The 61,307-nt window shown below is 39.3% G+C and overlaps 2 protein-coding genes across 2 annotated transcripts in view; one reads left to right on the forward strand and one right to left on the reverse strand.

Annotated features, from left to right (window-relative positions):
• LOC105443451 overlaps window positions 1-2,273 on the forward strand; it is a 4,536-nt gene extending 2,263 nt beyond the window's left edge. Inside the window, exons 3-5 of the mRNA XM_011676603.2 lie at window positions 1-111; window positions 626-840; window positions 1,878-2,273. The exon at window positions 1-111 is cut by the window's left edge and continues 48 nt beyond it. Of these exons, the coding sequence (XP_011674905.2) occupies window positions 1-111; window positions 626-809 (295 nt within the window). The 3' untranslated portion in view covers window positions 810-840; window positions 1,878-2,273. The remainder of the gene's footprint in view (window positions 112-625; window positions 841-1,877) is intronic.
• Window positions 2,274-24,031: 21,758 nt separating this feature from the next.
• Window positions 24,032-53,527, reverse strand: LOC579255 (gelsolin-like protein 1). Its single transcript, XM_030979040.1, has 11 exons — window positions 53,343-53,527; window positions 36,104-36,290; window positions 35,566-35,637; window positions 34,560-34,625; window positions 33,791-33,918; window positions 32,389-32,500; window positions 31,465-31,575; window positions 27,661-27,821; window positions 26,985-27,060; window positions 26,516-26,611; window positions 24,032-26,165 (listed from the first exon to the last, which is right to left on the reverse strand). Exons 2-11 carry the CDS (start codon window positions 36,263-36,265, stop codon window positions 26,076-26,078), a joined length of 1,074 nt encoding a protein of 357 aa, XP_030834900.1. The 5' UTR covers window positions 36,266-36,290; window positions 53,343-53,527; the 3' UTR covers window positions 24,032-26,075.
• Window positions 53,528-61,307: the final 7,780 nt, after the last annotated feature.

The following is a 61,307-nucleotide window of genomic DNA, read 5'->3' on the forward strand; positions in this document are numbered from 1 at the left end:
CATATGTCCACCAATCCTGTGCTTTAGTCCTATCATCTATCAATCCAGAACGAAGGGTGCAGCCCGAGTTACCCTTATGTTTCAGCACAACGTTTCATTAGGAACCGCAAGGTATTGTCGTTAAAACAATGGATTATAGAAGTCATTTGCTATATTTTGTATTTTACAACAGCACATAAAAATTATGCCACTAGCCATTTCGAGACTAAAACATGATTGTTGTCCCTCAAAACATAAGTTATTTTAGCAGCAATATTGGCTGATTATAGCAAGCTCAAAATCATACCCACAAATAGGTTGGAGGAAGTTATGATTTTCAGCTTGGTATAATAGCCTACTTAGCATTTGTTAGCAATTGTTAATGTATTCAGCTAAATGTCCATGAAGAAGGAATATTGATTACATGTTTATTTTAGAGTACAGTATGAACTATTGTTGTGATATTCAATGAACATGTGATTACATGCTTTTTCTACCGTCTATCACATTACATGTAAATTTAAAGCAGATTTCAAGACTCATAATGTAAACCGCGCTGTATTAGACCTCTGCGTTAAGGATGTATTGACCATTTATTTTCTCTGTTACTTCATTCCTTTTCTGAAATTATAAACATAAATTACAGGTACACGTTACAGGGTATGACGATTCACAAAGCAGACCACTTCACATGCATCTTCAAAGAGGCAGGTCGTTGGTATTGCTATGATGGGCTGACTGGTGACGTAATGGAGACAGCATCTCCATTGCCAGCAAGAGGGGAAACAATAGGGTATCTTGTGTACCTGCTGGACGATGTTACATCATGACGGCAATAATGAACGCGATGAATGGAGTGAGGTATGATATGTTTTTGATGGGACATGTTCCCGAATTTAATAAGATATTCTTTACGAATGCATCCTATACGTACTGTTCCGTGACAAATTTCATCGTATTCGTTCTTTGTATCCTACCTCCGGGCCTCTCCTTGCGAATCTAAGTCAAGCGGTAAGTTGCGATGTAGCAGCAGGTTTGATTCGGCACCGTACATTGTAAAATATTGTTATCAATTATCATCTAGATAACAATCATTTTAGATTTAAGAAAATTATGTTTCTAAAAAATTACAAAAACGACCATTCTACGTCACTTGGAGATAGGTAATAATTCCGACTGCAATGTAACCGTGACATGAAATGATTATCATTTAACAGAGCAAAAACAATTTATGATCTTAAAATCGTTGATACTTGCATGATAGTCCGGAAGTCAAAAGCGTGAGCCAAAAAAAAATAAAACTAATCTTTCGACAGCAGTTTGTATAAGCCCAGTGCTCTAAAAAAATAGATGTGTGGCTATACTTACCTGATAAAGGACTTTATTGGTATACAGGTCAGGTAAATCCATCGTTAAAGCCTTGTACTGGGATTGAAATATCACTCACACTTAATCTGTTTATGCACAATATTACGGGACAATAATTTAAGACTAAAGAAAACACTGATGAATTGCATTGTTCTGGGAGGATGGGGCATATTTGAAACATAGTTCGTGATAAAAGAAAGAATGGTTCGTTTATACTAGAGCTTGATATCAAAACAAAACTCCTTTTTCCTAATTAACACAGGAACCTTACTTCAATGGGCATCTTGGTTGTTTTCGTGACCAGCTTCAGCTATTTGACTATTCAATATTATAGAAGGTGTTTGTTGACAGAATCGCTCGGATTTTATTCGCTTTGCCAAATGGTAGCCCAAACACGGTACCGTGTAGCCTTTTATCTTCCTCGCCTGCATTGTCATGTTCGTTCATTACATTCCCATCATCATCCTAATTATTTTCAATGATTATTTTGATATCCTACTTTCCTTTACCTCCCTCTTATCCCACTTTAGCGCCGAAGGCGTATCGTGCTCTGATTGTCTGACTGGACTTACTTAGGGCCAGAGGCGTCGATGGGGTGGGGGTGGCAACCCCTCATCAGTGAGAGAGTTTCAAGTCCCCCGAGTGACATGTCCAAGACTGGTATTACCTTAGCAATGTTCATTTTGCTTCGTACTATGCCATCTACTAAAGACATATCAAATACAAATGTCAACGGAGAGACTATTTCATGGATATTAGTTTTGAGGAGATAATTTGAAATAACATAACCAGAACCTTTGTTTACATTTAAGTTATTCACGATATCAATAATCTCTGTTTCATGTACAGGTACAACAAATAATGATTGAGGATTTGAATTTCTTAGGAACGAGTGGAAACAGTTATTTGTAGCAGGGATGTTACTGGCAAGGCCTGGCCCTAATTCACACCGAAAAGTTGAATGCCTCTGCTTTGCCGAGAGGGTCTTTTATTTCGGTTCCGTTGTAGACGATCTTACTTAATTCGAATTGTTTCTTTTCACCTTTTCTGAGAACATTATTGATAATGTTCCAGGTTGAATTTATGTCTTTTTATGTGTGGTGAATTGGGTAGAGTAATAATTCTGTTTTGCCCTATGTATTACAGATGTCAAGGTATTACAATTGGAAGTATTTTTTAGTTTAGATTCATGTGTTTTTGTTTATTTATATTTGTAAAATACTATTTTTCCGGTTAATCGATCTAAGTATAGACTTAGTGATTCAGGAGGATTCAGGTACTTTTTTATAACTCGACTTGGAAGGTGATTTCAATGGAATATAGATATCACATAAAGTCATAATTATATAAACTAGCTTGTTACAACCATCATTAGCATCATTATTGTCAAGAATTACAGACCGGTCAGTGATTATCAGACTTGCTTTGAGTCTATAGCTAAATTATCTTCTGACATATCACGTGAACCCAATATGTTATTCTGAATATCAGGCTTGACTATGTTAGAAATATGGGGTACATGACTTTGTAAACACTGGGAAGTGATCTGATATGTAAGAAACTATAATGCCTCGTTCCTATAGGAAATATTGGAGAACACATTATCAACAAGTGTTGATGCATTATCAGAAGTTTAAGTTGGTTTTGTTATACTTTTGTTATACTTGGGAAAAGTGATTTTGAAGTCAAGATATCCAAGAAATCTCGACTGTATGGTTTTTCCATATGATTGAATAGGTTGAAATCATAATCGCCCATTATCATGTATGTTTTTCATTGAAGGACGGTTATGTTAATATGGATTGTAATGTATCAATAAACTCAGTATGATTTGAGTTTGTGGGCTTTTAGATTTCGCCGACAGTTATGTTTTTCCCCTGTGGTACATTGATTTCAATAAAAAATGCTTTCGATAGCGTCAAAAGGGAGTAAAATCTTCATCAACGAAGACCTAAGATGGGTCGCCAATCATTGATATACTAGCTTGTAAGTGTGAAGCGATCTCGTGGACATGGTCTCGTGACGGGCGAATATTTGCACAGACTGAAAATGGTGAGGAAAAGTGAATAATCCTGATCGGAGGCATGAGCGACATCGAACGCCTTGGATAGGAAGAATTGAAAATGCGATCACGTAAGAGACTTATGCTATAGAATAACGATGCCGATAAAGTATCAATGTATTATTTGTGAGAAACCAGTGAAAAGTAATCCAAATGCATTACTATGTCTCTGATGTTCACATTGGTGTCACCTTATAGTTGTACCCATCAATACTTCTGATTCCATATTACTTTCTAATAAGCGACCAGTTTCCCAATGAAAAGTGCCCCCATTAAAAAGGAGCCCTTCCCCTTCTCATAAATGCCCCTTTTCATCTCTGGTAAATGACTCTTTTCAGGTAAGAGAAGTTACTCCTTTTCACTTCAGATAAGTGCCCCCTTCACCTCCGATAAATGCCCCTTTAAAATCTGATCGGTGCCCATTTTCTTTCAACAAATGCACATTTTCCTTTAAAGCTTATCTGTACTAGTTTATAAGAGGGATTGATTACCCTGCAAGGACCTGGACAGGTGGCTATCTCATCAACTCAGCTCTCAATTAACATAAGAAAGAGAGGATCATGAGGGACCAATGGTCACCAATTAGGCATTGTTTTATATATAGAGGGAGCGAGAGAGGAGAGAGAGAGAGAAAGAAATTGAAGGAAGGGAAAGGGAAAGAGGAGAGAAAGGGAAAGAAAAAAGGGCGGAGGGGGAGCCAATGACAAATACCAAATAAAAAGCAACAAGCAAACAAATGAACAAATGAATAAATAAATCAGAAAATAAAACGAGATCGGTAAGATGACCTCAACTTATCACCTTATAAATCAATCATGATACCCCCCTCTTCTATCTTTCACTCTCTATCACCGTTTTCAATCTTATCCCCTCTTTCTAATTTACCTCTCTTCCTTCCTTCCTTTCTTTCCTTTTCTTTTTCATTTGTCCTTTATATTGTCCTATTGTCTTTTGTTTTCTTCTAATGTTTCTCCCTGTCTTTGTCTCTGTCTTCCTCTGATCTGTCTCTCTAGCTCTCTCTCTCTCTTCCTCTCTCTCTCTCCAGTCCTTGTGGATCTCTTATGGGGAGAGGGGCTGTCTCGGCTTCTTGTTCAGGTACCCTTTTCCATTTTCGGAATTACGAATCCTATTCATTTTCAGAATTACGAACCTTATTTCATTTTCGGAATTATGAACCATTTTCCATTTTCGGAAATACGAACCCTATTTCATTTTCGGAATTACGAACCCTTTTTCACTTTCGGAATTATGAACCCGATTTAATTTTCGGAATTATGAACCCTTTTTCATTTTCGGAAATATGAACCTTCGGATAAATGAACCTTCGGAATAAAGAACCTTCGGAATAAAGAACCTTCGAAATATAGAAGGAGGCGCGATAGCTCATTCAGTAGGACAGTGGTCTCGTAATCCGGATTCGAAACCAAGGTGATGCGCTAGTGCCCTTTGGTAAGGCATTAATCCTCATTACCATGTCCCTCGGAGAGGACCTAAAGCCGTCGGCCGTCTGGTTGCTTACTTACAAGCATTAATGCTTTCTTAGCAGTCAGGTCGAACCTTCGAAATAATGCAACAAAATGTTCGGAATTACGAACCCTTTTTCATTTCGGGAATTATGAACCCCCAGGCATGGGACATTTATGATTCGGAAATATGAACCTTCGGAAAAACGAACCTTCGGAAAAATGAACTTTAGGAAAAACGAGTGCCCCCCCCCCCCCATGTAAACACTAGGAAAGGATATGATATGTCGGAAACTATAATGCCTCGATCCATACAATTGGAAATATTAGAGAACACGTTATCAATATTTAAGTGTCGATGCATTATCAGAAATTTGTGTTGGTTTAGTTATACATGTACTTGGGAAAGTGGTTTTGAAGTCATGATATCCAAGAAATCTCGACATATAGTTTGTCATTATAAATAAATAGGTTAAGATTAAAATCGCCATCATCATATAATGTTTATCATTAAAGGGCGGTGATGTTAACATAGATTGTAATGCATCAATACAATCAGCATAATTTGAGTTTGGTGGCTTTTATATTTCGCTGACAATTATGTTTTTCCCCTGTGGTACATTGATTTCCGACATATCAGATCCTTTCCTAGTGTAAAATTCATTCTTTTTGCTGATTACACAAATATCCTTTAAAAAATTTATGATTTATGTCAATTTCTTAATGCGGAGTTATGCCATGTTTCACAGTGGTTTAATTGTTATAAGTTATCTCTTAACACTTCCAAATCTAGCTTTGTATACTTTCATCATAAGCAAAAATACAATTACAGAAAATTTATTTACCAATCTTAATATTAGTATGAATAATGTATTTATGAAACGTGTCCAATCTACAAATTTCTTAGGAGTTGTTATCGATGAACATTTATCATGGGTCGAACATATATCTACTATATCTAAACAAAATATAGTTGTATGGGCCAATACATATCCCAGCAGGCTCCTAGATTATTGAAATTGCAAAAAAATAATTGTAAGAATATGTTCAATGTCTCACTATACTGCTCCTTTACAACCACTATTCAAAAAACTTAATCTTCTCACAATATATCAATTGTATGACTACTGTATCTCATTAATGGTCTTTAAACATAAACATAACAAATTACCATATAATCTTGCCTCTATTATTAAATGTAAAACAGAAATGCATACTTATAATACCAGAAATCCAGAAAATTACTATGTCGAAAAATATAAAAATATCATCTTTTTCTTTCAAATCAAAAGGACCGTCAAAATGGAACTCTCTTCCTCATTATGTTCAAACAATTTCGTTTCTTAATTCTTTTAGATCAAAACTTAACTTTTTTTATTCACAAACTCTACAAAATAATTAATCCATCCCATCTGTTATAACTGTTATACCTTTTAAACTCTTCTTTGCCATAATGTCACTATGAATTTTTAGTTCTTTATCAGTAAAAATGTAGGTATTTTATTAGGCTGGGGATTGCCTCGACAGAACCTTTACTGGGTTCTTTTGCAATTTCCCATGTCATGTTCATTATCTATATCTTTCATTTCTTACTCTTCTCTTTGCTTCTCTTTTTAATAGTGTGTTTAAAGTTCAATGTATACTGTGTATTCTATAATTATGTTCTCAATGAACAATGTTTTCAATGTTTTTTTTTTTTAATGGATAGGGTCAACCCATTGTTTTAGCACTCTCAATTTGCAGTTTAATAAGTATGACTGTGAATTGGTTAATCTTTTGCGTACATGACAATGAATTATCAGAACTCTGAAGCTATTTATCAGGTTAAAATATTGAATCTACTGCATAATATGTTTTTTCATGTTTATTTTGGCGCGCATATTGAGCGACGTGGTAAGTATAGTTACGTACAATCAGGGTGCAGTTTACGGGTGGGGTACAGAGGTGTTCAGGAGGCAGAGCCCCCCCCCCCCCGGATATTTTTTAAAACCTAAAACCTAAAAAAAACGTTTTGGTTTAGAGGGTGCTTCAGTTTAAAAAAATATAAATATATTAGTGAAAAACCAAGTGTACAATTTAACAAAGTATTTAAAGACAGAATAAACAATGTTGATTTAAATTAAAAGACATGTAAGTTATTCCCTATTAATTCCCTATTATAATTCATTTCAAATCGTTTGCTATATGCACATCAATTAGACAACAGAGGCTGGTCCCGGTCAATAGGGGATGGGTACCTAAAACAGGCCCATATAATCCGATATATGCATGTTATGGAATAATTATATTTTAAAGAGAGACATGTATCTTTTTTGATAAGATATGTAACTTATCCCCTTTTGACCGGGATAAAAGTCATATAAATATGTTTCTTATTTTCATATCTATCAGACAACAGAGGCTGGTCCCGATCAATAGGGGATGGGTACCTAAAAAAGGCCCTTTATCCGATATGTGCATGTGTATGGAATAATTATTTCTTAAAAACAGACCGGTATCTTTATTGATGATATGTGACTTATCCCCTTTTGACCGGGATAAAAGTCATATCAAAATGTTTGTTGTATTCATATCTATCAGACAACAGATGATGGTCCTGGTCAATAGGGGATGGGTACCTAAAAAAATGCCCATATATCCGATATGTGCATGTGTATGGAATAATTATTTCTTAAAGACAGACCGGTATCTTTATTGATGATATGTGACTTATCCCCTTTTGACCGGGATAAAAGTCATATCAAAATGATTGTTGTATTCATATCTATCAGACAACAGATGATGGTCCTGGTCAATAGGGGATGGGTACCTAAAAAAGGCCCCGTTATCCGATATATGCATGTGTATGGAATAATTATATTTTAAAGACAGACCGGTATCTTTATTGATGTTATGTGACTTATCCCCTTTTGACCTGGATAAAAGTCATATCAAAATGTTTGTTGTATTCATATCTATCAGACAACAGATGTTGTTCCTGGTCAATAGGGGATGGGTACCTAAAAAAGGCCCCGTTATCCGATATATGCATGTGTATGGAATAATTATTTCTTAAAGAGAGACATGTATCTTTTTAAATAAGATATGTCACTTATCCCCTTTTGACTGGGATAAAAGTCATATCAAAATGTTTCTTGTATTCATATCTATCAGACAACAGAAGATGTTCCTGGTCAATAGGGGATGGGTACCTAAAAAAAGGCCCCGTTATCCCATATATGCATGCGTATGGAATAATTATATTTGAAAGAGAGACATGTATTTTTTTTGCTAAGATATGTGACTTATCCCCTTTTGACCGGGATAAAAGTCATATCAAAATGTTTCTTGTTTTCATATCTATCAGACAACAGATGATGGTCCCGGTCAATGGGGGATGGGTACCTTTAAAAAGGCCCACATATCCGATATGTGAATGTGTATGGAATAATTATTTCTTAAAGACAGACCGGTATCTTTATTGATGATATGTGACTTATCCCATTTTGACCGGGATAAAAGTCATATAAAAATGTTTGTTGTATTCATATCTATCAGACAACAGAAGATGTTCCTGGTCAATAGGGGATGGGTACCTAAAAAAGGCCCCGTTATCCCATAAATGCATGCGTATGGAATAATTATTTCTTAAAGAGAGACATGTACTTTTGATGCTAAGATATGTGACTTATCCCCTTTTGACCGGGATAAAAGTCATATAAATATGTTTGCTGTATTCATATCTATCAGACAACAGATGATGGTCCCGGTCAATAGGGGATGGGTACCTAAAAAAAATGCCCATATATCCGATATGTGCATGTGTATGGAATAATTATTTCTTAAAGACAGACCGGTATCTTTATTGATGATATGTGACTTATCCCCTTTTGACCGGGATAAAAGTCATATCAAAATGATTGTTGTATTCATATCTATCAGACAACAGATGATGGTCCTGGTCAATAGGGGATGGGTACCTAAAAAAAATGCCCATATATCCGATATGTGCATGTGTATGGAATAATTATTTCTTAAAGACAGACCGGTATCTTTATTGATGATATGTGACTTATCCCCTTTTGACCGGGATAAAAGTCATATAAAAATGTATGTTTTATTCATATCTATCAGACAACAAATGATGGTCCCGGTCAATAGGGGATGGGTACCTAAAAAAGGCCCATTCATCCGATATGTGCATGTGTATGGAATAATTATTTCTTAAAAACAGACCGGTATCTTTATTGATGATATGTGACTTATCCCCTTTTGACCGGGATAAAAGTCATATCAAAATGTTTGTTGTTTTCATTTTTATCAGACAACAGATGATGGTCCCGGTCAATAGGGGATGGGTACCTACAAAATGTCCCCGCTATCCGATATATGCATGTGTATGGAATAATTATATTTTAAAGAGAGACATGTATCTTTTTGATAAGATGTGACTTATCCCCTTTTGACCGGGATAAAAGTCATATCAAAGTGTTTGTTGTTTTCATATCTATCAGACAACAGATGATGGTCCTGGTCAATAGGGGATGGGTACCTAAAAAAAAGGCCCCGTTATCCGATATATGCATGTGTATGGAATAATTATTTCTTAAAGAGAGACATGTATTTTTGATGCTAAGATATGTGACTTATCCCCTTTTGACCGGGATAAAAGTCATATAAATATGTTTGCTGTATTCATATCTATCAGACAACAGATGATGGTCCCGGTCAATAGGGGATGGGTACCTAAAAAAAATGCCCATATATCCGATATGTGCATGTGTATGGAATAATTATTTCTTAAAGACAGACCGGTATCTTTATTGATGATATGTGACTTATCCCCTTTTGACCGGGATAAAAGTCATATCAAAATGTTTCTTGTTTTCATATCTATCAGACAACAGATGATGGTCCCGGTCAATGGGGGATGGGTACCTAAAAAAGGCCCACATATCCGATATGTGAATGTGTATGGAATAATTATATTTTAAAGACAGACCGGTATCTTTATTGATAAGATTTGTGACTTATCCCCTTTTGACCGGGATAAAAGTCATATAAAAATGTTCGTTGTATTCATATCTATCAGACAACAGATGATGGTCCCGGTCAATAGGGGCTGGGTACCTAAAAAAGGCCCATTTATCCGATATGTGCATGTGTATGGAATAATTATTTCTGAAAGACAGACCGGTATCTTTATTGATGATATGTGACTTATCCCCTTTTGACCGGGATAAATGTCATATAAAAATGTTTGTTGTATTCATATCTATCAGACAACAGAAGATGTTCATGGTCAATAGGGGATGGGTACCTAAAAAAAGGCCCCGTTATCCCATATATGCATGCGTATGGAATAATTATACTTGAAAGAGAGACATGTATTTTTTTTGCTAAGATATGTGACTTATCCCCTTTTGACCGGGATAAAAGTCATATAAATATGTTTGCTGTATTCATATCTATCAGACAACAGATGATGGTCCCGGTCAATAGGGGATGGGTACCTAAAAAAAATGCCCATATATCCGATATGTGCATGTGTATGGAATAATTATTTCTTAAAGACAGACCGGTATCTTTATTGATGATATGTGACTTATCCCCTTTTGACCGGGATAAAAGTAATATCAAAATGATTGTTGTATTCATATCTATCAGACAACAGATGATGGTCCTGGTCAATAGGGGATGGGTACCTAAAAAAAATGCCCATATATCCGATATGTGCATGTGTATGGAATAATTATTTCTTAAAGACAGACCGGTATCTTTATTGATGATATGTGACTTATCCCCTTTTGACCGGGATAAAAGTCATATAAAAATGTATGTTTTATTCGTATCTATCAGACAACAAATGATGGTCCCGGTCAATAGGGGATGGGTATCTAAAAAAGGCCCATTCATCCGATATGTGCATGTGTATGGAATAATTATTTCTTAAAAACAGACCGGTATCTTTATTGATGATATGTGACTTATCCCCTTTTGACCGGGATAAAAGTCATATCAAAATGTTTGTTGTATTCATATCTATCAGACAACAGAAGATGTTCCTGGTCAATAGGGGATGGGTACCTAAAAAAAGGCCCCGTTATCCCATATATGCATGCGTATGGAATAATTATATTTGAAAGAGAGACATGTATTTTTTTTTGCTAAGATATGTGACTTATCCCCTTTTGACCGGGATAAAAGTCATATCAAAATGTTTCTTGTTTTCATATCTATCAGACAACAGATGATGGTCCCGGTCAATAGGGGATGGGTACCTAAAAAAGGCCCACATATCCGATATGTGAATGTGTATGGAATAATTATATTTTAAAGACAGACCGGTATCTTTATTGATAAGATTTGTGAATTATCCCCTTTTGACCGGGATAAAAGTCATATAAAAATGTTCGTGGTATTCATATCTATCAGACAACAGATGATGGTCCCGGTCAATAGGGGATGGGTACCTAAAAAAGGCCCATATATCCGATATGTGCATGTGTATGGAATAATTATTTCTTAAAGACAGACCGGTATCTTTATTGATGATATGCGACTTATCCCCTTTTGACCGGGATAAAAGTCATATCAAAATGTTTGTTGTATTCATATCTATCAGACAACAGAAGATGTTCCTGGTCAATAGGGGATGGGTACCTAAAAAAAGGCCCCGTTATCCCATATATGCATGCGTATGGAATAATTATATTTTAAAGAGAGACATGTATTTTTTTTGCTAAGATATGTGACTTATCCCCTTTTGACCGGGATAAAACTCATATAAAAATGTATGTTGTATTCATATCTATCAGACAACAGATGATGGTCCCGGTCAATAGGGGTTGGGTACCTAAAACAAGCTTATATCAGATATGTTTATGTGTATTGAATTGAGATATTTTGAATATCCGAAAATCCGAATATCAAACTGGCTTTATATTCGCATTTTGAATATCGAATATCGAATATCGAATATCTTTCTAACTTCACTCCGGTTTTATTGGACTCTTTACTTCCTATTTATTATCATTTCTTGTTCAAATCATGAAGCAAATATTATTATTATTTAAACAAAAAAAGAATCCCAAAAAAAAATCACGAATTGCCATGACAATATTCATTTCAATTTTCACTGTTTTGGAGCCGGTTATCGGCCGAGCGTTTCAGTTTACGGCCGCATGTACAAAGTCAATAGGAAGCGCTCGCGCGCGCCGTGCGTTTCTGCGCTGATGTATAGCACAAGCGGGCGGAGCAGGTATCCCACGCCGGAGCTCCCGGGTGCTCGCCTGGCCGAATACAGGCACAGCGGTGATCGGAAGTTGGAATCTGAATTAGACAGACATATCGTGTGTGCGTCGCGGTGTGCGGCTGCATTGATTTAATACATGCGATGAGATACTTTTGAGCTTGCGACCAGCACAAAATCGGGCTCTATATCTGAAAAATACTTGAAATAAAGCTCATTTTATGGTACCCATATTTCTTACATACACGCGTAAGAAACTCAATTTTTCAGATTTGGGTAGCGGGACCGCCGATTACATCGCTAAAATGTGATATTTTAGGATATATTTTTCATTGCAAATGTGGTTCTTCAGTGACACTGGCATGGTATGGTATGTGTGGGATATGTGTTATGCTATTATGCGATGTATTTTAAAGTGATTTTACCATGTATCCAACCAATTGGCCGAAAACCGGAGCTGACCGATTACCGGGTACTTTACTCTAGTCTATTTATAATTTAGTAGGCCGAGATCTAGATCTAGGCTACCGGTATTTGTTTTGTAGACCTAGAAATCTACATGCATGTGTGGAAAAGTAATTTGTTAGCTTAACTTAGAAAATCCAATGAGTTTTACAGTGACGTCGATATATACCGGTTAATTAATGGCTAGACCTTATGCATTGAAATTATAGGAGTGTGAAGTGGAATTTGGTATGCTCAAGTTGGATGAATTTTGATTGTACAACACTTTTTCGTAGAAAAATTGCCAACACACACACACAAATAACGATAGAATCACACACAGAAAAGTTTATGTTTGGGACTATTCATGAAATACAAAGGCAAATGGTTTTCAAACAATATTAGGTCTAGTCCTTAACGATTATTACTCTGACTAAGATGAATATCTATAGACATATTTAAAACTTACGGTATACATTGTAGATATTTTTGGAGTGAAGACAAGGAACCACCAGCAGGGCAAGGCTAGCTGCGCCGACCAGCTGAAACTGTATAGCTGATGCTAGCTGCAGGTACGGTATGCGAGCTCTGGCGGGTCTAGCGGCGACGCCGGCGGTCGACGCCAGTCCTGGGCGTACTGCAGAGAGCTAGCCTTGCCGGGTCGCGTCGAGCTAGCTAGCCCTGCCAGGGCCGGACACATGGGGAGCGTTGGGGTGCATGCCCCCTTTTCCTTCCGAAAAAACAGGGAAAAGCCAAGAATTTTCAAATAAATGTTCAGTTTACACATTCAGGAATGCCTCAGAATGTACCATAAAGCATCTTATAGTTCAATTTTTTTGGACCCCACGCCGATTTAACACTTCATGCCCCTCCTTTAAAAAAAAAACTGGATCCGCCGCTTCAGCCGGCCGAGCATGCAGGATGTATTTCGCATAGGCTGCCTGATAATACGCACGCGTATTCCGCACAAGCATTCCACAGCAACTTACTGTTACAGAATATAATCTAGAGACGGCGATCTACTGTAGCTGAGTAGCGCGCGCGCGCTGGAAGACTAGTTTTATCAGTATCTTACTGGGTCATCACTATACTCTAGGTGACAATATAGTTCCAGTACATTACTATTGCAACTATGTCTCCTGGGTTCTCAGATTATATTCTGCTCTGATATTAATCAGACACTTTGGGTAATCCGCTACGGTACTTTACTGGCTCGATTATTGGTATCAGGTGTTATTGTACAGTCTTTGCTTTCTTCTGACTCCTCTCTTTATGGTGTTTGTGATCCAGGGACTGGTTCTTTTATTTCCAGACATCTTTGTTGGAATGTAACTCTCCATGAGGTCTCCAATCTCTGTTTTGAAGTCATCCCAGTTCTGTTGTACTGTTCTAGGTTCTGGGCTGCTACGTAGGAAAGAAGACTGAAACTTGGGGAGATCTGCACGCATGCCGGTTGTATTATTATACATGAATACTTTCCGAGCTTTCTTCCTTGAGATTGATGGAGTTTGGTTAACTCTAAAGCTCACGATGTCGTGGTCACTGATACCTGCTGTGACTTTGCACTCATCAATGAAGGCTGGGTAGGTAGTGAGAACAAGATCAAGGATGTTCTTTGTAGCGCCTGCTGTTCTGGTAGGCTCTTTGACAATTTGCTCCAAGTAAAAGTCGTTGCATATGTCGAAGGCAAGAGCATTTTCTTCCTTCGTTAGCATAGGGCTTAACTGTGCGGTTGGACCAATCGATGTGAGGTAAGTTGAAGTCACCAGCAACAAGTATGGTCGAGTTTCCCATGCTACTGGAGATGTACTGCAGGGATTCAAAGAGGTGTTGGAGGTTTTCTCTGTCCTAGTTGGGAGGCCTATAGAATACTCCTATGAGTAATGGCTTAAAACCTTGAATTTGTAGAGAGATCCACATCAACTCAGTCTGCGATGTACAAATGCTGCATTCTGTAGCTATGAAGTATCCCTTATCATGATGAAGACTCCTCCTTTTCTAGCACATGTCCTATCCTTTCTGTATGTGGTAAAGCCTATTGGAGTGACCTCAGAATTAAGGATGTCTGGTTTTAAATGCGACTCTGTTCCAATGATAACGTCAGGTTTGTGATCGTCTATCATTAGGGACTTTTAGATTGAGTGGACGAGAACACGACGAACGCCGACTGATCATGCGTGTCAACGTACTTAACTGCCCATGTTGACTCACTATGAACATGACTGACAAAGAAAGCGGACAAAATATACAGTTCCTCAGGTAGACAAAAGGAACATCCCTTCACTGCTATTATGTAAAAAGGTGAATATGCATGTGACACCTGTTCTACACATTTTTACATAATAGCAGTGAAGGGATGTTCCTTTGTCTACCTGAGGAACTGTATATTTTGTCCGCTTTCTTTGTCAGGCATGCTCAGAGTGTATGTACTAGATTTAGGAAAATCAAGGTTGACGATTCTCGATCGCCGACTGAGACGACGTAACGCATGCGCAGTGCCTTAAAATGACGTCACACGTTGCAGTCAAAGCTGTCGACGTGCAAATCTAAAAGTCCCTATCGCTTCCAAGTGAGGAATTTTGTTGTAAAGTCCATCACAATTTACAAGGATACATTTAATGCTTTTGCGGGGACGCATGTTCCTGTCCCTATTTGTAGGTTGTTTAGTTTTCGGTGGAGGGCGAGGTTGCAGTGCCTTGTTGATAATGGAACATTCATTTAGCTGACTATGTTACGTACGTTCGTATACACACGTTGCGTACGTCGTGGATATCGATGGTGGATATCGATCGCAAGCTGACTAGCTGAGAGAGATGGAGAGAGGCTGGACATTTTCGCAGCTTCCTGATCACTTTTGTGGTGAGTTTATATGAGTATTCCTGCATATTATCGTGTTTTTGTGTAGTACGTGTTCAAGTAAACAAGTAAAATGTTAAAATATATAAGTTTTTTAGTTTTGATTGTCAAGTGATAATTCGTAATGCTGTATTAAACTGACCTGATTGGATCGCACGGTTGATCGGAACGGCTGAGCTCAGTCTATGTGCTTAATTTAGCGTAATCTTTCAGAACTAACTTAGGGGCTAACTTAAGAGAAAAAATATAATTGCTTAATAAAAATAAAATAAAAACAAACTAAAACTTCTGATTGGCGTAGCCAAGGGGATGGGAGTCCGAGGGGTGCTTGCTTAATAACGTGAAAAGAAAAACAAACTCTCATTAGTGAATGGCGTAGCCAATGGGGGGGGGGGGGTAAGGTGCTTGCCTAATACCGGTTATGTATTATAAAGAGAAAAGCGAACTATAATTATTTTATGATTGGCGTAGCCAAGGGGGGGGGCTTGGCGGATCCGCGGAGGGGGCCCGGGTCCCCTTCCCTGGGGAAAAAACTGTAAAAAACACGTTAATTTTACCTTTTTTTGGAGATGGGTCCCCTCTCTTGGTGCTCAAGGGGGGGGGGTACGATTTTTCACTATCCCCGCCCTCCCCCCTCCCCGTCCCCTCCCGCTTATTCACCGGCTAACTGTTTCACCGCTAAATATTCTCTCATGAAATTGGGCCCCCTCTTTGGCCCCCTCCTCTGCCGCCGGCTGGATCCGCCCCTGGGTTCTATATAAATGGAATGGAATGGGGGGGGGGGGCTTAATTAATTCAGGGGCAATCTTGCACTTTCTGCCCATTTATCCATCTCTTTGGGAGCTTCTTTCGAGTATGAATGGAGTCTATGAGCACCGCCCTTGTAGAGAACCCCCTCTCAGCATATCATAAGACCGTGTGCTTTGCCCATCTATTTAAAGCCCCCTCCAAGTATCTCTAAAGCCCGGAGGCTCTGTCTCACCATTGGGAGCCCCTTCCGAGCATGAATGAAGTCTAGGGGCACCGTTCAACTCTATGATGATCCCCTCAAAAGCCCTGGGGCTCCGTCCTTTTTGGGGGGATCCCCTCTAAGCACTAGATGCTCTTGAGGTGAGGCTGTGTAAGACATAATTTTCGTGTATGCCGGATAAGGCGTTGCTCTGGTAACCACTATTTTGCACCAAAAATATGCCATTTTTATATAAAACCCTTGTAAAGCGAACTTCTTCCAAAATTGTTGAGCAATTTTGATGAAACTTGGTTCACATCATGATCTTAAAGTGCAAATAAGCAAGACATACATGTTGTGTATGTCAAATGAGGCATTGCCATGGCAACAGCAAATGTTTGCGGAAAATGTCTTCTTTTTTTTTTACAATTTAGATGCAGTATAAAATGTTGGCAGTACCTTGGCATGTGAATTGGTGATGCGGGGGTATTAATCACATTTAGTGATATTTCTATTTTTTTCTCATGGATTGTTTCCTGTGGCTATAACATATGGCATGAAAGCAGATAAAATTATCACAGTCTTAAAATTCATGCATTCTCTTATTCAATTGTATTTCCTATTAGATTCTTCATTCAACTAGAGCGGTGAAAACAGCCCGACCAAGTTTGAAAGGCCCTTGCCTCCCCCCAGCAAACCTAAAACAGAGAGAAGGAAGGGAAAGGAAAGGGAAAGAGGAGAGAAAGGGAAAGAGAAAAAAGAAAGGTTGGGGAAATCAGTTACGATTTTTCCCGCGAACAAGGTGTAGATTGGGGGGGGGGCACTGGCGTACTGATGGGGGGGGGGGCTTGGGGGTGACAGATGCCCCCTAAACATCATTCAAACGTGGTTTATTTCTAATTCGATACCGGTGATTTACAAAAAAGAAAGAAAGAAAGAATAGTAACCTAAAAGTACGACAAACGGATAGTTCTGCTTCTCCATCTTTTTTATAATTTTAACACACCCTTTCGGCCATACCGGGGGGGGGGTGGGCTTTGGACGAATGGTAGCGTTCAAGTTAATGCGACGCGACGCGACACTCCCAACGCACCCTTTCGGCCAAACCGGTGGGGGGGGGGGGGCTTTGGACGAATGGTCGCGTTCAAGTCAACGCTGCGCGACGCTACCCTACCACCCTTTCGGCATTAGCCGTAATGTAGTACATGCATGTAGTACATTCTTGTTTAGAATAGTATTTTCAATAATATCCAGTCCGTTTTCTATAGGTTTCTTTCCTTCAGTTAAGTGTATTTAGCTTTACTATATATATATATGTGTGTGTTAGTGAGTAAAAACACCCCGTCTCATTCGAGTATTTTGTTTTCACTGACTTTAAGGGACTCACGGAGCCACCGGAAGAAGAGCAATTGGCTTATCATGAAGAACTAACATCAAACTACAACAAAATGATTTGTATAAATGGGAATAAGCAGGAAGGCTGCCATCTAACTTTCCCGTCTGAATGGGTTCTCTTCTTTACGTATAGTCAGGGGCGTCGCCAAAGGGGGGGGGGTGTGGGGGTGCGACACCCCCCCCCCCCCACCTGTCAGGATATTGTCGGTAAAATTGCGCCGCCGTCGGGAAAAAAGAGAAAAGGGGGAGGGGAAAAAAGAAAGGGAAAGGGAAGAAAAGAAAAAAGAAAAGGAAAAGAAAAGAAAGAAAGGAAAATAAAGGAAAGAAAGGAAAAGAAAGGAAAGAAAAGAGAAGAAAGAAAGAGAAAAAAAGAAAAAGAGGGAGGAGAGGAAAGAAATGAAAAAAAAGTAAATGGGAAACAAAAGAAACGGGGGTGAAAGAAAGGAGAGAGAGGAGAGGTAAGAGCCTGAGAGAGGAGGAGTGGGAGTAAAAGAGAGAAGGGGGTTGTTGGGTGGAGTCGTCTCGTCGAGGGAGCAAGAAAGACACGGGTAAATATGTTGCTATGTCGGGTCAGCTGTGTCGGTATTCTTGATCGATCCTCGTGTACTATATCAATGCAGAAGTTTGAAGTCGGTGAGATGTATATTGTCGGTCGGCCGACAAGTTTTTTTCCCTATGAACTGTAACTTTTTATCCGCTGTGACGACTTCGAGAGTGACTACAACTACAATACTTGTATTTTCTCGAAGTTTCACTTTCCTATAATATCAGCTAAAGAAATCAGAGGTTTAAAATTTTCGGGGAAACTAAATTCAAACAAGGTTTAAGAGTCAACAACGGTACGACGAATTGTCTTCCTTTCTCTATATTGTGATGAAACGCCCAAAAAAAATCCGCGCTTTGCGCGGAAGGGGAAAACTTCATTTAGACGAGTCGAGAACGGTACAACGTGAATCGTCTTCCTTTCTCTAATATTTTAAGGAAACGTCAAAGCTTCCGCGCTTCGCGCTACAGGGGGTAACTGAATTCAGACAATTAGGGCTTAGTAAGAGTCGAAAACGGTACAACGAATCGTCTTCTTTGTCTAATAATTTAATGAAACGTCAAAGCTTCCGCGCTTCGCGCGAGAGGGGAAAACTGAATTCAGACAATTAGGGAATATTAAGAGTCGAAAACGATACAACGAATCGTCTTCTTTCTCTAATAATGTAATGAAACGTCAAAACTTCCGCGCTTTGCGCGAGAGGAGGAGAAACTGAATTGAGACAAGGATTAACAGTCGACAACGGTACAGCAAATGTTTTTCTTTTCATATTAATTTAATGAAACGTCACAGCTTTCGCGCTTCGCGCAGAAGAGGGGGGAAAAACCTCATTTAGACGAGTCGAGAACGGTACAACGAATCGTCTTCTTTCTCTAATATTTTAAGGAAACGTCAAAGCTTTCGCGCTAAAGGAGGAAACTGAATTCAGACAATATGGCTTATTAAGAGTCGAAAACGGTACAACAAATATTCTTCTTTCTCTAATAATTTAATGAAACGTCAAAACTTCCGCGCTTTGCGCGGAGGGGGAAGCTTCATTCAGACAAGGATTAAGAGTCGAGCACGGTTCAACGAATCGTCTACTTTCTCTAATAATTTAATGAAACGTCAAAGCTTCCGCGCTTCGCGCGAGAGAAGGAAACTGAATTCAGATGAATAGGGAGTAATAAGAGTCGAAAACGGTACGACGAATCGTCTTCCTTTCTCTATATTATGATGAAACGCCAAAAATTCCGCGCTTCGCGCGAAGGGAGAAAACTTCAATTAGACGAGTCGAGAACGGTACAACGAATCGTCTACTTTCTCTAATAATTAAATGAAACGCCAAAACTTCCGCGCTTCGCGCGGGAGGGGGACAAACTGAATTCAGACAAGGATTAACAGTATAGAGAACGGTACATCAAATCGTCTTCTTTTCATAATAATTTAATGAAACGTCAAAGCTTTCGCGCTTCGAGCGGGTGGGGGGGGGAACTTCATTTAGACAAGGATTAACAGTCGATAAAGGTACAATAAATCGTCTTCTTTTCCTAGTAGTAATAATTTAGATGCCTATCACCCACACCCCCTAATGAGCGCTCTTTAAGTGATTCGCTTGCTCACTACCGCCCTACCTAAAATAAGATCCTAGCTCCGCGCCTGCATTAAAATAAAGCAGCTATGATGCTGACTAAGTTGACGAAATAATTCGTATATTTATGTCGTCAAGGAAAATGACCATTTGCGCATAATTATGCAAGTACTATAGATAGTCCATAGGAAAAACAATTTAGCCTTCGGCCCCGGGTTAATAGGGTTAAGTTTGTAGATATTGGACATTTAATTTTGTCGGTAATTGGTCGCTAGTTTTGTCGGTAATCGTTGGCCTCTACACCCCCCCCCCCCCACTGAAAAAGGTCTAGCGACGCCCCTGCGTATAGTGCCCTTCAAAGCTTATTTTGATCCCTTCCCTGTTGTTTTCTAGTACTTCATGATGACCTAGTACATTGTATAATGCTTTACTTGCAGATGGTTTACCTAGTAAGATGCATGTGCTTGCTTGCATTGAGGTCATTTCAGGTCTTACATATTGATGAGCTGTTTGGAATTAACTAGGAGGTAAGCACGTATTGGGGAATGTGGCTTGCTGTTTTGCTTTTTTTATAAAACTTCCCATGACATGTAATGAGTGTTTAGTGTACATTATATGGGACGTACAGTGATAGATGGAAAGTTATTTCAGTATATTCGAAATGACTTTTAGGTAACTCCTTTTTCCTCCCTCATCATCAACATTCATTCATTTCATTTCATCTACATTATTTCATGAAATGCATTCAGAAAATGAAGAAAAAAAAAAACGAAAATAACCCGTGAAATAAATATATTGTCGGCGAAGCATTTGTCGTAGTACTAATAGCATTTGTATTTTATGGGACACTTTTGGGGCGGAGCAAATGTCGTCGGAGCAAATGTCACCGGAGCAAGTGTCGCTTCATGCGGAGCAAATGATGTAGGAGCAATTGTCGGCGGAGCATCTGTCGGCGGAGCAAATGTCGGCAGAGCAAATGTCGGCGGAGCATTTGACCTCGGAGCAAATGTCGCGGAGCAAATGTCGCGAAGCAATTGTCGCGTTTTGCAGGGTAAAGGTCGGCGGAGCAATCGTCGGCGGAGCATGTGTCATGGAACCGCTTTGGGGGCACATACATGTAATCGATCGACGTCCTGGGGAGGGGTCTAAAAAAGTTCAACCGATCTTGGAAATTTTTGGGGGGCACGTGCCCCCCCCCCCCCCCCCCGTGGCTACGTGCCTGTGACGCAGACCCCAAAGAATCTTTCAATTTAGTTCCCTCTAGACTCTAGAGCTTCCCACTTGTTGATAGACATTTATTTTATTGAGGAGATGACGCAAATTTGAGGGGAGGGGTAAGAAATGGGGATTAGAGAGGGAGAGGGGGTTGAAAGATTATTGACCGAGACAGAGGGAGAAAAGGAGAAAAGGTAATAAGTAAAGCTACGGTCACAAAGGTTCGTACGAACGATAATTTCGTACAAATTTTCCTGTTTTTCCATTGTCTTCCTGGATTTCCATTGTCTGAAAATCGTTCGTACGGCGTTCGTAGCAGATCGTAATGGCTTTTGTAACCGAGGCATAACATGGGCCATAACATAGGGGTGAAAAATTGGAGAGAGAGAGAGGGGAAAAGAGAGGGAGAGAGCCAGAGACAGACAGAGACAGACATACATACAGAGAGAGAGAGAGAGAGAGAAAGAATGAGAGAGACATGCATAGAGATATAGAGAGAGACATACATAAAGAGGGAGAGAGAGAGAGAGAGAGAGAGAATGAGAGCGAGAATGAGGGAGACATGCACACATAGACATAGAGAGAGAGAGAGACATACATACAGAGGGAGAGAGAGAGAGAGAGAATGAGAGCGGTAATAGCAGGAACATTAATAGGGACTTTTAGATTTACACGGCGAGAACGTGGACCGCCACGTGTGACATCCTTTTAAGGTAATGTGACGTCCTTTTAAGGCACTGCCGGGCACGGCCCAGTGCCTTAACACAATGTCACATGCGGCAGTCCACGCTCTCGTCGTGTAAATCTAAAAGTCCCTAATAGTTGACAAGATTTCAGGATTTTTTGAGGGGGTGTCAGCGGCGAGAGAGCGGACCGACAAATCGGTGGTGGGTCCGTAGCCAGAGTGTGATGTTTGGGGGGGGGGGCACATACATGTAATCGATCGACGTCCTGGGGAGGGGTCTAAAAAATTTCAACCGATCTTGGATCTCCCCCCCCCCCCCCCCCCCCTGTGGCTACTTGCCTGCGAGAGAGCGGACCGACAAATGGGTGGTGGGTCTGCATTGGGAGGGGGTCAGAACCCCCTCCGTGAGTATATAGGGAGCACTTGCAATTTTAGAACCATATTAGGCGCATTTTCATGCACTTCCTGGAGTAATATGACGTAAAATTGCTTTCTCCCCCCTCCAAGAGTAGGGATCTTTTGCAATTTGAGAACCACATTCGGCGCATTAATGTCCACCGGCACTTCCTGGAAAAAAACGAGGCCTTCTGATTGGTTAGAAGTTAGAGAAAAGTGATCCGTCACGTCGCGAGACGTTGTATATGCTTCGTTGCTGCACCGATTACCGACAAAACATGCCACCAAGTAACGACAAATTTATTAATGCCAATGTCTACAAATTTAACCCTATAAACCCGGGGCCAGGTACTAAGATATTTTTCAATCCCCCCCCCCCCCCTTCATTAAATTATTAGAGAAAGAAGACGATTCGTTGTACCGTTCCCGACTCTTACTTCTTGTCTAAATTCAGTTTCCCCCATCCGCGGAAGCTTTGACCTTTCATTAAATTATTAGAGAAAGAAAACGAGTCGTTGTACGGACTCTCAATCATTGTCTGAATTTTCAAAAAAAGTTTCCTTGTCCGATAAAAAGTCACAGTTCGTAGGGAGAAAAAAAATTGCCGACGGACCCGACACAGCAAAAAAATATCTATGCGTATCTTTCTTGCCCCCTCGATGTGGTGACTCCACCCAACATCCCCCTCTCACTCTTATTCCCAACCCTCTTCTCTCAGGCTTTACCAGGGGCGGATCAGGCCGGCGGCAGGGGAGGGGGCCCAATCCGTGAGAAAATATTTAGCGGCGAAATAGCCGACCGATAATTCGCAGTGGCGGGGGGGGGGTAGTGAGCACTTTTTTCTTTTGCTCTCGAAAATTTGAAGAAAAAAAAGGTTTAAAAAAAAAAAGGTAAAATTAACGTGTTTTTACACGTTTTTTTCTCCCTGGATCCGCCACTGGGCTTTACCCCCTTCTCTCTCTCTATTCTCTTTCATCCCCCGTTTCTTTTGTTTCCCTCTTCTCTTCTCTTCTCTTTCCTTTCTTTTCCTTTTCTTTTTTCCGTCCCTGTTCCTCTCATTTTCCTCTCCCCCTTTTCTCATTTTTTCCCCGACAGCAGCGCAATTTTTTCGACAATATCCTGACAGGTGGGGGGGGGGTGTCGCACCCCCATACCCCGCTTTCAGCGACGCCTGTGGTTGTTATCCCATTATTCTTTTAAAAGAAACGCAACTCATCATGCTCTCGTACCTCTCTTCTATCGTGTTTTGTTTCCCTTTCATTTTTGTTCCCTTCTCCTTTAACTCACAACAATTCTCTCTTTCCCCATTTTTTCCATCTCTTATTTGTTGGTTCTTTTTTTTTGGGGGGGGGCTACACGCCTGGCAAGAGGGACCCCATATTATGCACACTGCAAACTTGCGTGCCCCGGCCCCTTTCCCGGTAAAAACACCTTCTTATAATATCATCCCCCTTTCATTCTTTTCCCCTTTTCATTTTTCTCCTTTTCCCTCTTTTCTCTCCTCCGTTTTCCCCCTTTCTTTCTTTTCCGCCTTTTCTCCTCTCTCTCTCTTCCCCTTTCTTTCTTTCCCCCTTTCTTTCTTTCCCCCTCCTTTTTCTATTTTCCCCCTTTTGTCTCCCTCTTTTCTTCTTCTTTCTCTCTTCCCTTTTTTTTTACCGGGAGGGGGGGGGGGGCAAATGCCCCCTGTGCCCCTCCTGAATCCGGCACTGAGAATAGTTTCTCCCTTTCACTACCTACCTGTCTCCATTCCCCTCCCCTCTCCCTAAACATTCGAATCCCCCCTCGTTCAGTCATCCTCGACACTCCTTGCGTACTTAACCACTTCAATTTTGATCAGTATATCTTTTATGTAAGAAAATGATCGCACAAGAACATCGAAATTCCCGCCACATTTATTCTTTAATTCTAAGAAGCTGATATATGCTTCATCATAGTCAATTATCAACAAATACGTCATTTTAAATTAATGAAAAATAAAATTTCGCATTCGAGTATAAGAAAGGCTTATAATTTTGTTGTATAACTAATTTCTCTACTGTTAAACTAGTACACAGTCAATATAATTATAAGCAATTCATTTTTTGACGTAACTTTTACATCGAGCTGTGAAAAGAAAAAAATGAATCCAACAAAGAAGACCGACAATTAATTATCAATGGTAAGGATCATTAGCCAACTTCGTAATGTAATTATACCTAATTATGCATTCGTCCAGAGCCATATCTAGGTATTTTGACGCCCGAAACAACACTGAATTTGGGCCCCTGCCTACTACTTGTATATCTCCTTAAATTTACAAGAGAGGGAGCAAAGCAAATGAGCGGTAGATTTTCTGCATTTCAACCGGCCCTCACAAATCCATTTTCAAATAGAAACTTACCAAGAAAGAGATTTACAAAGAGCACTGCCATCGAGCAAAAAGTGATAGCAAAATGTATTGGTACTATAGCCTTGAATTTAACAGTGCATTGCATTAATGGTGCATGCATGAGCGAATAAATTGCATACGCTCGATTAGCATAGGTATAGTTAGGGGCAAAAAGCACTACCTCTTTTTAACACAAAATACACTGGTCGCCCATGTCAGGCGAGTGATTATGCAGTGCATGAAGGCACACTTGGTTCATTTCATAAAGTTGAGAAAGCAAAAACAGTTTCCTACCTAGAAGGATCAATTATTACTCTCGAAACAATTAATGCATAAATTATTAGTTTAAAAGCCAAAATAGCCAATTAAGCCCTTACTTTTCAATTATATTGAAGGCAATTCTTATATACAATCTCATGATACCATTTCATACAAGAATGCTCTTCTAAAAATAGGCTTATAGAGAATACAAAATGAAATAAATAATAAATCGTCACCACAAGTTATAGAATGCAAGTCTATATAAAGACATAAAAAGTGTTATTTGATAAACATTAAAGTTTTCAGATATCGTTGTTAGTTTCAATAAACCAAAAAAGTTATCAGTTCCGATTTGACCACAGTCGTGATTGTTGTCAGCCCAGGGACAGACTAAATGAGACATTCTAAAAATCTGCATGGTGTTGTGTAAACGTACTTCAAGGAGCTTGACCATGTTTTTATATTGTGCATGACTGTGACAACACTCATACACCAGAAAGTTGTATATTGTGAAATTTTGGTATCACAATTTGAAATAGGCCTCTCTTTTAGAAGTCTATACTTAAAGCTGATTAATTTTGAATAGCATGATAGGGGGGGGTGGGTACATGTCCAGACACTTAACAAACATAAAGACTTCTCTTATGAAATACTGCTTATAAACTTCTTCAAATGTCTGTTTTCAGGATACACAACAAGTCCGGACACACAACGTCTGGGTTTTTATTGTGAAATTTTGGTATAACGATTTGCAAGAACTCTCTTCTTAGAAGTCTATATTTAAAGTTGATTAATATTTTATAGTACAGGATAATAATAATAATAATAATAATGTCAACTTATAAAGCGCACATATCCATTCTAAAAGACTGCCCAAGGCGATCTTGTACAACAACAAAAAATAATTATACAATATTAAAACTACGACATAAACAAATGGTGCTTAAGTTTCTTCTTAAATATTTCAATTGATGATGATTGTCTTGTTTCTAATGGTAAAGTGTTCCATAGTTTGGGTGCAACGTTAGCAAAAGCCCTGTCCCGGCCCCCATTTGTTATTGGTTTTGGGTGTACATAACTGGAGCTGTGAACCTGAACGTAAATTCCGTTGTGGGTGTACGGTTTCAAAATCTAATACAAGTCATGGGATGAAGAATGAAGAAGTGTTTTGTAAGTAATGAGTAACAGCTTATACATAATTCTTTTTGGATGTTATGACCGAATCACAAACATCAAAATTAAAAATTGGTGATAGGTTCCCTCTAAGGTCGTCTTGGTTGCTAAAAGCTTTAGAAGGCCTTGTTGAATTCAGCCGATTCATTACCCTGGGCAACGACAGAGATGGGCAACCAAGGTGCCTTAGTCTTGTTCAGGTAATTCTGTTGAGAGGAAATATAAGAAATGATGGCATGATGATACATGTCATACACAAAAGTTGAATTGAATTAAATTAAATTGATAAGGTTTATTGTGAATAATTAGAGATAACTGCTAGAAGCTCGCACATCTTGAATTAACAGCAGACCTGTGTCCCCTTTTTCTTTAAAAATGAGGGCCCCTTTTCATTTTTTTTCAACCCTCTTCTTTAATTTTGTAATTCTTCTTTTCCTCCTTTTATTTTTGTTCATTTTTTCTGTTTCTTTGTTTCTTTTTTGATTTTCAGATATATATTTTCCGAATTGTACTCCCTTAAAATCCTGGATCCACCATATAGAAGATGGTAACTTACGCTTGCGTAGGATAGAGCATTCTTCCTTTCGTCAATGGAGGCTCCTTTGCCGACCCAACAGTAGACGTGTTCTCCATTGTTAATCACATAGACATCCTGTAGTAGTCAAGATTGATTGAAACAATGTGCAATGGCATATGTTAGGAACTTACAGTAAGAACTAAATTATTCATAATCATAATTTTATTTATTTTCTATATATTTTTGTTAACGTTTTTTTTTAAAGCAACTGAAAGCCGCCTCGGATGATATGCAATTTTGGGGCATAAATGCATGTATCCATACCACAAGACAGGTTTTAATAGTGGATATCTGAAATCAACTCCTGCAGGGTCAATCATCAAGTCTTACATCATCTTACCATGCATACAGATAAATGCATGCCCAAAGCCTCCCTCTTCAATAAAAATAACAAAACACTGACGACATCTTGACATTTTTTTCATGAGCGGCTGTGCTGTGTACTTACATCGGATGTCAATTTATCCTTGCTGATTTCACCCTCCACTGTTTCCATGTCCAAACTGCCGTCAGCATCACTGATCCTGTAACAAAATGTGAATCAGGGCGATCAGAACAAAGTGTTCAAGAAAGGTCAGGTAAACTTAATGCAAATAATTTTCAATGATGGTCTTTGAATAAGGTTAATCTTTTTACATGTACATTTGTGAAAATATCCCCATACAATGAGACAATGACTGAGTGTCGATTGTTGGCTTTTTCAGGACTCTCATCTTGTATTAAAAAGTGTCATGTCGGGTTTCTTGTAAATTTCCTGTAGGTTCTTCAGAAAGTGTTGGGTAAACTGGACCCAACACTTTGGTGATAAGAGGGATGTATTTAACAAACGTTACACCCGACCCTTCGGGCTTTAAATTATTCACAAAAGTTTGTGTAAGCAGCGCGCGAATTAGACGCGAAGATCCGATGGAACAATAAGCCCCAACAATACTATCACAACAACCACCAACATTTAACACAATTACCTCTTCAAAACCAAAATCATGGGTGTGTTTCATGAAACCGTGATTCTCTGACATCCCGTTGTAATGCTATTTAATTATCACACATTTCACTGGGATATCATCAAACTTGTGCTTGATGACGTTTTTGTGAAACAATTAATGCCCAGCCATCGATCTTACCTGAACATTTCCCGATCCCCCTTCACTGCACTTGTCTTAGCCTTACTCTCGCCCTCTTTAAGGGGTTTGTAGAAAGGATGATCTTGGGAGGTGCTGCTCTCTTCGAGGGATTGTGTACTGCACTTGCCTCGACTCTTGATCTTAGCTACCTCCTGAGCGGCCTGAAACATCAAAATAATAGGAGCATGAATGGCATAGCTAGTTGAGACTGATAGTTACGACACCGGAGTTTATTCCATGTTGGTTACCGGTAGTCATTTCATGGAGAGTCAAACATTTCTCTCCCATAGAGATTGTACATGAGAATAAAGGAACAATCGGAAAGTCCATTATGATCTATCAAAGATTTCTCTCCCATAAATGATAGAGATTACATGAGAATTAAGGAACAATCGGAAAGTCCATGATCTAACCCAAGACTACTAGACGGTGATATCCAGTACATGTTACCCAGATAGCAAAGTATCTGGGGCCCATATGGGAATCATGTGGGCCTACTGGGGCCCATATGTACCATGTAAAACCCATATGTGGCCCATATGGTTTGTCCCACCTAGAACGCAGATAATAAAAACCATATGGGCCCCATGTGGTATCTATATGGGCGATGTGGTCTTATTTCAGGGTCGACTGAGCCCAGATAGAAACATATAAAACCCATATGGGGCCCATATGGGTTTTCCCACCTAGAACCCACATAATAAAACCATATGGGCCCCATGTGGTATCTATATGGGCGAAGTGGCATAATTATGTATCGACTGAGCCCAGATAGAAACATATAAAACCCATATGGGGCCCATATGGGTTTTCCCACCGAGAACCCAGATAATAAAACCATATGGGCCCCATGTGGTATCTATATGGGCGAAGTGGCATAATTATGGATCGACTGAGCCCAGATAGAAACATATAAAACCGATATGGGGCCCATATGGGTTTTCCCACCTAGAACCCAGATAATAAAACCATATGGGCCCCATGTGGTATCTATATGGGCGAAGTGGCATAATTATGGATCGACTGAGCCCAGATAGAAACATATAAAACCCATATGGGGCCCATATGGGTTTTCCCACCTAGAACCCAGATAATAAAACCATATGGGCCCCATGTGGTATCTATATGGGCGAAGTGGCATAATTATGGATCGACTGAGCCCAGATAGAAACATATAAAACCCATATGGGGCCTATATGGGTTTTCCCACCTAGAACCCAGATAATAAAACCATATGGGCCCCATGTGGTATCTATATGGGCGAAGTGGCATAATTATGGATCGACTGAGCCCAGATAGAAACATATAAAACCCATATGGGGCCCATATGGGTTTTCCCACCTAGGACCCACATAATAAAACCATATGGGCCCCATGTGGTATCTATATGGGCGAAGTGGCATAATTATGGATCGACTGAGCCCAGATAGAAACATATAAAACCCATATGGGCCCATATGGGTTTTCCCACCTAGAACCCACATAATAAAACCATATGGGCCCCATGTGGTATCTATATGGGCGAAGTGGCATAATTATGGATCGACTGAGCCCAGATAGAAACATATAAAACCCATATGGGGCCCAGATGGGCCTTCCCACCCAGAACCCACGCATATGGGCCCCATGTCGGCCCCATGTGGGTTTTTGGTGGTGAAAATCGCACGTCGAGCATTGGCTGGGCCCAGCTAAAAACCAGGTGTATACCAGATGGGCCTTCCCACCCAGAACCCACAACTACCGATACATATGGGCCCCATATGGGCCCCATGTGGGTTTTTGGTGGTAAAAATCGCACGTCGAACATTGTCTTCACCCAGCTGAAAACCAGATGTATACCAGATGGGCCTTCCCACAAAGAACCCACAGGTATACGGATCCCAAGTGGCCCATATAAAAACCAGATGTATACCAGATGGGCCTTCCCACCCAGAACCCACAACTACCGACACATATGGGCCCCATATGGGCCCCATGTGGGTTTTTGGTGGTGAAAATTGCACGTCGAACATTGTCTTCACCCAGCTGAAAACCAGATGTATACCAGATGGGCCTTCCCACAAAGAACCCACAGGTATACGGATCCCACGTGGCCCATATAAAAACCAGATGTATACCAGATGGGCCTTCCCATCCAGAACCCACAAGTACCAACACATATGGGCCCCATGTGGGCCCCATGTGGGTTTTTTGGTGGTGAAAGTTGCACATCGAGCATCGGCCGGGCCCAGCTAAAAAACAGATGTATACCAGATGGGCCTTCCCACCCAAAACCCACAAATAACCCCCTAATTTGCATAATGAATATGGGGTGCGTGTACATCTATGTTTTTTTACAATTTATCTGAATTTACAGGATATTTCCTAATTACTGATGATTTAGTTATATGCAATTCATTTCGAAAATACTACAAAATGTAAATTGCTAATTATTAGGACATTTCACTACTTTGTATAAATTACATTTAATTAAACATGAATTAAAAAAACACTAACTGTGAACTAAAACAGATTCAATAAATTACAAGTATATGGAAATGTCTCATCTCAACAAATTAACCAAGTCTTCTTAATACCAATGCCTTTACATTGGAAATTTTAGACGATGTGTTGTTGCCATTGGCAAAATTAATTAGTACAAGTGTTACATAACGTACTAATTATATCTGCTAATTGGGGCTTTCAACTGTTTGAAAGTTGTGCCAAATGGTACGACTGGTCCAGTTAAACCCAACTGGTAACCCTGGAAATTAAAATGGGATAAATGAATTCAACTGGGTAAAAATAGAACCCATTTAAACAATATGAAGCCCATTTAGAACTACATTGGCCCATATGGGACCATATCAAACCCACTTGGCCCATATGGATCCCATATAAAAACCCGCTTATAGCCCAAATGGGCCCCATATGGTTTACATGGGTACGATGTGGGCCTGCCCATATTTACCCCACGCGAAACCCTGGCCCATATGGGCCCCAGACGGGGTGTACGGTGCAAAAAACACATGGGTCCCAGATGGGCCAAGTGGGGCCATACATAGCCCACATGGGCAACCCATATGGGGCCCATATGGGAGCAATGTGGGCCTGCCCATATTCAACCCACACTAAACCCACTTGGCCCAAATGGGCCCCACATAGGGTGTACATATGGGTCCCAGATTGGCCAAGTGGGGCCCATATGGGCCCATACATAGCCCAAATGGGCCACATATGGTTTACATGGGTACGATGTGGGCCTGCCCATATTTACCCCACGTGTAACCCTGGCCCATATGGGCCCCAGACGGGGTGTACGGTGCAAAAAACACAAGGGGCCCAGATGGGCCCATATGGGCCCATACATAGCCCACATGGGCAACCCATATGGGGCCCACATTTTAGCCCAGATAAGCCCACAAGTAACCCATATGGGCCCCAGATACTTTGCTATCTGGGTAGCCGTAGCTAGATGAGAGAAAGTTACATCATCGGAAGTTGGTTCTGACTGCATGGTAACTAATTTCACCCAGCCCTAAGTGGTTTCCTGCAAATTGTATTATGGAGCTAGGGAACAATGTGAAGCTTCATGATTTAACCTATAACTATCTACCCTCTACATGTGCACTGTGTGTTACAACTAGACCCTATAACTATAGCTACCCTCTACATGTGCATTGTGTGTTACAACTAGACACTATGTCTCTCTCTCTCTCTCAATACGCTATCAAATCTTGTCAACATTTTATTTTTAAAGACAGATCGAATCACCCTTATGAGCTTGGCCGGGAAGAAGGTTGATATAAAATCTCAAATTATTACCTTAAATTTTTCATCATGACTGCAGCTGGCACCGTTCCACTGGTAAATCATCGCTCCAAGATCCAAGATGAAGACATCACCAGACTTCAGATTACCTTTCTTCAGAGAGACCTGAATAATGGACAAAATAATAATAATAATAATAATAGTGGGTTCTTGTATAGCGCTCATGTCTGTCAGATTTGACACTCCCTGGCGCTCCACATGCAGTTACTACCCGGCTTAAACATGGCTACCATAATAGGGCACGAAATCATTCCAAGGAATTCCTGCCAGGTACCATTTTACTTCACCTGGGTGGAGTGTGGCACTATCGTAGATGAATGTATAGCTAAAGGACATTAGTGTCGTTATTTTTTTTGTTAGAACACTATTATCCAGGAAAGGAGGTACAGTTTGACTTGCAGGCCTTGATATTACTCCTTCTGTCTGTAACACAGATCTGTAGTGTCCGTAACACTGGCTCCTACTCTTTTCTACCCTCGATATTGAAACTAAAACACAATGATGCATTTAATTTTATACTTTATTACATCTAACTAATATTGTTGAAATAAAATATTTTTTAACCGCGAACCATGTGATCCACAGTACGTCACCGCGGTGACGTATCCACTAGACCACAACACCTCCACGTAAATACAAACAAAAATTGAATCAAAATTTGACAGGGGAAGCGGTAAGAGATGACAATGGCTTAATTTTTAACTTTATTTCAATTTGAACTTTGAGTTCTAATTCAATTAAAATGTTTATACCGATTCCAATTTTGAAGTTTAGATTTCATTTTCTATTCAAAATTTAGTATCATTCTACTAGCATCTTACGATCAGAAAATTCGCTGATGGGAGTATATAGGCCATATCAAACCCAAACAAAATCCCGTTATTGGTATGAATTCAACTAAAATGATATTTTATTCACCTGAGTACTTGTGATTTTCTTGTCGGACCCTTTCTTCACATGGAAAAGACGCGGTTCGTATTGCTCTGGTAGTACACGTCTAAAACCAGTGTCAGCACCGCCCTTTAGGAGCCTGCACAATTGACAGAAAACAACAAATAAATAGGAAAACAATTTAGGAGACTATAGTAGCTAATACAATCAATATCTTTATCATAATAAAGTTATCTATTGATGTGATACAGATTACAGATTACATAATTATTAATATTAGCAGTCGTAGTAGTAGCAATTTGTAGTCAAACAACAGTATTATTATTATTATCATTATTATCATTATCATTAATATTTTATTATTATCACATACATTTTACATGTATGATAATAGTGCAAGGTTTTGGGGTCTTTCAACGCCGTAAATTTTTGTTCCATGTACTGGAGCATATGAGAGATCCCAGATGGTTAGGATAGACTAAACCATAGCATATTAAAAGAGATAGTTGTGACATGCGCATCTTCACGTACACAAGCGGTTGAATCATGTTGCTCTTTCTTTGGTGCTTTGACGGACCAATCAGAAACAACTTCCGGGAACCTACCGGGGTAGTATTTCTCTCCAGTAGCTATATATGACCTGAAAGAAGGGAAGCTACCTCTTAGACATACATGATGGTTGCCATGCAACCCTGTAGCCAGGTGTTATAGCACAGGAAGTACAACAAAAACGGTACTTTATTCCTATCTTATTTGTACCAATACTGTGCACGATAGCCTAGTTATTGCTGTAACTGTTATTAGAGTTCAGCTTATATTGCATTGAATGACTTCTATACATGGCTTATTTTTTTTTTTTTTTTTTTTTTTTGTTTCTTCAAAGTTTAAAGACTCATCCAAATTAATAACCTTCATTGAGGTATTCGAGTGAAAAGGATTTGCTTTTGAATTATTCCTAATTACCATTCATGTCTTAACTGCAGTGGAGGCTGTCTAACAGTCAAATAGGCTTACAGGCTACGCAAGCCTTTTGCCCAATTAAATTAATATTTCACATGTACAATAGGAGCAACAAATTTCATTAAAGATTGCTCATCCCCCCTCTTCTTTCTCTCTCTCTCTCTCTCTCTAGGCTCTCTCTCTGTCCTCACTTTATTTCCCCTCTCTCTTTCCATTTTCTCTGACGTTAGCTCTTTTATTACAGAAAAATATGGTAGCGGCAAGTTTGAGATTTTGAAATGTTTTTCTCATCTGCTCTAGCTGCCAGTAGATTTCCAAAGTTCTCATTATATAAGTATAAGTAGTAGTAGTAGCATCTTCGCATTATAACAATTTTCATCATCATCATAGTCATGATTATCATCAATATTATCATCACTAGTAATCATTAGAAAGAAGCAAAAAAAAGATTGAACAAATAAAATCTTACATGAGGGATTCGAAATAGGACTTGAAGAGCGTACTTTCGTGACCTTGAACCTCTCTATGCTGAATGGGTTTATCATCCAAAAGTGTATCCAGCTCAACAGTCTTGTATGCTGCTGTACCATACTCATCCTACACATTTACAGAGAAGGTGGATTTTAAAGGAAAAGGTAAAAGGGGAAAAATGAATCCAAAGGCAAATTCAATACCCTATAACTTGTACATCCCACAAAAATGTTCACATTACGTAATACATCATACCACATTTATGTTTATGGTTTTCTATTTGAAGATCATTGAGAACTGGTCATGCGATTGCATGTGAAAGAAACAGTTAGGTTGTTAAGAAAAGTTGATTAAGTATACTCAGAAAATTCTGTGAGCAAATAGACCCAATCTTACTCAGAATCATTTGAAACATATTATGACAATGCACATAGATCATATTGGTTTATTCTTAATGATGATGAAAATAGTAATGCAGCACTTGAAAAAAAAAATATTTTGAATAACAACGTTTTCTTGCAGAGAAATTGTTTGAATAAAACATTCATAACACCCTAAGATCATGGATTGTACATCATGTACCCGTAAACTACACTTAGGTGGAGAGGGACAGCTGTAAATAAACTGCCTTGTCTCACAATATACACATGAGTAAGGATTTGATCACATACCCTGCTAAAACTATCAATTAGAATTGTACATCAGGGAATGAACTACAGCGGTGCTGACACTGGATAAAAAACTACCATTTTACAGATTTAACGAACCTGCGTGGAATATTTTCCAATCCAGAAGTGAACGTCATACTTCAATGCATCACCCTCTGGATCTTTCTATAAAAAGAAAAGGGAAGAAAAAAAAACTGATGGATAATTAGAACTCAAAGTTATTTATCGGTAAGGTCAGCTTCTTTCACACAGCATTATGTCTCATCAATCCTATTCCCATAATCTCCAGTGGCTTATCTAGACTTTATCTCAGGAGGGAAAAAACCTCACATGTTACTGTGATGCATATACTTCTAGATCTAGTATAAAACAACTCACTTTTTTTCAGGGCCTTAGTTTGCATTATCATGTAGGAGGGATCACCTTTTATGAATGCCATATTTTGAAACTATCATTATATTTCGTTGTTTCTTGACTTAAATGATTCCCAAATCTGTAAACTAAAACAAAACTAAAACAAAACTAAAACGTAAGTTCTCCCAGAGCTACTGTTCCCAATTTTCAGAACCACAAATTTGTGTACAAAGTTACTTAGAAGGGACTGTACGTCTGTACCTGTGATTTACAATTGTCTGAAAATCAGAGGTATCTATCAAGTCATGCTTCAATGAGCACGCTTTAACAACAAAATGACTACGTTTCAAAATTAAGATTATCCTTTCCTTAGTGTGATATGACAGACAGTCCAATTCACGACTGCCGGCGCTGTGTGTGTGCTTTAACTGGACTGTTTAATAATCTCTGTTTTTCTTTAAAGGGGAAGTCCACCCTGATATCAAGTTGGTTTAAATAAAAAGCAGAAAGATGAGGGAAACTTGTAAACTCTTGCACTCCAGAAATAAACAGCTTGGTCTTAATTAAAATAAAATGATGTCTGGATTCGAACAGATCCTTAGTTGCACTGACTTGACTAGGAGAAGCTCAATTTTTTTTTAACAGATCAAAATATAAGTGACATCGTAAGTAGGCTGAGGGTCATTTACACGATAAACAAGGGGTTATAACATGTACGTCAGGTGTGAATGAGCCTTAATTGTAAACTTACATAGGTATTGAGGATGATGTAAGAATCACCATTGAAGAACTCTCCATATTGGTCCTTCTCCCAATTGGTAACCTATTCATAGTGATAGCGAAGAGAATTAAAGATTATTATTTCTTTCATGAAATTCATATTGGCCCTTTATCTGACCTCTTAGACTTCTATTCATATCATGACTATTATTATCCTTTGTATTATCATCAAATACATGTAGACTACTTTCATCAACATAATCATCGTCATTATGAGTAGGCACATGGTCATCATCCTCATTATTTTTTTTTAATTATTTTTATTAGTATTAGTAGTAGAAGTAGTATTAGTAGTGGAAGTTGTAGTTGTAGTTGTAGTAGTAGTAGTAGTAGTAGTAGTATAGTAGTGGCAGTGGTAGTTATAGTAGTCTTGTAGTAGTTTTAGGGGTATTATATTAGGCCTAGTAGCAATGGTTGTAGTTGTTGAGGTGATGTTTGAAGTAGATTAGTATCTTAATAATTAATAATAAATTAAATACTATTTTCAAAATTTAGTCTGGACATAGTACCTTGAACTTGACGATCCGCCAAATCTGGAGGCCGACTTCCTGTCCTGCCCCCTCCCAGGCTGGTTCAGACTGTGCACTCTCCTTCTTCACTTTCTTCTCAGTATCCGAACCAAAGAGTGCGAGGTTCGAATCCTGCCAGTCATACTTCTTCGCCTTCTGCATGTTTGCTAGTTGTTTTAGAAGTTATCTGTACCACAAAGAAGATTGATTTTTATTCTCATTGTTGTGACAGGTCGAAATGTTTTTAAATCTATTTTTTTAAGGAGGTCCCTGAATGTCTCTGAATGATGAGATCCCTTTCGTGTACTTCTGAGGGGATCCCTAAAAGGGGAAGTCCATTTTGACCTTAAGTCAGAGAGGGTATAGGGTAATATAGAGAGAAAGGATTTTTTGCCACATCACAGGTTGAGAGGGATGAGCATAGACCATGCATCCACTCATGACTTAGGCGGTTTGATTTGCCAGAGAAGCTAACTCTGAGTAGAACTTCATACTTAAAAGTATTTCTGCAGCATCTATGAGGTCTTACTTCATCATTTGGTTGGAGATGGCATTTGGTTGGAGATGGTTCTAGCTAGTTGGTCTAATTCTATAGTCTCGGTGTCTCAGTTTCTCCTCGAGAGCTCAAGAGGGGGTTGATCCATCCTCAAAATAATACCACATGAAACTCTTAATGACTTTGTCGTGTGTCATTTGTGCCTGCTGTTACATTAGCAAGATATTTATGATTGGAAATCGAAATCAAATTTTGCGTTTTCCTAACGGTTTTCATAACACTACAGTCAATTGGGGAAAACGAGTATGGAAAAACCGGTCAAAGTTTTTTACTTTTATGAGGCACTTCTTGATCATTTTGGAGCGCAATTTGTTTATTAGGGCCTCAATATTACATCACATCACAGACACTGATAACACGTAGGACGTGCATCTCAGAGTTAACATTGTTAAACGGATACCTTTAACTCAACTTAAGTTAACATTTACACAAGAAATTTAAAAAAATCACCACACATTGGGTCTTTATATAAGATGAAACCTATTAGTATACACATAAAAAGGGGGAGGAAGGAAAATAGATGAACAGATGAAAAAGAGAAAGGGCGGAAGAAAATAAAGTGCCTGTACGTGAGTGTACGGTGCGTGCGTGTGAGGATGAGTCGAGTTGCAAATTGTAGTTGGTTTTGTTTGGAGTTTGGTTAGTATGGGAAGGGGTTCTAATTTGTTTTATATTATTTATAGCTAATTTCAATTTCGGAATTACGACCCTTCGGAATAACGAACATTCGGTATAATCAAGGAGTTTTAAGAGCCGGACCCAACTGGCAACAAATTATTCTTAAGCAGCTGCCGTTTTCTATACTGGTATACTGGTGTGCTGTAAACTGTGCTGTTACCTTTGATGTCCCGAGGTTCGAAGCCGCCAGTATCATTCGAAAGCTTGAGTAGTGATTTTGATCACAAAGAAATATCCTTTTTATTTCATTTTTTATTTGAACTAACAAGGGGAAAATCGAACAGATGATAAAATATGAATAGAAAAGCCTAATTGTGTCAAGAAATTTGCTTGCATTGTTTGATAGCAGCTTTAATTTGTGAAAAATAGTGAAATGTTAGTCCTAAACCTGCAATTTCACACTTTTCCGATTACTTCCTGCTCACAAAAATAAAAAGTGAATTTGTTTATGTACAGTTCTTTATGATGTTATATGTCAGATAAGTGCCCACACATGCCCAGTCGAGTAATTTTGATTAATATTTCAGGAAATTTTGCTCCATTTCCATACGCTTGCCTCCTATATATAAGCACTGTGTACTGCGCGTATTATCAGAAGAGTGGTAGCGAAACGTAGTTACAAAAACATATTTCCCTTTGAAAGTGGCCTGTTAGTTTGCAGCTGGGCTGAAATTTTTTATCTACGCATCTGCAAGGAAAATCCAGTTAAGCATATGCCTGACATATTTTCTCCTGGCGGCATCGAAGATGGTACAAAGGGAATGAGCTAGATAGGACTCCATCTCTTAAAACGTCTTGGTATAATGAAGAACCGGTGTGATCGGTCACTTTAAATATTGAACGGACAAGACTCTAAGGGCAGGCGAGTGTCCACTTTCTTCGCAATCATGGAAGCTATGCATTCTCCATCGGTCACCTTATCTAGTTACAGATAATTATCACCCAAGGGTTCGAAAATAACATTCTCAGATACTCCCCAACGTTTGTGATGCACAAGCTGTTTCCAAAGTATGTCTGTTCACAGGGGCGTACGCAGGATTTTTTCGAAGGGGGAGGGGGTTAAAATTTGAAAATTTCGCAACGACTCAGCCAGCCGCTGAATAAGGGGGAGGGGGGAGAAGCACGTTTGTTTTCCCCCAGAAATTTGGTCAACCGATATTTCGTTCAGTTTGGAGGGGGGGGGGGGGGGGTAAGGTCACCTTTTTGGGTCGTAACCCTCTTCTTCTTTTTTTAAACGTAATACAAAGTTTTGGTATGGAGTCATGAATTTGGTTTAAATGAACATATTGGAAGCGTATGCGATTTTACAATATTCAATGATCGTTGTTGCGGTTGAAATGGAGTCTAAAGTGATGAAATTGTTAATAATAAACTCTTTATGTTGTATAGCGCCCTCTCAAGACTGATATTACTTTAGCTTTAAAACAATGTTTCTTTACTACAATAAGACCGATTTGCTATTCCCATGTGGAAACTGTATATCAGAACTGCATATTCTGAGATTTTCATGGTCCCAGTTACCACGGAATGGCCTAAGGTGCTATTTGAAATATTTGAAATTTACCGGGAGCACCGATAGATTTTTGATTATTCAATTTCTCGTAAGCATAACATTTTTAGGGGCTAAATTTTCTAGTGCTTGTAATACACCAACAGGGGCATCCACATATATCAACATTTTAAAGAAATATTGTCCATCCAATTTTCAAAATTCCCCAAAACTTTGCATTACCTTTAATGTTGTTCATATATAAATTTGTTGTTTATTGTTTTGTTTTCTTTTTGTTTGTTCGTTCTTTTTGGTGGTTTTTCTCCACCTTCCTTAAATTTGAGTTCCCCCTCGCGATACACTACCAGAGAACTAACTTTTTTCTCAGGGTAAAGTGAAATTCAATGCTTGGAAACATTCGAAGTAATGATTACTATCAATTACAAAACACTTAAATACAGCCCCGGCATAGCATCTGAAGAGCTCTCCGAACGCTGCTGATAATGTATGACATCTCAGGTTGAACATGATCTGCGCAATTAAACAGACGATGTCCCATGACATCTCACATTTTCAGTGCCTGTTTTGTCATCTTCTCTTCAGTTATTTCTCTTACTTCATAACCATCAGGCTAAATGTTTAAAGGGCCACGCTAACTCAACTAACATAGCCTTTTAAAGCATAAATACACTTCTACTTATCAATATTCCAGCCTCTGATTTTTCAGAAAATCTCTGTATTGACCAGAAAATGATAACCATACATTTTTCAGTTCTCACGCTTGCTGGGCTACGCCCCTCGAAAAAGGGTAATACGGCCACGTGGCAATGAGGACGCATTTGACGTCATGTCCGATTTGTCCTACAACTAAGGATCTTACAATTTCATTGTAAGTCATAAATGAGTTACCAGTTTCTAGTGAAACGTTATCTGCCATATTTGTGATTTTCTTTGAATGGGCACTTTACTACAAATTAATATGATTGCGTCATCTTTACAAATAATTATGTATGGCTATCTCCGTGTATATTTATTCCTTAATTTCCTGTAGATCTATTTTGTGCCTCTGTCTCTCTGTCTCCCCCTCTCTCTCTATCCATCTCTTCTTCTTTGTCTTCTTTTCTTCTTCTTCGTCTTCGTCTTATCAATCGTCATTATCTTCTTCTTCCTCCTTTTCCCTTTATTGCCTCCCTTACATAAGGTCGCTATGTGTCTTCGTTCATCACTCTTTCCCCTTCCTCTTTCTCACTCAATTTCTGTCTTGTCCATCACCGTCTCTTTGACCTCTCTGACCCTCACCCCTTCTCTCTCTCTCTCTCTCTTTCTATTTATCTATCTCTCTCTCCCACACACACACAGTGATTCTCTCTCTCTCTTTCTTTCTGTCAACCGCCCCCTCTCCCTCTTTTACTTTCTCTCTTTTTTTAAATGTCTCTAGTTATTCCCTGCATGAGAGACTCCGTAGAACACACACACACACACACTCTTTCTCTCTCCTTCTCCTTCTCTCTCTCTCTCTCTCTCTCTCTCTCTCCTTATCCTTCTCTCTCGTATTTTCTTGTACTAAATCTTGACGTCACACCCTTGCTCTCAACGTTATTTGTGTGGCGAAATTAATATGTTACATTACTTTGCGAGGCTCAATCTTGATCTACATTAAATCTGAATGTGGCAGATCATCAATCGATGTCAAGAACCTCGTCACACTGAATTTGATGTATGGGCCTACAATTTGGAGGGGCGATTGCTAAGCAGGAGAGCAGTGGTCTCGTAACAGGGAGGTCTAGGGTTCGAAACCAAGTCGATTCAGCATTGCCTTTTGGTGAGGCATAAATCCTCATTATCGAGTCCATCGGAGAGGCCTTTGAGCAGTTGGTACCCTGGTTGCTAACATTTACAAGCATACCCATGAATTCTTAGCAGACACGTAAAACAAACGAATCAACCAACCCTGATACAGTAACCAGGTAGACATGTTCACATAACATAGACCACATAACTGCAGGTTGGCCTCATTCACAGATTAAACGATAAATAAAACAGGGACAGATACTTAGCAGAAGAGAGAGAGAGAGGATTTAAGAAAGAAAAAACAATTAACAAAGAAACAAAGGTAGGACGGGAGAAAGAGACAGAGATGGCAAAAGAAGCGGGGAGAGAAACAGAGAAACGAACAATAAAGATGTTTGAAGAGTAAGTGAGAGAGAAGATGTGCAAGAGATATACAAGAAAATGAATAAAAGACGAAGCTGATAACGTTTAGAATGATAACATAGAACATTGAAGAAAGGTGGAGAGAGAAAAGGGCATAGACAGACATAAAGACAGACAAAAGCATAATCCACAGGCACCCACTCTATTTTGACACTAAACAAAAATTTCATAAAACCGTAACTAATTAGCCTTGAGCCGAGCCTAATTGTGTCAGTCTCTGTCTAGACATGTACTGGGTGCAGTTTATAGTCTTACAAATCAGATCATGTGTTACAACTGCATCATATGAATTGGAAGGGGTTTGTGGCTGAAAAAACAACTTGATTCTGCACAATATATGTCTTTTTTTCCAATCATTTCATTCAAGAATAACAAATCTCTGGATATTAATATATCACTAGTAATACCAAACAGATTGGTCATATCAAGAGATGGGTGAAACAGAGAGCGAAAATGTAGTGAAAGTTCACTCTTTTCTCTTTAGAAAGCACTTGAAAATCAATCGATATTCATTCTTAAACAAGTGATCACTTTTACATGACACTTAACAGGGCGAGAAAAAAAAAGAGTGAAAATGTACTCTTCTTTCGTTTTAGTGAGTACGGGACATGATATTACAGGGAATCGTTCAATAGATACTTGTTATGCTATTATTCAAAATATCGTCACCATAAGCAGAAGAGAGGATGCTGAATCTCAATCCCTTCTGTAACTTTATACTTTCTCATTTTGTCTCAAAAGACTGTTTTTTGTCAAAACAAGAAACTTTTCACTCAGCATGGTGGCTCAGCAATCGGCTACTCATTTCCTGCACCTTTCACTCAGGAGTATCATCGCCACGCATCATGCACACAAGCGCGATTCCAGAAGAATAATGACGTGTTTTTTTTGGGGGGGGGGGGCTTGAAGAATGTTCCCCTCCTCTAGAATCTAGAACCAATACATCATGCACATTGTAGATGGAAATCACGAAGGCAATACAACCACAAGCAGCTCTAATAATAACAACAACAACAATGAACAAAATATTCATCATCATAATAATAAGAATGTTAAATAATATAACAATATAACATTCAAAATAAGCGGTGGCTTGACAGCAGAAAGATCTTTGCATTAGTGAAGAAAATAACCTCGTAGGGGTGTTTCTTTCTCAGACATAAATACCAAACATACAACGATGTATTGACGAGTGATGACCCCCAGCCCACCCCCCCCCCCCCCCCCCCCCTCCCTCCCCACCCAACCCCAAACACCCAAACGTTCATTTGTCCCCCAAATTGCAAGATTTGAGTGGTAAATGAAATGTATAAGCCCGGGATTATATCAAATTTGTTCCTAGATTAAGGCAGTGGCACAAACATTCTGGAAAGGGTTCCCATTAATTTTGTGAAATGGTCCACGCAAAATCAATAGTCAGTGTGTGTGACACAGACAATAAATTGTATACGAATGTATCGATTTTCTTTTCAACAAAATGTGTTATAGACATCTGCCACAGTTATAGCCCGACATACCATACATATGACTCAGCTGGTACAGTACCTAAACAGTATTGGCCTTTTTCCGAATGAATACTATTCTAGACATTACAGCATATACTAACAGTAATTCCACGAGCAGTGCTTTCTGTGATATTACAAAATAAAGTAATGTTTGAAAAGGGAGTGTAAATAAAATCCCCCCCAAAAAAAAAAAAAAAATATATATATATATATATATATATGTATATATATATATATGGACCATGGATTATAATACGTACGAGATCTGATTTAATTTGTAATGCAATGAATATGATAAATAGATATGCACTCGGCCATTCCTGATATTTCGTACACATTGACATCCCCTGGGTCGAGAGCAGCTAATGTTGATAATTGTCTTGCCCTGGCAGGGATTCAAACCATGAACTGTCGGATCCCCTGTACGATGGACACATGCAGACACGGAATATAAACCAGGGTTATAAACTCATTCAGGGTGTTGGATCACAAAATATTTTTGTTAAGATGTCGAACTAGAGTCTGTACCCAGAGACTACCATAATATCATAACAATATCATATTTTGCCCCTGTGGTGTTTATGTAGGGAAGTGCCATGCACAGTAGTCCTACCTATGTAGTTATAACACGGAGGGATCATTTATACGTGTCCTCCCTGCCACTAGGATTCAGTTCATTTCTCGTGAAAGCTCGTGTTCTTTAATATAGAGAGAAGGGAACCGTTTCCCAAGAAATAACTTTACTTATTCTGAGAGATTTATTATATTCTTGCCCATTAATCTACAAGATTCCCCACCAAGTGTACGAAAGAGGCATGAAGCAAATATAATGTACAGTTTCTCAGCACGACATGAGCATCGCCATTTTCTTGACGTACTTTATGAAGTCGTATTTGAAGTATGCATTCAAATTTATGGATGCTTCCTTCCCAGGTGCGTGTGGTGATGAAGCGTTCCATTCACCTGCTATTATCCAGAAATAAACAAGTATGTGCTCTTCTGGGGTGCAGGTTTCTAAAAAATTGAATAGGTTCGTCAACAGCTACATTTTAGTATTATTAAATGAATTGGTTACAATTGTGCACCTGTTTATATATTCTTCACCAAATATAATTTCTATCCTCTCAGCTATGATTTTTCCTCATTGAAAAGTAAAGGTTTTGTTAATGAGTGAACAAGTATTTCCAACTAAGGCTTGGTGCATGATACATGTACAACTTCACCTGGAAGTGGTACGTCACATTTTCAAGAAAATGGCTGCGCCCATGTCATGCTAATTCTAGGCATTACATCATGCCAAGAATATCTTTATTTATATAACTCTTTACATTTCCGTAAGGAATACAGTACTTCAAAAGGCTGGAATTCATTTTTCAGAATCCCTACACTTATACTTTGGGGTGAGGTTTCGATCCTTTAAAGACCCACTGTATAACTTATAGCTACTTGCGCCATCTATTTAGCAAACAATGCCTAATCGGTAACCATTAGTCCCGTAAGGTCCCCTTTTTGATTTGATGAGATAACCAGGGGCGGATCAAGCCGGCGGCAGGGGAAGGGGCCAAAGAGGGGGCCCAATTCGTGAGAAAATATTTAGGGGCGGACAAGCCAGCCGGTGAATAAGCGGGGGGGAGGAGGTAAGGAGCACTCATTTTTATTCATGTTTTTTGCCCCCGAAAATTTGAAATGAAAATTCGCACCCCCCCCCCCCCCTTGAGGCCCAGGGGAGGGGCCCGTCATACAGGGAGTCAGTCAGGGACCACCCGGTTCCAGTAGGCAGTGGGTTAACATGTTGTTACTGAATGAATTACAATACATGGACACCAGTCAATATTCATTACTTGTTGCTATATCGGGCAAGCCTCGAAAGGGCAAATTTCGGGCTGTCAAGAACAATCTGTTTACAAACTATGCATTAACATGATATTAGTAAACCTGTCTAATGATACGGTCACAAAGGTGCGTACGAATCCCGGCCCCCCCCCCCCCCCCCCACTCAGTGTTATTTAGGGTAAGCATATGCTCGTTCCCTATTTTTTAAAGCACCCCCTATCTGAGGACTGCCAACATTTTCGAACCCCCCCCCCCCTTTCGCGGGCTTTTCGCGGCCTTTTCCTGCTTTGGAGACCCCCCTAAATCAGGAAAAATGCTCAATGTACCCCCCTAAATTCGGAATAATTTCTCAGGAGTCCAAAGAGATGAGAAAAAAGAAGAAAAAACACCCCTTTTTTGAAGAAATCTCCGGGTGAAAGTCAAATACACCCCTTTTTTTACAATTCTCGGGCCGGACTTTGTCGCACGAAAAGTACCCCTTTACCGGACATTTTGGCAACACGCATGCGGTCATTCCGACCCCTGAGTGGGGGGGGGGGCCGGGGTACGAACGATAATTTCGTACGAATCTCCCTGTTTTTCCTTTGTCTTCCCGAATTTCCATTGTCTGAAAATCGTTCGTACGGCGTTCGTAGCAATTCGTAATGGCATTTGTGACCGCGGCTTAAGCTGTTGTCCTCTCCTCAATAGGGACTTGTAGATTGAGTGGACGAGAACACGACGAACGCCGACTGATCATGCGTGTCAACGTACGTAACTGCCCATGTTGACTACAATTAGAAATCTTTTAGATTGCACTTGACGATAATACATGCATGCAGGAAGTAACACTATGGACATCACGGACAAAGAAAGAGGACAAAATATACAGTTCCTCATTCTACTCTCAACAAAAGAACATCCCTTCACTGCTATTATGTAAAAATGTTTAGAACAGGTATGTGACACCTGTTCTACACATTTTTACATAATAGCAGGGAAGGGATGTTCCTTTGTCTACCTGAGGAACTGTATATTTTATGCGCACGAGGCATACTACAGTACCTTGAGCATGTAAAGGCGCTGAAGATTTATTAGTGTGTAGATGAATTGTGAATGGAAATTGTAAAGGCGTGTTCACTGATCACACAAAATAACTCTCTTTTTAATTTAACTGCGAGGAATCAAGGTTGCACTGGCAATAAAATACATGATAAAAAGTATTCCCTTTTCGTTATTTTATTGGGTACTGATTTGCAGACACAACACTTGCAAAGTGTAGTCATGCAAGCAAATAAATGATTCAGAATGAGAATCACATTAATGAGGATCGTGGATATTGCACGGAGTTTAAATGGTCATGTATGAGATGGACATGAATTAATCAAATGCGATGAATAATAGAGCTAACGACAATGGTAGAAATGACGTCGAAAGTCCATGAAGATGATGACGGATGAAACGAAGAAAGGGGCTCACGCGATGCATTGTGCGGAGGCTTGATGATGGAAACGCGACTTCGTTGACGTGGCTGAAGAGCCGAGAAGAACGCAATGTCGATGCCGACGCTCATGATGATGATGAATGTAGCGCTCAGATGAGAAGAAAAGAGAAGAGATGTGGCGCTCGACGACGAGGCAGTGAGTCGCTCGATGTCGGAGGCCCAGGTTGAAATGTAGACATCAAAGCCGGTATAGTGGTAGCCTCTTGTCGATGCCCTCGCGCTGTTGGAGTCTCTAAATTCTGACGAGCGAAGATCGCTCGTCAGAATTTAGAGACTGATCGCTCGTCAGAATTTAGAGACTCCAACAGCGCGAGGGCATCGACAAGAGGCTAGTATAGTGGTGATCGTGAAGAGCAGTGAGTCGCTCGATGCTGGATCGATGAGCCGGACTTTGAAGTGAAATCATCAGAGTTGCCGTGAGATGGACTCGTTGATGAAAGTTCAGACGAGCTACAGTGAATCGAGCTCGGGTGTGAAGAGAGCTACTGGAACGAAGCAGCTAGCAGCTCCCAGCGGAGAATCGGGAGCCATGTCGGTTCCTGATTTAAGCGTTCCACTGCAAGACTGCCAGTCCTTTGAAGACGGCAGGATAAAGAGTTGATGTGCCATACAAGAGGTGATAGGCACGGAAGAGAATTCTCCAAATGAAATGAAGGAGAGTTAGAATTGTAGAAGGATTTGCTCCTTGTGTATGCATTGAGCAAATTGTGATGGTAGAGGTGACATTCTCATATTGACGTGTTACTTCATCGAAGAACTATGAGAAGTGTAGTGGTGAAGAAAGTTAGAGAGTATGATGTTGTTTTCATCCTTCTTGGGAGGCAGGATAAAACAAAGAGTTCTATACCAAATTCTGGGAAGGGAGAATGAGTCACTGGTGATTACCAGGTACAGGGACATTGAAGCCATTATGCTGACACTTGTTGCCACAAATATAGGGGTGGCAGTGTCTGGCTTATGTGAGAGGGCAATGTCCCCCCCAAATTGGGTTTGCAAAATAACAAATGACATTAAGAAATGAAAAAGGATTAAATGAGGAAAATACTACAGCGCTGTATATGATATATCAATATGTATGTATGTACTAGATTTAGGAAAATCAAGGTTGACGCATTCTCGATCGCTGACTGAGACCACGTAACGCATGCGCAGTGCCTTAAAATGACGTCATACGTTGCAGTCAAAGCTGTTGACGTGCAAATCTAAAAGTCCCTAATGTCATGCCCAGTCCCCCCCCCCCCAACCCACTCCCCTCCCCCATTTCATTCTTTCTTTCTCTCTCTCTCTCTCTCTCTCTCTTTCTTTCACTCTGTCTCAAGAGTAGCAACCCCCCCCCCCCCCCTCCTCCTCCTCTCTCTCTCTCTTTCGCTCTCTCTCTCTCTCTCTCTTTCTCTCTTCCCCTCACTTCCTCCATGTCTCTCCTGTACCCCTCGGTCTGTCTCTCTCACCAACTCAATGTGCCTTATCATGCGCATCATGCATCGCCTTTGGAGAGCCATAATGGGCGTTACATCAGAGTAAAGAGTTATTCCGCTCTTAGCAGACGGTAATTGTTATCTTTCTCTCAATATCAGCGAATGCTATTAATCGAGAATCCGCTTATCGTTAAGATGTTTGCTACGCCGGATATAAGACAATCATTTCAGCCTCCACACGAAGATTGATGCAATGACAAATCCTTTACTTTCTTTCATGGTTTATATCTGGATTGTAGAGAGGGTCGATTGGGAAGGACGGGTTGAGTAGAGAGAGCCCGGTGGTGGGGGGGGGGGGGGAGGGGTCGGTGCGCCTGTATTGGTATGTTTGGCCGCTTAGTTTCATTTATCATATTTGTTTCTCTTCACAATATATGGACGAATTGACACTGAGAAAAAATAATAGTACCGTATGATTTCCTCTTTTGGATTTGGCAATAAACGATCCACCCCCTAAATATTTGGACCATGAAATGACTCTATACGTAAATAGTACATTATTGAAAAGTTACAATTTTTTTTAATTAAATATCAATATTCACTTTAGTTGATCGGCATTGCGAGGAAGTAACGGACCGTAAAGAGTATAATGACTACCCACATTATTTAGACTACAATATATTTGCCCATGCATGGCCATAAAAATAGTTTTCGGACAAAACAAATTTCTGTTTGCGCGGGATTGGTTGTAGAATACGTTGTGGCGTAGGAGGGGGCTTCAAGCGGCTTGGGGGATGTGCATAGCGGACCCTTTGGGGAAGGCCTGATGAGAGTTTTTGTTTTTGAACCTTCTAGAACCGATACCGCGCTTGCGTGTTAGCATAATGATGAGGGTATTCATAATGCATGAATACTGACATTACGTACATAGATATATATACTGCGAAAGAAAATAAGATAAGTATGGTTGCGCAGCTTCAAAGTTCAATCAAAGTTTCCTACTGCTGTGATGTTTTCCTCAAAGGTTGAAAAACAAAAACAAAATGTCTCTGCTGGGAATTGCACCCGGGTCACTAAAAAACCACTATTGCTACACACATTTTGGATACAATTTGTGAACCCACAGAATATATGCTATTTCGACTTCATCTTTACACACGCAATTAAATTCTTAGCGATAGACCTTGAAGCATCAGTTATCGCAATCGAAATTTGCAACTTGACCCCTGGCCCTTGACAGCAGAAAGCCAATCCTACTACGATTCATTCACATTATATGATTGATTATGCTGTATTCGATAGATAGGGATAAACAGGACACTGTCTGTTGAGAGCATGAAGGACATTAAGTCCCATTCTTCAACACAGAATTTATTAGCATCCTTTTGCCTCTAAACGTATTCTCATTAAGTCGTCCACTCACACACCGATGTGGAAAAGGTTAAACAAATAAATTGGTTTCTGGTATTTGCTTCGTCAACATTGACATGGATAATAGTCATAAAACATGAGCCTATACAACCATTTATTGGCAATACGTTTTCAGTCATGCAAAATCCGAAGTGACCTATTCATACATGGTTTCGGTATCGACACACTACATGTTAAAGATAAGCTTGAGTGCTGGTATAATGATAGAAAATAAATTCTCACAGAATCCAACAAAACGTACACTGAATGTTCAATATTACAAATAAATGACATGCGCCAAACGATTTTAGTAGAAATTGAATAACGAGCATAGACAGATAAGGAAATCAAGGTAAGTAGGCCCGACACCATGTGCTTACACAGATCAATAGCAAGGGCGTCAGGAGGGACGAACCCCCAACGATTTTTCCTAGGGGGGCATCATAATCGAATGTCCCCCTTGTTTGTCTGAAAAGAAGGGGACCACCCATTTTGCCCCATTAGCATTTGTTTTACCTAGTGCTCACACTACCCCCTCCCCACCCGCTTATTCACCGGCTGCCCCCCTCCCATGCTCAAGCTAGGATCGACGCCCCACTTGTGTACAAATAAGAGTTGTGGTTTTTATTGAAAAAGATTTCCAGCAAGTTTTTGTGAGTTTCTTTTTATTTTTCTGATTCAAACAATCAATCTACTGCAGGAAAAGAAAATCCAGAATGACTTAACGCCATGTTCTCTCAAGATAAGCCTTAAAGAGTAAGTGAGGTCTGTAAAGGGGAAATAATTTGTGAGCTTTTTCATTCTTTAATGTTAGTGTGGGAGTCATATCCTAGAAAAGAAATCTTCTGCAATGATTGCTATTCAAATGCTATTTTATTCGCATTATGACAAGAAATGGCTGAGGCGTTTGGGCGGGCCAAACTTGTATGTAAATGCTGCGTGTTTGTTTGTGTAGTCCTATTTGTACATGTTTTGTGTACAGTAAGTTTATCTGACTTTCAACAATACTGCGTTCATTTCTTTATAATGTTTATATTTTTTCCAAAACCTCACACCGTAAATTATTATGCGCCATTTATTTTTCAACATTTTCCAATCTAGTTTCCAGATTTCACGATGCAATCGCATGATCAGAATCCAACTTTATCTTTAAGGTTGGCCATATCGAATAGAAGATATCAAATGTATACGGGTATCTATATTGTTACGAGAGCCACTCTCATATATCGGCATACCAAATAACAGGATAGAAGCAGAAAGGAGGAAGTAATATTTTTTTATTAATAATTTGCAAAATGACGTCCATAGACGGTTCATAGCAATACATCAGCAATACACTGATACGGGAAATATATATGCACATACACACATACACACATACACACACACGACACTGGAATACAAAGAAGACTTTTTGTCAACAGTGATTAACTCATTATGTACTTTAGTTATGACGTCACATTTAAAGATAAAACTGGGTTCAGGTCATGCAAATACATTCCAAGGAAACTCTGGAAGCAATGGATTTGGAAAGGTTGATTATGTACTCATGGTAGTTCATAGGAATTGATGAAAACGTAGGGTTTTGGCGTGATCAAGATGAAAAGAAATAGACTCACTCTTTTTGAATATCACTTGCACTGCACACTGAAATGAACATAAGGAACCTACCAAAGAGTTTGGTTTAATTAAACTTATTCATCTATCTCTCGTCATAATTCGAATTAAAGGGCATTTGAAAAGCATTCCGTACGAGAGGATTCTTCAATTCAGTACAGTCAAGGAGTTTTAAAAGATGAAGTCGTATCAGCTCATTCCCTTTGTACCATCTTCGATGCCGCCATGAGAAAATATGTCGGGCATGTGCTTAACTAGATTTTCCTTGCAGATGTGTAGATAAAAGATTCCTGCATACTTTTACAGGAGGCAAGCGAAAGGAAATGGAGCAAAATTTCGTGAGATATAATCCAAAATTACTCGACTTGACATACAATGTGTGGGCATTAATCTGACATATAACTTCAAAGAACTGTACATGAACAAATTCAATTTTCATTTTCTTGAGCCGGAAGTAATCAGAAAAGTGTAAAAATTGCAAGTTTTAGGATTGCAAACTTAAGCAAATTTTCTGACATAATTAGGCTTTTGTATTGATATTTTATTATCTGTTCGATTTTCCCCTTGTTAGTTCAGATAAGTAGTGAAATGTTAAGGATATTTCTTTGTGAAAAAATTCTCTATTCAAGCTTTCCAATGATATTGGCGGCTTCGAACCTCGGACATCAAAGGTAACAGCACACCTAAGAAAACGGCAGCTCCTTGGAATAATTTGTTGCCAGGTGGGTTTTCCAGCTCTTAAAACTCCTTGGTACAATCAAACCTGTCAACCAAGGCCACCCGGGGCCCAATGGAAACAGAAAAGTGGCCACTGTAGACAGGTGGCCTTTCTGGAGAGGTTGCCACTAATACAGGTTTGACTGTAGGCCTACATGTATTATGATTTTCTTCCAAACTGACTCGCCACCCGGTGGGGTCACTCAATGTGACTTCCGGACCGCATGACCGTTACCAAAATCGCGGAAAAAGGGGTTAATTTCAAGCAATGTCCGCGGACAAAATATTCCTTGAAATAAAGAAAATAGGGGGGCACAGGTGTCCCCGAAATTGATAAATAGGGGTCAGGAAAAGGGAAAAGAGAAAACCGGGAAGGGAAAAGAGAAAACCGGGAAGAAAAATTCTCGGAGCCGAGTCTTGTCCTTGAAATATGGTAAAATAGGGGTAAATTTGCGAAAGTGTCCTTACAATCTTATAAATAGGGGTATTCCAAAGTACGATTTTGTCCTTGTTTTGATGTAAAAAAGGGGGTTAAATTTCACAAAATGTCCTTGAAATTGACCGCAAAAGGGGGTTATATGCATTGGTGGTAACGGTCATACGTGTCACTCTTTGCAGGGGAGTAAGCTCACGAATATTTGTCATGTCTACCAATACTCGACTTTCTCTTTACGTCGTCCTAGTTTACTGATCTCGCATCATGCATGGATGCCTTAGAGGAATCAATGTGATTCTAGTATTTATCCTTCCTTATCGATATGTCTTGACCGAAAACAAAACGGGATGTGAAACATGGTTGATATTCCACAGGTAACACCTCAATTACATACGTGCAAGCATCACGCATAATAATAGACCATAAACAAAACGAAAAAGAAAGAATTGTAATGGGTTATAATTCAGTCCTACAAAAGAGACTGACACCAAACCGAGAAAAAAAACAATTATTACCTTCGTCTGAACAGGCGCGTGCGCAGGGGTTGGGGGTCGAAACCCCCCCCCCCCCCTCAATTTTTTGTTGTTGTGTGCTTAAAGGTGACCAAAAAAGGGACCTTAACCCCCCCCCCCCCCCCCCTCCTCTTATTCACCGGCTGGCTGAGTCGTTGCGAAATTTTCGGCGCGATTTTCAAATTTTGGGGGAGGAATGGGGTGTGTTGGGGAGTGGTGGGTGTGCCGCGGGGAGGGGTGGGGTTTGCCGGAGGAAGGGGTGGGCGTGCCGGAAGAGGGGTAGGGATATGCCTGGGGAGATCGAGGTGGGGTGTACCGGGAAAGGTGTGGGTGTGCCAAGGAATGAGAGGGGGTGTGCCATGGGAGGGGGTTGAGGTGTGCCAGGAATATAGTGGGAGTGTCACGCCCGAGCTTCTCCAGCTTGACGCACAGTGTTGCATTTCTTTTTCTCCTTTTTTTCACTTCGGACGGGTTGACGCTCAGAATATTACACAAATCAAACCGAGATTGCTCCGAGATTATTACTAATCTGCACTTTGTTAATAAGTTTCAGCTCGTCAAGCTTGTTAAGATTTCAGCTAAGCAAATTTGGCATTATCTATCCTCCGTGAAAACCTATCTGATTATTCGGAAACTTTCGAGTCTTGCGCATCTTTTAAAATCTTTTAAAGAGATCATAACATAAGAAATAACCTGGCTCTTCCAATTGTCGTTTTATTATTCCAAATGGTCTGATGAATATATGTAGCGAAAAAGAATGCTTAAATATGAATAATATATGATTTATGGGTAAAAAATTGAAATAATCATAGTATTCTATACACTTCACTTGACATGCGTGCAAATTTTCGCGGAGATCGGCCGTTTCACAGCCGAGATCTTAAGGGGGTCATAATCAAGTATCAAGTCAAGTATCAAGTATCAAGTTTATTTGTCTTCCAGAAAACACATGTGACAAAATATAATAGAGTATAATCATAACAGAACAATGTAGAATAGAGAAAGACGAGGAGACCCCCCCCCCCCCCCCCCGGCTGTACTCATGGTACTAAGACCTCAAATAGCCCGGGTTTTTTAGGGCTAACAGGTTGCACGTTTATACACAAATACCAGAGACATTCAATTCCTGCAAATAACACGAATACAGTATAATACACGGGCGCGGGCGAGAACGATTTGGGCGTTGGCTACATGGTCTCTGACAAAACAAAATGTAAGTTGTAATTGACTGAAATAACATCTACAGCTACACAGAACGCATGAAATATAAGAAATCATGAAATGGTTACTCAACTAGTTTGAATATCTGTTCACAAACTAGACACCAGTACACGGGCGACTTACAGAGAATGTGAAATGTCATAACACACTTACCCGCACAGAAAGAAAAAGGTGGACTCCGTTTGTTCAGCTCCCTACTTCCTGAATGAAATTCGAGTTGATGTGCACAGTGTGTTGAAGGGCTTTACCTCTCCGCCTGAGCGAAGACTTTGTACCGTATCGCACGATTTATATGTGTGGAGTTTGAAGATTGACGCGTGAGTGTTATAGTCTATAATTAGAGACCTCTTTTTTATTGTATTTTGTACGGAACCCAGCGGCGTACAAGAGACAGGGCCGCACAGAGGTAGCTCATGCATGCAGTCTCTACCGTCAAGGATTGGCTAAATACCAGGTCCATGCACTGTGAATATGAAGGACAAAGAAAGCGGACAAAATATACAGTTCCTCAGGTAGACAAAGGAACATCCCTTCACAGCTATCATGTAAAAATGTGCAGAACAGGTGAATATGCATGTACACCTGTTCTACACAATTTTACATAATAGCAGTGAAGGGATGTTCCATTGTCTACCTGAGGAACTGTATATTTCGTCCGCTTTCTGTGTCTGCCATGTTCATAGTGATGCTATTACTGTCCAATGGTTTATTAGAGCATAATAATAATAGGAAAAGTTTATATAGCGCTTGTGACATAAACGTTTCAAAGCGCTGTACACAAATCAAAATTACTTCAAGAAAAATCAATATTACTAGTGGTTAACATTACTCAAATTACCTTGAAAACAAAATATTACTATTAAACACAATTTAACAAATTAACATTACTTAAATTACTAAGAAGATCACTAATATAACTTTACAAAAATGAACATTACTTAAATAACCAAGAAGATCAAACATTATTACCATAACTAACGAAGTTCACAAAACATGTAAATTCCTTGGAAATTAACATATTATATCATTATATCAATAAAAGCAATAATTAAAAAAAGACATAATGAAGGCATTGTAATAATTATTCGAACTTATTGTATAGTTATTTGAGTTGTTTTTGGAATAGATGAGTTTTTTTGAAAATGTCAATGGTGGGTGAGTCCTGGATATGGGCGGGGAGAGTGTTCCAAAGAGTGGGGGCACAGACTGAGATAAGGCCCTGTCACCATAGAGCAGGCTTGGTAGGTCCCTGATTAGAGCGAATGAGATGAAAAGTAAAGATGTCTTGATTCACCTTGATTAGACAATTTTTAAAAAGGGCTTCAATAAATCAGGATCGAGTTGTGAGTTTAAACATGTTACATATTATTCGATATTATTTTATTAACCTGTTACAGATAATTGTATTTGAGTAGTCATAATGCGAATTGCATACATCAATTGTGGTTAGGTATGAAGTATGCATTAAATTTGATTACATTATGAAAAATGGCCTTTTTGTATACCTGAACAGGGTATGTGAATTAAGACTACACCAGTGACACTAGCAGGGAACTTTTCTTTTGCTCTTTCCCTCTGTCGCATGACGCAGACCCCAAAGAATCTTTCAATTTAGTTCCCTCCAGACTAAAGAGCTCCCCACTTGTTGATAGAAAACCTATGTTATTGAGGAGATGAGGCAAATTTGAGGGAGAGGGGTAAGAAATAGGGATTGGAGGGGGAGAGGGGGTTGAAATATCATTGACCGAGGCAGAGGGAGAAAAGGAGAAAAGTTAGTAAGTAACATGGGCCATAACACAGGGGTGGAAATTTGGAGAGAAAGAGAGAGGGGGACGAAGAGAGGGAGAGAGGGAGAGAGACAGACAGACAGAGACACACATACATACAGAGAGAGAGAGAGAATGAGAGAGACATGCACATAGAGAGAGAGAGAGAGAGACATATATATACAGAAAGAGAGAGAGAGAGAGAGAGAGAGAGAGAGAGAGAGAGCGAATGCGAGAGGTGGTAGCAGGAATATTAATAGTTGACAAGATTTCAGGATTTTTTGAGGGGGTGTCAAACAACACCCACGCGCTCCAGCTATGTCTAAAATATTAATACCTCAGGCTCTAAGGCATTGTCTTCTGCATTCCAGTGGCGTATCGAAAATCACCAAAAAAATTGTTTTCTTCTGCCAGCCTAATTTTGCAGTGACTTATTGAAGATGAGGTCAAGTAAAACTACTTTCTTTTTCGGCCCGCCTCAATTTCTCCTTGGTGTATGTGATAATTTTAGTTTGAAATGAGAAAAGGTATGAATCTCAGGACAATAATGACATGACATGACGCTACTTAGATTCCCTGAAGTGCATGTACAAATTAAATGAAATTTATATTTTATTTTGTATGTGTGGGCACTGTGTACTGCTCGTATTATCAGACGAGTGGTAGCGAAAAGTAATTATCATTTCAAAAGCATATTTTCCTTTGAAAGTGACCCGTTGGTTTGCAGCTATTTAGGCAGGAATTTTGCCTACGTATCCGCAAGCAAAATCCAGGTAAGCACATGCCTGACATATTTTCTCCTGGCGGCATCGAAGATGGTACAAAGGAAATGAGCTAGATATGACTCCAGCTCTTAAAACTCCTTGGTTTTATAAACATATTCATATTCATGGGTTTCTTTCCTGGGGACCTAGTGACGAGTTATTTCATTAACCTGTTATAAATGAATGAACTGAATTACTTGGAATCCAGTCTCCATACATTGCTTGTTGCTATGTCGGGTAAGTCTCGGAGAAGATTTTGAGGTTGTCAAGAACTACCTTTGTTAAGCATACAATTTGGATGATGATCTAGTACTTAATTTGTACTGGAAATCTCGCTCAACAAGCCTAGCTTGTCTGAGATTCCCCTTTTTCCCCTCTCAGTTAAATCAAGCAATATAAATATGTTGTCTTATTCTGAAACTTAAATGTACTCTGTAAACTTATTTTATTACGTACATACTTATCAGTATTTCGTTACCTGTATAATTCATTTGTTCTATTATATATTGTAATACTATATGGTTTATATATGTCATATTACTTTGTGGATATTTGAGTGGAAAAATAAATAAAATTAAATAAAATTTTTAAAAATATGTTAGTATAAAACCAGTCTATTGTGATCATTGTCGATCTGCTGAATAGCAGTAAATTCAAACTGGTTTGATGCCCACATACCATCGTCTGTTCTATAACTTCACATCTTATTTCATCTGTCATCCTTCTTTATTATTAAGCATTTGGCGTCACCTGTGCCTGGGTGGCAACCAATACAAATAAATAACACAATAACACACTGCAATTATTGTGGGATAGCCTGACAACGACTACTGGGAGCCGGCCGTTTATTTCGTATGAATGTTTAACACACTGTCGCCGTTCCTTCTGGAAACTGGCCGCACACGACCCAGGGGTAAATACCAGAGGGAAAACTTAATGAGAATAAAGACGCTGGAAAACATTATGATCCATGTCGTTACATAACATAACATAACACATCGCCCCAGGGGCGGCCGAGCGACTTCCAAAGTTGGGGGGCACCAACCAAAAGGGGCACTTTCTGGAAGAAAAAAAAAGCACCTACAATGGGAAATCTCAAAGCGAAATTATCCAATTTGGTAGACATTGGTATATACCCCTACATTGTGATAACATCATTAGGGATTATTTCAATATCTGTTTCTCTTTATACATCATACAATAAATTGCTTAAGCATTAAACTTTGCAGTTGGGTGTGATGTCTGAAAATTCATTTGCGAGCGAGCAAAGTAAGTGAGGAAAAAACTTAAGATTTGTGAGGTCGCAGTGCGAAAAATTATATCTTTTAAAGAGGAAAAACACAATCCTGGCGGGGTTATAAGCACATTCTCATACCGGAAGACTGAAATGACCATGATAAGTAACAAAATGATATCATTTATAAATGCGAGCGAAATTGCCTCTTAGTCGCTTTAAATTAGGGGCACGTTTACTGATGTGAGGAAAAGGGGACACTTATCGAACGGACAAATCAGAAAAGAAAAGGAGCACGTGTCAAAGTACAAAGGCTAATTATCAAAGGTAAAAATGAGGCACTTCTTACGCCTAGAAAGAGGCACTCACCATGGATGAAAAAGGGCACTTATGAGAATGTGAAATGGGGCACCCATCAGATTTTGATAGGGGCACTGACCAGATATGAAAAGGGGCACTTATGAGAATTTAAAAATGGGCACTTATAATAAAAGAAAATTTGCTTTTTTTGAAAGAAAAGGGACCCCGATCAGATTTTTATAAGGGTATTTATCGGAGGTGTAAGGGCGCTTTGATGAGAAGGGGGAAGTAGCTTATATTAAAAAGAAAAATAGTCACATGTCAAAATAAACGGGACACTTATCAGAGATGAAAAGGGGTAATTATTAAAAAGGAAAAGGGGCACGTGTAAAAATAAAACGGTTATTAAAGGTGAAAAGGGGCACTCATCACTCATCAGAGATGAAAAGAGATGTTATCGGAGATGAAGGGGGCACTTATCTGAAGTTAAAAGAAGTAACTTCTCAAACCTGAAAATAGTTATTTACCATAGAAGAAAAGGGGTACTTATGAGAAGGGAAAAGGGGCAAATGTTAAAATTAAAGGTGCGCTTATATGAGGTAAAAATCATGATGGGGGTAGTTATTAAAAGGGGAAGGGGCACTTGTCAAAGTAAAAGGGGCACATCTCTGATTTGACAAGGGCAATTATCAGAGGTGAAGGGGGCACTAATCAAAAGTGAAAAGGGGCACTTCTCGTACCTGAAATGGGGCACTTACTAGAGATTAATAAAGGCACTTATGAGAATGGAAAAATTGACAATTATTGCAAAGGAAAAAAGAACAATTGTCGAAGGAAAAGGGGCACATGTCAAAAGGGGGCACTTATCAGAGGTGAAAAGGGGGAGGGGTATTTTTATAATGGAATAGGGGCATTTTCCAAATTAAAAGAGCACTTTTCCCATGTAAAAAGGGGCACTTTTGGGGTCCTTGTAAAAGTAAAAGGAGGTGAAGCGCCATTTTTACATGAGTTTCTTTTTAACTCTCACTTTCACCTTTTCCAGATAACCCTAAGTTTTTTGTTGCTGCTTTCTATGTAGTTGATAATGCATGATAAAAATGAAGAGAGAGAGAGAGAGAGAACCACCATCATTATGCAACGGTTTAGGGTTTGTGTAATGTACATTTGAAACCATTTCTTTGCGTCTCAACCCTAAAAAAATAGCGTCACTATTTTTTGAGGAAAAGCATTATACTGAACTGAATAAAGAATAATAACTTTATATTGGCTCATACTAATACTGATACGGGCTAAAGACAATGTGGTATCGGCACAGTAAGATCGGGTATTTTTATACAGGTATTCCAAAATGACATTCTGATAATCAACATTTTGTTCTGTATTCAGTATTTATATGTATACCGCGTGAGTCATAAAAAAAGTTTACACCTAGAAAATTGCTAATTATTTTAAAAATCATCTATGAACGTGTATTATTATACATCTTATGAAAGAATGTTTTATCCCAAATCATTTGGTATCATTTTTGTGTGGTATGTGTTCACGCTTGGATGAACAGGAGGCATATTATTTGCAAAGAGTGCAAAAATCGGCTTGCGCCAAAGTGATGCCTACTGTATGTATTATGTGGGGATTAGCGGAGTGAGAGAATGAATTGAATGAATTGCATATGCTCTCTTTTTTTCTTTTTTTTTAAAGCAATTTTGTTTTATTTCTCCAAATGTATAATACAAACCATAACATACAATTGAATAAAATAAACTTGTTCAATATTGATTGTTATACAACGCCTACTAAGATTCTTGCAACCTCATTGGTCAATTCTTGATCACATGACATGCGCTAAAAGTACCATTGAACGGCATCACTGACTAACGATGTACAAAGTGACGTCAGAGTGCAGTGGTGCGAAAGGATCAAACGAAATTGCACTCCGCGTAACAATAAACATAAAGGTTGGTACGCGCGGCGCATGGTACGCGCGTGGTTTGCTGCCTGCTTAATAGTGCGCGCTCACTATCAGCAATTTCATCAATTGAAAACAAACAAAAAATCGCTGAGATTTAGGCCTAGGAAAACTGTTTTAAGCCCGTTAACGTCCGAGGTGTTGTATAAAACAAATAGTGAATGGTCTTTATTCGTGCAATGGAACAATATTTTGCATTCGGTGAAAGATGAGACGCTCCATTCAACTCGGCTGCGCCTCGTTGAATATAGCGTCTCTTATCTTTCACCTCGCGCAAAATCTTGTACCATTGCACTCATGACCATTCATTATTTGTACATTATACAACTCACTCCCAGATCCTAATCAAATGATTGGTCATGCGCGGTCACGTGTGATTCATTTACTGAGCCTATTGCACTCGTTTTCATGAAAAGGAGTGCAATATTTTCCAGTACTATTGAACTCGTTTTCAGAGCGCGCAGTAGTGCGCGTAGAGGTCAGAGCGCTTAATACTGCGTGTGCATGGGCCTATTCTTGCGCAGCACTATGGGTATAGAAAATGGGTGTAGAGGTAAGTGCGCTTGCTATATCTATACTTATGAGTGCGCACTAAATTGAGACTTATTAAAACTTGAGATTTATTTGTCAGCCATATACTGTCACGAAACAATCTTGAATTAATTATGTTTACATCAAATAACAAGGATCTAGGAGATTAGTTGTATAAAACAAATGATGCATGTTTTCATTCGTTTATTATACGATCTATCCGCCCTCGTTGATGATGTGTGTATCGTACTCAGCCTAATACGGCTTCGTGCAATAGATACACACAGCCTCAACTCGAGTGCGGATAGATCGTATAATGCACTCATGCGCATGCATCATTTGTATACTATATAACTTAGCAACAAAGTAAACGTATAAGTACCTAAACATAATATATATGTCAATTGTAAATGTTATTCACTTAAATATAAAATTAAAAAAAGTTAAACAAATCTGGAGGTAATTTTAACTGGAACAATGCCTGCACCTCCCTGCCCCCTTCCTCACACAAACACCCCACCCACCCACACACATACTCACTCACCCACCCACCCCCCCCCCCCCCACACACACACACACACATACACTACTCACTCAGTGGATGTCTGCTAACATTCTCAACTCATATACTAAATAAGTAAGTTATACAGTTACAGGCCGCAAAATAGACTTTTAACAGGCTCACGGTGGAGAAGAAAACAAATCTTAATTAATCTTAAGCTGCTCCCACTTTAAGTTCGTTGATATTTCCTCGATATTTGATATGTGTGGCATGATTAATTCTCTTAGGGATGTTATTTGGATCTGCAAAGACCGAATTAATACCCAAATCCCAATTGTTTTATTCAAAATTCACATAAGCAACTTTTTGGCGCAAGTCGATTTTTACACAATGCCTCCTGTTCATCCAAGCGTGAACACATGCCACACAAAAATGATACCAAACGATTTGGGACAAACCACTCTTTCATAAGATGTATAATAGCTTACTTTTCATAGATGATTTTTAAAATAATTAGCAATTATCTAGGTGTAAACTTTTTTTTACTCACACTGTATACGCATAATACACCTGATCTTTATGATTTTTTTAACGTGACATAGCTTTTTCTCCCCCTGCAAACGAAAAATAAAACAAGGTTATTTAATAAAAGGATCTTGCGAGTTGCGATAAATAATCATTGTGATTCAAATTGATGCAAAGATTTTTTTGAATAATCAATGCTTTTCACCAGAATCTTCTTTGTAAAAACGACTTTTACAAATCTCAGCCATGCAATTCTGCCACAGTGCTGTAAAATCACTTTCAGATTAGGAGAAGTGTATTCTTTAATGAGTATTTTAAATTGAATGGAACGTCTCAACTCAGTTTAGCATGGCTGAGATGTGTAAAAGTTGTTTTTACATAGAAGATTCAGGTTATTCACACAAATATTTGCACAATTTGAATCACAACCATTCTTTGTCGCTTAATCCCTTTTAATAGGGACTTTTAGATTTGCACAACGACAACGTAGATTGCTACGATCGACGTCCTTTTATGCACCGTCTTGAATG

The sequence above is a fragment of the Strongylocentrotus purpuratus genome, unplaced genomic scaffold (assembly GCF_000002235.5).
Source record: "Strongylocentrotus purpuratus isolate Spur 01 unplaced genomic scaffold, Spur_5.0 spur5_scaffold_10, whole genome shotgun sequence".
Classification (NCBI taxonomy): domain Eukaryota; kingdom Metazoa; phylum Echinodermata; class Echinoidea; order Camarodonta; family Strongylocentrotidae; genus Strongylocentrotus; species Strongylocentrotus purpuratus.

Coding starts and splice junctions, on each gene's coding strand:
- LOC579255 (XM_030979040.1), bottom strand. CDS start 36,265: ATGCAGAAGGCGAAGAAGTATGACTGGCAGGATTCGAACCTCGCACTC. Junction 31,576..32,388: donor AGAAAATCACAAGTACTCAG/GTGAATAAAATA, acceptor TCCATTATTCAG/GTCTCTCTGAAGAAAGGTAA. Junction 27,061..27,660: donor GGGGATCGGGAAATGTTCAG/GTAAGATCGATG, acceptor ATTTTGTTACAG/GATCAGTGATGCTGACGGCA.